The following is a 72,089-nucleotide window of genomic DNA, read 5'->3' on the forward strand; positions in this document are numbered from 1 at the left end:
TCCCTGTTTCTGCCATGCTCTGTTTTAAGGTCCCTTCAGCTCCTGACATTCTATTGTGCTAAGGTTTCTTCTGCTTCTGAGAGTATAAAAGTTCTCTAACATCATTTCTGTTAGGAACTGATTATATCCTAGATGAAGGATCTTTCAGTCAAAATGGACTTCTCAATCTGATTCACCATTGTCTAGGGCACTTCAGTCCTGCTATTTGTTGATACAAAGCGAAAATTGAACACAAAACAAAGGGCTGCCAACTGTTGAGATGACTAAGCCACATGTAACAGTTGGGATCCTCCAAGCAGATGGATAGACATATGTATATTTACATATATATATTTCTAATCAATTGAGTCCAAGTGAAAACATTAAAGCTCAAGAGCCTGATGGGAATCTGTTTTTAATTCCACAAAGAAAGTTAGCACAATTCTTTTTCCCTTTTATACTTCTATGTTTTGATGGATCTGTAATCTTAATACATATGCCCACATGCCCTCTTGTTCCATAGACTTTTCTCAGTTCCTTTAAATCCTAACTCATCATGCTGCAGACTTTCTGATTTCCTTACATTGCTTGGGGTATTAATAAAGCAATGAGTCATTCATTAGTATCTCTTGTTCTTTTTTACAAGGTTGGCCTACCTCCATATGGTTCCTTGATGATGTCTTTTAGGCTGGTCCTCCCACCCAATTCTTTATTGGCAATATACTTCAACCTACTCATCCTCAACTAATTCTTCAGACTATGATATTCCATGGCTCTCCACACACTTAAGAACATCTTGGTGTTAAAAAGATGGGGCTTGGCATTTGAGGAATGCCTGGACAAATGGTAGTATATGTGTTTAAGAGACTCGTATTGCCACACAAGGAAGATAAATATGCCAAAGAAACATGACTGGTTTTGTATGAGGTGTTGAGGGGTGAATATATACAATGACTAAAAACTATAACAAGGTAAACAATTCAGTACACTTCTAGGTGCTCAGTGGATAGAGTTCTTGGTTAGAATGAGGAAAATGAGTTCAAATTGGCCTATGGCACTAGCTGTGTGACCCTGGTCAAGTCACTTCACTTCTATTCATCTGTTTTATCATCTGTAAAATGAAGATAATAGCACCTAATTCTTATTGTTGTTGGGAGTATCAAAAATGAGATTTTTCTAAAGTGAGTAGGCAAATAGTGTTAGGTGCTTAAAAATCCTTGTTCCTTTCTATCTATGCATCCTTTTACATATTTTGGCAAGGAGAACAAGTATTTACTAAGGCAATATCTAGGCTCTTTTGGTCTTATTGTAGTGATTGATTTCAATTGGTTAAACTTCTTTAGGAAATGACAGTTGGTATCAATGTTCATGATTCACTCCCCATTTTTCTGTTAATATTTCATTTAAGTAGGATGGAGTTGTTTTGATTGTTTGATATATGCTCTCAATTTTATTCATTTTATTATTGATTTTTATCTTTGCTCTGAAAATTCAGTGTTCTGACATTCATATCACAATCTAGTTCTTCCTCATTCATCCTTTGTGCCCTTCATCTTAGACTTCTACCTCTAAGAGTCCTTCCATTTTCTGGCACTCATAAAGACCTGGATCCTCCTGGCTTTACTTTTCAGTACTGGCTGTCCCTTTAGCTACTCATCTTCCCCATCCTCACCCCATCCCCATCCTGGAGCTGGGTATCAGATTATCCCTTGTTCCCCATTGCCACTTCGAGATCCTCCATCTTCCACCATCACTTGGAAGTTGCCTTTCCTTTGAAGTTCTGATATTGATGTTCATAAATGATTCAATCTGGATCCTGGTAGCAGTTAAGTATGGCCCTCAGATCATTCTCTCTCCTTTCTCAAAGAATCCTCTCTCAGTCTTCCTCTCCCTTGCCCCTCTACTAGGAGATCTTGAGATACATGTTGATGTTCTCTCCAATTCCCTGGCCTTCTAATTCCTTAATTTCCTCAGATCCCATGACTTTCTCCTTTATTCTATTTCAGCCACACCTTTAATCTTCCCATCATTAAAGAGTTCTATTTCTATCATTAAGAATTCTGAAATTTCTTACTCTTTCTAAATCCTTAAAAAAGTCTTACCATGACTTCTAGGCTCTCCATTTCTCAGTACAGTCACAGGCAACATGTTACCTCTGCTCTGGCTTAATTTTCTGGCCTTTACAATCTTGAATTGATAATTAATGAGTTCAATTTTACCCTATTCTTTATTCTTGAATACCCAAGAGCTAGATATGGCCACTGACACTCCCCAGTACAGTCAGAACCAGATTAAGATGTTATTGGAAAATATTTAACAAAATAAAAATATTAAGTCAATATGCAGCCTGCAGGAATCCTTTATGTATGGTTTATCAACCCTCATTTTTATTTTTGATACCTCTGGTCTGCAGGACTAAGGCTACTTTTTTTTTTATTAATTCTGACTCCTATTTCTATATTTTTTTTTTTTACCGGGCCTGGAGTCAGGAAGATCTGAGTTGATTCAAATCCAGTCCCCAGACACATACTAGATATGTAACCCTGGGCAAGTCACTTAACCTCTATTTGCTTCCATTTTCTCACCTGTAAAATGGGGATAATGGCACCTACCTTATAGGGTTGTTGTTTCAAATGAGATATCTGTAAAGTATTTAGCACAGTGTATGACAAGTTGTTGAGTCATGTATAGGGTTTTCTTGACAAAGACATTGGAGTGGTTTACCATTTCCTTCTCCGCTGGATTAAGGCAAACAGAGGTTAAGTGACTTGCCTAAGGTAACACAAGCTAGTGAATGTTTAAGCTCAGATTTGAACTCAGGCCTTCCTGAGTCCAGGCCCAATATTCCATCCACTGAACCACCTAGACATATAGTAGATGATGTACAAATACTTATTCCCTTATGCTTATTCTTGCATTGATATCAACAAACATTTAAGTACAAAGTTGATTTATTTTGGAGGATCTTGTTGAGTTCTTTATAGTTTCAGTTTCCTCCTTATCCTTTGTAAAGGGTGGTGGTTTTAAGTTATAATTATTCAACAATAAGGTTGGGGTTGTCAAGAGAAGTATATTGAGAATTGAACTTGGAGTCAAGTAAACTTGGAATTAAATCTGACACTTACTAGCTGTGTGATCCTAGATAAGTCACTTAACTTTCTGAGCCTTTTCCCTCATTTGGAAAATGAGAATAATACCTGTGCTACTTAGCTCACAGGGTTCTTGTGAAGTTAAAGTGAGGCAATGGATGTAAAGTACATTGAAACCCTTAAATGACTATATAAATGCCAGCTATAAATTGACCACATAATCTATGTCTCTTCCATTTCTAAATCTAAAAGCTATGATTTCCATGTTTTTGGAATAAATGTTCTTATGGTTTGTTGCATTATATGACCTAATGTCTCGTGAAATGGCATTTCTCATTTCCTTGAGGTACATAATAACTCTGTTAATTCCTTTATTTGAGCCTCCTAGGACAATAAATCATCATTCCATTGAGCTTCAGCTTTTTCATATGGTTATCATTTATGGCAAGAATGTTATATTAATAAGATCGAGTTGAAGACTTCCACTCACTAGAACAAAAGACCTTCTGTTTTTAGTCCCAATTGTCAATGTTTATAAATGGTCTAAATTCAAGACAAATTTTTAAAACACGCTTTAAAGCACTGAGAAAATCTGCCTCCTACTCTGCCATAATCACTACAGAAGCAGGACTTGTCAAGGCCAAAAGACACTTTAGGGCTGTTACAACTAAAGAATTCAGTACCTAATGGCTGGCCTACTGGTATTAAGCCTCTTCATACTTAGCTCAACTAGTTTTCAGAAAGCAATCATGGTCTGTTTCCAAAGGCAAACCTAAAGTTGTGTAAAACCTGCTAGAGTTTGCACTTGACTGGTATAGTCCTTGAGAACCCAGGTATACCTCCATGCCATAATCAAATAGTTGAGGGCTTTTTGTATGCGCTTAAAAAAAGTTTTGCCCAACTCAATAATTTTGTAAATATATAATACAAACAGTCCACAGTCATACAATGTTTTATGGTCCTAAACTCCCATTTGTGAGAGCCAGAGAAGTTATTTCCACTTTATAGTTCAGTGGTTTCTAAAGTGGGGGCTATCATGATAAGGGGCAACCATTTGGAAGGAAGATGGGTCATATCCCACCCTCCCCACAGTAGACAACTTCAGGGCTGATCTTCGAAACAGCCATATCACTCCTTTACTATCATGGTAATGATTTTTATATTTCTTCAAACCATTTTTTTCTCCAACAGTTGCCCTCTCAGTGGCTAGGCAAGTTAGCTCCAAGTCTCTCCCTTTTTAGACTGTGTCGATCTGAGGAGAGACCTGAGCATCTGTAGTAGCTGTGCAAGTTTTATTGGGAAAATGCCTTCCCTTGTTCCTGTATACTACCTCTTACCCTATTTTGTGGCTTCTGTAGACTTCCTTCTCCTAGATGGGCTCTAAAGTCCATGAAAAAACCTGGTAACAGTGGATCTCTGCCTTGCCTGTTCTCTCTCCCCTCTTCTGTTTTATTTTTGATGGAGCAAAGCCACAACAATAGTAGACATGGACAGCTTGCATTGTGCATGGCAGATCTCATTTTGTTCTCCCTCCAAACCAACCCCTTTTTTGAACTTTCTTATTTGTTCTGACACCACCATTATCCTTTTGGTGTTTCCTAAGTTCCCAATTTCCTTGTTATAATTGTTCCTCAGAGTTACAAATAATCTCTTAATTGCCACATCTGACAGCCTTTCTTCAATCTTTCTTTATTCTTAACCTTTCTGTAGTGTTTGACACCGTTGGCCATCCTCTGCATGCTAACTTCCTGGGTTGTTGAAAATGATGTGTTTACTTATAAAAATTCTACTATCTGAACACTTTAAAAATTTGGAAATTTTCTAACTTGAAGTTTTTTCCAAAGAGTTTCTGTAGGTTTTGAACTCATATATGTTAAAAATATAGAAATCAAACACCCAATTCATTTGCAAAAACAGGGAAAATGGAAATTTACTATCCAAATTTAAACAAAAACTTTTAAATAACTGGTGTTAGAGGCTGAAAAATGCCCAATATGATTTAGTAAACACAGCCAATAATGTACTTCTTTCACTTGTATCTATATATCTCTGTGCCAGCTATGCCAATCAGTTATCAAAGTAAAATTGGACTCAGACCTAGATCTTTGAATTGCTATACAAGGTTTTTCAGAAATAATGAAGCTTGTTCAATTCCTTTACTCACTAAAATGTCATTTTTAGAAGGCATTTTTGTATCATTAAATATTTCACCTATCCTTAATGTTAAATTATTATATTTTATACTGTATAAAATTATTAATACAGTAGTGCATAAATTTATAAATAACATACATTATTGGAGATTTAGGCTAAAAAAATTTTACTGATGGATACATGATCAAAAAAAGTTTGGAGAACACTTATAAACTGAAGTTTGAGGAAGTGAGGTGATTTGCTCAAGGACACAGTAGCAAAGAGTGGATTCAAACGAAGCTCTTTAAAGATATATCAAGGAGACAAATGTCTACTTTTTAAGGTGCACATTGCTGGTGTCTCTAAGCTTCTACATGCACATGAAAGTTTAATCTGTAATCTAGTAAATTTGATAATACATTCATTGATGTTACTGAAGGTTCTTTTTAGATATTTTTCCCCCTGCAGTGGGATAGCTACTACCACACTATACAATTTACATGAGGAATTAGTGTCAAGCATTTACTGACACCTCTTCTTTACAATGACAATATCTTCAGGAAACATAGTTTGGGTCAACTGTCAATCCATTATTGAACTATGCTTCAGCAACTGCAGCTGATGTACCAATTCATATAAGATGATTACAAACTCAATGGAATACTATGCTGTGGCAATCAAAAGAAGTTCATTTTGTCCATACTTGGGATTTCATTTGTGTAAGAAACCCTGGGCAGAAACTTCCTCTAATGATGCAGATCAACAACTTGTTTTTAATTTATATTCTTAGTTGCCTGGGGGCACTGAGGGTTTAAGGGACTTGGTTTTGGTCATGTATGTGAAAAGGACTTGAATCTAGATCTTCCCGACTCCAAGGCCAGCTCACTGTTCATTCTGCTGTGACCTTCAACTGCATTAAATTTAACTGGAGAGGTTTAGGTTGAGGTAGTGTTATTGTACTGTGAAAGGAAATTCTTGGTTCTCTTTGTCTACTCAGAGTTTATACTTGTGAAAAGGGAATCCTTTATTCTCTTTGCCTAGTTGGAGTTAAAAATTTTGGTTAACAATAACTTAAGTACCCCTACTTAGTACCTCACTAGATTGTGAGGACAGGATTAACTCTCCTTTGCTTACCTTTTTTTTTTTGTTTGTTTGTTTTTCTTTTTTTAAACCCTTGTACTTCGGTGCATTGTCTCATAGGTGGAAGAGTGGTAAGGGTGGGCAATGGGGGTCAAGTGACTTGCCCAGGGTCACACAGCTGGGAAGTGTCTGAGGCCAGGTTTGAACCTAGGACCTCCTGTCTCTAGGCCTGACTCTCACTCCACTGAGCTACCCAGCTGCCCCGCCTTTGCTTACCTTTTGATTGAATCAACACAAGCTTGAACTAGGTGGAGGAGCTTAAAAACTACTTAGTGAATTCACATCCTACTTAGTGCTAGGTGAGAAGCCAGTAAGATACTTGGAGAGCTCCATCCTTTTTTTCTAACTCAAACAGCCAGAAACTTTTGAACTCTTTTTTTAAGAGTTCACACACTCAGAAATGCAGAAATGTGTAAATCCTAGGAGAGTTAACACCTTTAGAGGTGAGAAGCCAATTCCACAGACATTGCCCCTGGGCAGTGCTGGACAATTTGGAAACCGTGATTGGCCCCTGTGACAAGGGGCAGGGACAGGAAACCATCATAAAAGCCAAAAAATCCTTGGCTGAGGGAGTCTCCTGGAGAGTGTCTCCTGGATCTAGTCTTCAAGGAAACTTCACTGGAGACTGTGGGATCAGATCAGATCATGGCTTGAAATTGGTCATTTAACCATGGAAGGGGAGGGAAAAGGAGAGGAGGGAAGATGTCTAGTATGTGCCAAGCACTGTGCTAAGGACTTTGCATTTTACAAGTATCTCATTTGATCTCATGATAACCCTGTGAGATATGTGCTGGTATTATCCCCATTTTACAGCTGGGGAAACAGGCAAACAGGTTAAGTGGCTTGCTCAGGGTCACACTGCTTAGATTTGAATTCAGATCTTTCTAACTCCAAGCCCAGAGCTCTATCCACTATGCCTCCTGCTGCCTCAATTATCTCCAACAATGACACAAAATTAAGACTTATGTTCCTCCAGTGTAGGTAGGTTACACTGTTCCATGTGCCGTCACCTTTCAGTGTTCAAACATGAGGTCTAGAGATCACCTACAGAGTAGCTGAATTTGAAAGTATTGTGAGAATGCTTCTAATTTGTTCTATCCCCGATTTGAAGAACTGAAGTTTCCAAATTTGCAGTATAAGAGGTAATGAGCTTTTCAAAAAAAAATTAATTATTAAGAATATTTTTCCATAGTTACATGAATCATGTTCTTTCTCTCCCCTCCTGGGAATGAGCTTCAAGTTTAGAGGTGAGTTGAAACAAATCATTATACAAATTAGGAACTGAGGCCCAAACAGGTTGTGACTTGCCAAAGTCCATTCAGAAGGCTATCAGCTAGGGTAGGTTTCCTAAGTCTTAGTACAATGCTCTTTTTGCTAGACTACATTGTCTTTATCATATATGAAGGAATATAAAAAGAGAACCAGATTTGGAGTCAGTTTAAAATTCTGCTTTGCTATTTCCTTGCTATGTGACCTTTGTAGTTATTTAGTCCAAATTGTTTCCTTGGCTTTACAAAACAGGGCTAAACAAAGTCAGCCTTACCTATAGCACAGTTGTAAGGCAGTAGGTACTATTTTAGACATGGCCACTGTAGGAACTTGTTTTTCTTGACATTTGTTACAAGGTCCTCCCCGCTACTGATGGATACTATATTGGTACTTGAACATTAGTTTATTTGGAGGTGGTGGCAGTAGTAACATTTATTGAATATTAACATAAAAATATACACATAGAGCCACTAGGATTACTAAGAAGTAGAGATCTGGGGTCTGAATTTAGCTATTGATTCCCAGTTCATTGCTCTATTTCCTTTTCCCTGTCTCTAATCCTAATAGAGAAATGGTCAAATAAAATTTTTTAATAGTCTTTGAGAATTGCCTAGAGCAATGCTAAGGGTTAAGTGACTTGTCCAGGGTAACACAGCCAACACACACACACACACACACACACACACGATGTTGGACTTAAACATGCTTTTCCGACTCTAAGACATGCTATGACATGCTACTTCTAAAAATAGAAATAAAAATTAGAACTTTGAATTATCAGCTGACAATCAAATTGGCAAAATCTATAAAGTATAATGTTGCCAGGGTCATGGGGGCATAGTAACTGTTATGTTGTCAGTGTGACTGTAGTTCCATGCAAGCTTTTGGGAAAACAATCAATCATGAAAGTGAACATACCTTAACTCAGAAATCCTGCTGGGATTACATGTATATTCCAAAGATATATTTAAAACATAAAAAGTGCTCATCTGAATAAAAATATGTCCAGTTAGTTCATATGTAAAAGTAAAGAACTAGAAACAATATGTCTGAAGTTTAGGGAATGGTTACCTAAATTTTAGTAAAAAAAAGTAATATGGAATATTTTCATGCAAAAAAAATACTAACATGAACAGTTTGAAGAAATAAAATATAGCTGATGAAAAACAAACCCAGCAATTTATGAACATTAACATATATTGAATATAATTACAACATGTGCACAAAAGCCTCAAATAAACATTTTTAAATGCATAGAGATCAGAAGAAGACATAGAGGAAATAAATTGAAAATTCATCATTTTATTTGAGGCTCAACTTCATATTCTAATAATTTATATTTGTTGAAACTATATCTCCTAACTTAATAATAGCCAATTATTTAAAAATGTTTATCTAGGCAGCTGGGAAAGAGATGGTCACCTGGGCCTAAGGCCAGGTCACTAAAACATGACAAAATGTTGTAATAGCAACAATTCTGTTGTAACGATAACAACAAAAAGCCTGATACCACAAGTAGGACAGCCTACAACTGGACCAGTATCTTCTTGAAAGGTAATGAATGCTCTTTATAGATTTTAATGAGAAGAGAAAATGCTTTATTTTTTGTAAAATTTATTCTGTAAGTTTACCATTGATAAAGACATTTTTGCTTGTTCATAAATCACAATACAATTTAAAAATTACAAATGCCCATGATGAAAGTATTTTAGAAATATTACATAACAGCATTTTATATTACTTAAAAAGTCAAGTCAGGCTAAAAAGAGAAATATACCAGTGATTGTCCAAAAACTGTAGTTTTAGCTCAGAAAGTCAAGAATTTTACAAAAAGTTAAAACTTGACAATATATGAATATACAGAGTATGATAACAAACATGGTTTCTTCTTGAAAACATATGCTAAGCGGTATAGGGTTACTTTGCATAACATTACCCAGATCAAACATCTGACATGACTAATGTGATAATCAAAAGACTCAATATATAACACTGGAAAATTCTGAAATAAAACCTCATTTATCAGTTTGTCTGAGATGCAAAGTGGCTGATGATGATTTGAACTTGAACTGGAGCTATGAATCCAACTTCCTCATAATGTAATTCTGCCCTATTTATTTTTGTGGAATCAATGATGCTGGTGAGTAGGCGGGATGCCTGAGATAACAACTCAGCTTAATTGTTGACCTACTGTAACTCCCAACAGAACAGCTATCTCTATATTGTTCACAATTAAGTTACATTTGCTTCAAAATCAAGTTACTCTTGTATACTGTCAAAAGATTCTCATCTCACATCCTTGGCTACCTTTCATCAAGTTGTATGTTTTAATGTGAAACTATGCAGAAAAAAAATCATCAAACTGGGGTGTCATTTTGTAGGACACTATTATGAACTATATATTAGCATTTTGAAAACACTTCAATTTCTACTACCAAAATATTTCATTTGAAGCTATTTTCTGTAATAAGGCAGTTATATTCTAGAAAATGATGTATTTTTGCTCATGTTGTATGTCTTTTGGTCAAAGCCAGCATCTGGGACATAAAACAGTGTGCCAGATCACCTAAACAAAAAACATTTTGCTTATTCTTCCAACATTATAGTAATAGTGGGAAAATAGAGTTGTTCTGAAACTTTCAAATGTTAAAAAGAAAAAAAAATCTTTGCTCCATGGCCAAGTCTATGGGGGGAAAGGCTTGTAGAAACATAAGTCTGTCAGCTAAGAATACTAAATTTTGACTGGCTCATAAATGGATGCAACATCTCTTTTTTTCCTTAATGGCATCTGATACAAGCATACATAGATCTGTTCCTGTCTAAGGCCCATGAGTACTTCTGATCAACCAAGACAAAGGGAATGATTATCTTTATCAGTTTTTATTCATTGCATTTTCTGCCATCCTTCCTCTGAAACAAGAAATTAAATCCTGTTCAAATCATCTCTAAATGTTCCCCTTAGGAGCCATTTTTACCAGCTATGTTTCAATAATTGGAAGCCAAATGAGAGAAATGTGAGGTACTAAATGGCGCTTTAGTTGCCAAGTTCTTAAAATTATATGGCACGGTACTTTCAGGAACTGAAAGAAAATCTGTAGCATGTTTATGAGATATAATAATAACACCACATCTCAAATAAGAAATGCAATCTGAATGGTTCATATTTACAATTGAACCACAAATTCCACATTATAAAATACATGCTTTGAGATAATTCTAAGACCAATTGGCATTTTATTTTTATACAGTAATATAACTGACTTCCACTAAAGTCCTAATGCTATGGCTCACCATGCCTTAGAGGTAAGCCTAGGTCCTTTAAAACCATGCCTGGTTAGCTCCATAGCAGAGTCTACTGAGCTGAAAGGGACAAATGATGGATTATGTGTCTGTCATTCAACAAGTCCATGAAATTCAGGAGAGGCTTATCACCAAAAGGCTGGCTTTCCAGGTAATGAATTTCTTTGGCCATAGCAATTGTAAGTTGGTGGAAGATATATACACATCAATGAAACTGACCCTTCAAGGTATCAAATTAAACATAATACAGACTTCATAATCTTTTCCATTAAAAGTTTATGACTCCTTAGCAAACCTCTTGAATTTCTTCTAATTGGGCACTAATGCAGCCCTGTCTACAAATCCAAATAGGAGTAAGGTTGGGGGACATGGAAAGACAATCTTCACTGCCATAACTTAAATGACTAAGGATAGATATTCTATCAACTTTCAAAGACTGAGAAATTATTTTCACATTCATGATTAAAATGGGATTTCTCCCACACAATCTTTTTATCCAAAGTTAGTCTATGAAAAATGATTTTAAAATCTTTATGTTTCATAATTTACAACAGAGAAAGACAGTTGGATACTGTATCTTATTCAAATAAAACATAAAAAATTTTTTCTTAGGTGAATTACTTTTGTGAACCATTTTATAAATTACTACCTTCAATGCATTATGGTAATTTGGTGACCTAAAATATATTATACACCTTTCAAACGGGAGCAATTTATTCAAAGTAATTTATTCACATGTAAAATTAGTCTCCCATATATAAGCATAGTTCATCATACAGATTCAACCATGGATATGTAATTTTACTATCCATGTGATAAAATATTTGGGGAAAAAACCTTTTCCTGAATCCTTAAACTCGTAGTTAAGGAGTCTAGGGAAGGATTTCTTTTTGGGATGTGCTAAAGATTTTACTGGCTTAGAGATGATGGCTAAAAGAATTTTAGAGCTTTAAAGTGGCTTGGAGATCATTTGGTTTGATCTCCATTTTACTGAGGCCTAGAGAGGTAAAGTTATTGTTCATGGCTATAAAAATAATAAAGAAAAGAACAAGGACTACAATTGTTAGTCTTCTGACTTCTGGTCTGATTTTTCACTATGCCACACTGATTTCTTTTTTTCCCCCCAAACCCCTACCTTCTGTCTATTGATTCCAAGACAGAAGAGCAGGAAGAATTAGGCAACTGATGGTAAGTGACTTGCCCCGGGTCACACAAGCTAGGATGTGTTTGAGGCCAAATTTGAACCCAAGACCTGAGCCATGCTTAGTTCTCTAACCACTGAACAACCTAGCTGCCCCTGTCACACTGATTTCTAAGATTTCTTCCAGCTCTAAAATTCTGAGTCTATGAATAAAATTTAGGGAGCTTGCAATCATGGATGAGAAATATCAAATAAGGAAAAAAATTGCATTTTCCCTGGGAGATTTGGCAATTTTCATTCTGCAAAAAAGTCCAGTAATTTCTGTGTGTCATTGTTGTCAGACAGGGTGTGTTTTCCTAGATACCTTCCCCTATAAGTTATGAAAAGATCAAATGTTAACTTTCAGATGCTCCATCTTTGCAGTTAGAGTTGAGTTCAGGAGATCCTAAATCTTCAGATGCATTGGAATGACAGCTGTTTTGAGAAGCTGTACCAATGCTTTGAGTTTCCGACTGAAGATGAACAGAAACTTGAACTGCTATCTCCTGGCCCTGCTCATTCAGAGAGCCATCCTCTGAATCTCCTTCTGGGGAATTACTACGCCCAATATCTGAAGTGATGACATAGATACCATCTTGGGCGCTTAATGCTGGTCTTTCTTTGATTCTTTCTCCCATGTCATCAGGATCATCCACCCTCACTGCTTCAAACATCTCCTCTACAAATGCCCTACAATTAAGAATGAGAGGTGGGAGAGGAACGCTTCTTGCCAGTTCCTCTATATATCGGGCAAACTCCATGGTCTTAAACTGTGTAACTTTGGCCAGTTCTAGGGTCTTGGCTGAAGTAATGATGGGAATCCGTTTGGCAATCTCAAAGGCCTTCTGAAGCTTCTCTGCGCCTTCTGTCCTAAAGAATTCATTGATGGCTTTCTCAGTCTTTCGAAGGTGGCTACTCATCATGCACAGTCGTGTAATATTCAAGATGAGAGTTATTGTGAAGGCAATCAGGCATACAATCATGTAGTAGATGCTCATATCTCCCGAAGTGAAGATAACTCTTAGGGTGACAGAATAAGAGTAATAGACTGGAGAAGTGATTAGACAGGTATAGAGACCACGGTCATCAAAGGTTACATTGGTGATATTCAGGTAGTTTCTGAAGATCAACCATTTTCCACCTAGTTACCCAAGGGGAAATAAAAAGGAAAATTACACTGTAAAGTATAATGTGATTAAACAAATTCTTTTTTTTAGTAATATCCCAATACAAAAAGTTCCTTATGCAAAATTTCTACCCAAATGAATTGCTATATTCTATAAATCCATAGGAACCTATATATTATATGTGCTGTGTTAGTTAAAATCACCTGGGGTTCTATTTGGAAGGATTGAACCTCAATATAGTGTTTGACAAACTTCTGTGGACCTGTGGGGGTCCTTAAAACTACATTTCCCGTGGTCCAAAGGGTTTCCTGTTTTGGATGACGTATTAAAGGTGAGGGACTATTTTAAGTAGGGGGTAGTGACTTGGAAAGTCCTCTTTAGTTACCTGAGCTCGAGGAGAGAGGAAGGTAAATGGCTGAGGTGAGGTTGGAATAGGTTTTTCTTACAGGCATGTGGTCAGTTTATCTCTATCAGTATGGCTTTTATTAAAATATTAGTCTCCCTTTTGATCTCGACCATCATCATTTTTAATAATAACAGTGCATATAATACATATATTTTCACATGTGGTATGTGTCTCCATATATATGGAGAGTAAATGAGGGCTATATGCTATAAATCCATATAAACCATGGATTTATGAACTCAAACTCTAGGCTAAAAAAGAGTAGCAAAAGACAAATGAAAATTCACCACAAACTAAAAATGTGAATCTTTCAGTCTATTAATTTTTATAGCTATCAGATATTTCATTGGTAGGCAATGTGAATAAATTTATAGTTTTCACCACAAATATGACAAATAATATTGCACCTAAATCTCTTCTTTTTAAGACTAAATTTTTTAGGGCATTCAACTGATCCTCCGTCAGTCATGTTTTTTTAACCCTCTCTGGATATATTTGTGCTTGTCAATGTCATCAAGAAATGAAATACAAATCAACTGCCTGGCCAGAAGTCATTGGGAATAAACAGTTTAGCACAGTGATGGGCAAACTTTTTAAAAAGGGGGCCAAAGGAAAGGAAATGCTCATCTGTCAGTCTGTTTCTAAGGCAACTCTTTCAAAGTTTCATTGTACTGTATCCTACTCATTGTATTCATCAGATTAGGAATAATGTCCTGCCAGCAGATATAATATTTCAGAACCCCCCCACCCCATCTGGCCCAAGGGCCATAGTTTGCCCATCACTGGTCTACCAGGTAGAATAAAAACTCTGTTTTAACTCTAGATCACACTTCACCTAGATCTAATTAGTGTGTGTAGGTGTACATATAGTTTACACATACAGATTTCATGTCTTCACAGGTAGTTGAAGAATATGAGTGACTAGCATTGGAAAGATATAATAGGGATGGGGGCATGAGGAGGGGGCAAGATCAATTTGAATGTCATTTTTAAGAGGGAACCAATTTATTCCATTAGGCTCCGGGGCGATGGAGAGGTGGCACACTAAAAACAATAGGTAGAAATTTAAAGGAGGCAGACTTTTCAGATTGATATGTTAGCAATTCCCAACAATTAGAATCATTCAATAACAGAACAAATGACCTTAGGAGAAAATTACTTCTTCATCCCTGGAAGTATTGCTATGAGATTACTTTCTGGGGATGCTGGAAGAGAGTTGACTTCTAAGGTCTCTCCCAATCCTGAGGGTAATAACAAAGCATGATGACTGTGCTATTGCACTTCACCAAAATACTTAACAATTTGTATTGATTTTCATAGTTCTCAATCATACTTGTTAACCTCTAGATAGCACAGACCATTTTAGGTACAAATAAAAGGCAGGAGACAGTGAAAATTATTGGAACTATCTTTAGTTTTTGCCATAATTTAGCCTGACTTTATATATTTAGTTTAAAAATCTCTCTCATTCCTCTTATTAAGAAAAATCACATCAAAGTACATAGGACTATGAATGACTATTCTTCCCTAGCAAGGAATACTGCATGAATATATTGTATAAGAATTCCATTATATTAATGCATGTTATTACAATAAACTTTTTCCTGTAATAAGTTTAAATCCTCTCCCTTACTGACTGATAAGAAAAGATTTATCAGCTTCATACCAGACTGATATCCTAGTCTCATTGAGATTCATAAACATGAGCCAACACAATTTCATAGCACAGTCACTGAATGTATCATGAGAAACACCAGTGGATTTCAAACCTAGGAAAGGTAGGAAAACAAAATTTGTACACTTCATTTTAAAACCCTAATATTTCTGAGTTGGAAAGAACTTTAGAGAACATTTCAGTCTAGTTCTGTCATTTTAAAGATGAGGAGACAGAGGTCTAGAGAAGAGACTTGTTCGAGATAACAGACCAAAGCTAGAACTAGAACCCCTCCCCACCAAAACAACAACTCAACTCCAATTTCAGTGTTTTTTCCACTTGGCAGCTCTACCCCAAGGCTGCAACTATATGGACAAAGTCTTTTGTGGAAATCAGTTATTCGGGAAGAAAATCTGTTCACAGTAATGCCAATGGTTGGTAGCAGGCTATTGTAGAGTTTGATTATTATCTGTCCACATTGAGTTTTGGGGAAAATTTCAAATTTTGGATTTCATCTGGACATAGTACTTTCTAATTCCTGTCACTGTGACATATATAACATTTATACTTTCCATGAAAGCCTGGGAAGGGGCTAAAAAAATGTGCTATGGTTGTATTTGTGGAGGTGGAGGCAAGTAGTTAGGCAACTGAAAAGGACCTCTGACTAGATTAATGAAGGAATAAAAGGAAGTGAGGTGGGAAGGATAAAGAAAAAAGGAAGGGATGAAGAAGTGATAGTTGCCTTTTCTGCCGAATACTTGAAGGTCTTATTAAGAACAAACAACTGAATTAATCCAGCCATTCTGGAAGGCAATTTGGAATTATGCGCAAAGGGCTTTAGAAGAAATACTCTTTGATCCAGAAATACCACTACTAGGTTTGTAACTCAAAGAGATAATAAGGAAAAATACTTGTACAAAAATATTCATAGCTGCACTCTTTGTGGTGCCAAAATTTTGAAAAATGAAGGGCTGTCCCTCAATTGGGGAATGGCTGAACTATTGACATCTTCTGTCAAGTTTGTAATAGTATTATAGAATCTTAGGGCAGCCTAGAGGTATATCCAGAGCTCTTCTTAGCCATCTTCCTGTCTCCAGGTGGGTAAGCATAAGCCCCACTACAAAGATGAGTTATCTTAGTGAGTTAAATAATCTCTTTAGTCAGTCCATTCAATTCTACTTAGATACTTAAGTTATGACATTTTCACTTACATTTAATCTAATTCCTTTCTGTCACATTTCCTTAACATAAAGGAAATAATTTGGCATTTTCTTTTTCTTCCCTAGCTTTTCTTCTTTATTGTAAACTGATTATGTCTTTCTCTCAGACAAATGTGTCTTATATGAAGCACATAATATTCATGCTGTGCTTGTGGAGTTTAAAGAGGAAAATCAAACTGTGTTCAAGGTCACATTATTACCTATATATGCTTCAGGAGATCCTTGAACAGCATGGGATATTGAGGAAAGTCATACAGAAGAGGAGGATAATGCCTGGCACCTGGTCCATAATTATTTTACCTAAGGACCAGGTACCACTTCTCTCCCATGCTAGTCTTAAGTGAACCATTGTAAACTTCCATGTGCTTCTCTTCCCAGGAATTCTTGGGGTTACTAACCTTCATGCTGCAATTTAGGAGTCAATTCTAAAGCAACAAGATGAATATTTACAGGGCAAAGTGATTTTTGTTATTATTTCTGCTCCCCAATCTATGAGTTACACAAAGGGATCTTGCCCAGAAGGAAGCATGTCTAGCAATAAATAATCTTCCATTATTATTATTAACCTTGCACATTTTTGCTGGGATCAAGAAGAAGAAACTAGAGAATGTAGACCCTGGGGCCCTATTCTCCACGATTAACATTTTTCTTTTTCTTTCATACTTTTCAAGGTTTCATAATTGTTTCAAATGTTCCCTAGGCTTTATCTTTACATTTTTCATACTACTATTTCACGACAGGCCCCTGAAAGTGAACAAAGTAAAGCAGATCAAAGTTTAGCACTGCTTACCTCCTCTTTCTTGATCAGGCAATGGCCCTTTGGAATTGTACCAAAGAATGTCTTCATAATGGCTGGTGGTGAGAAGACACTGAATCAAAACACTGGTCCCCTCTTTGGCTATGACGAAATTACCACTTGTGTGGGTATTAGATAAGGTTTCAAAAGTTGGGTGAAAGGAGCCATTGTAAGTAGTGTGATTTGCTTCTACTGCTATTGTTCTGTTGTATTCTACATCATTCAGGAAAAATGCAGTAGGAATAAAAGCATACACCACCAAAGTGAACAAGCAGTAGTGTGGCTTCATGAGAAACTAGAAAGAACTTTGTTTTTCATTGAATTTAGAGCCTTAATCAAAAAACTGAATAGGAAGTTAGAGTATTTGTATTGCCATCAGAGGGGTAGATCTATTCCTTGGCATTACAGTTCCCTGGGGGAAAGATGTATACTGAATGTACTTTGAAATCTTCAGGTTTCATAGAGACGACCAGGAACTAACCTAGAAGAAAATAATAGTTACATTTTAGAAGATCCAGATGTGTCAATCATTCAATAAGCAGAAAGTCCCTACAATGTGCAATAAACAGTGACAAATGCAGAGATATATTGCCAGCTTTCAAGGGACTATGTAGGGGTGATTTGTACCCAGATAAACAAAATACAAATTAGAGTGTGATAAGTTCATGAGGATATAGATGAGAGATCACTTTTGGCTATAGAAGTTAAGGGAAGGCTTACAGAAGGAATATATTTGAAATGGGGCTTAAATATAACTATTAAGCCAAGGAGCTACCAAGACAGGGTAGAGGAGAGATAAGAGAGCACTGTAGTTATGGGGAAGAGCAAAGGTATGGTGGTACATGGAATGTGTTATATAAAAGGAAGCAGTTTGAGATGAGACCGAAAAAGTAGGCTGTAGTCATAGTGTAGAGTCATATGGAAGATTTTTGAATACAGAGATCAAGAGCTTGACTTTATTTAGTTGGTACCAAAGAGCCAATGAAGATACAATGAGATGATAATTATAAAAGTTCTAGAAATATAGTAAATATGAAGTACTGTACTTAAAACAATAGTGGCACAGACATTTGGTAGTACAAGAGTAGTCAAAGGAGATAAAAAATTAGAAAAATCTCACTATAGAAAGACAGTATAGTATAATAGGAAGATCACTGCCTTTAGGAGAGTTGGCTGTTAAATCATACTACTTGTGTGACATTGTACAAATTCTCATCTATAAAATGAGAAAGTTGAAACACATGATTTCTAAAGTCCTTTTCAAATCTGAAATAGTTTCTAAAATTTATAGTGATGACTTTCCCTCCTAATAGGCTCTGTGACTTTTGGTCAATTTTATCAAGTGGGCTGAGTGAAAGCATCTTGAAGGACTCTTCAAGGTAAAAAACATTCTATGACCCCATAAATCTATTTTACTGTGACAAAAATCTACATTATGGGAGCCAAATGCTAGCTAAAATATTTAGTTTAATATTTTATTTGAAATGACACCTTTGCCATCTGTTGTTATTATATCAACACAAGATAAACAGAACTGTTTTTCATAATCGAAGCAATGAGCCATTTAAATACATATATTATTAAGGATAAATAATGCAGTAGTTCATATTGTCTCATTTTTTGATTTAGAAAGAAAAGTGCATTTAAAACATGCAAACTGTTACTGGTTTCTGAAGCTATAAAGTTCCTTTTCACAAAAATGTTAGGAGAATGAATAATATTTTTAGTTTTTCCTTTACTAAGGAGTGAATATATTTACAATATTTGCAACAGAGAAATATCAAATTCTAAGCTCAATGTCTATAGTCATCCTTTCTTGCTGTGCAGGAAGCATGGACTGAAAAATTTGAAAATGAAGAGAAAAGTGTAACTACCCTAAGAAGGAAAAAGTCAAGTCATTCCCAGATACTCATAGCCTGGAGTTCAGAAGGGAAAAAAGAATGCCTGAGATTCATTTATTCATAACTGGCTTTTCCAGGAGTTTGACAGTAATGAAGATGGTAAGGGTTTGAGAAGCAATGTGGTCCTATGGAAGGTGCTGAACTTAAAGAGGATTCCAAACCTGGCTCTTTTACTTCCTGTATGACCATGTGTTATTTCACTATTCAACGGTAAGGTGTTATAGGGAAAAGTAAGTTTTAAAGTAAGGAGAGTAAAAGCAGCAGCTAGAGCTGACAGGCAAAGCCTGAAAATTCCAATCATGGAACATTGGTCAGAGGAGGGACTTTTCTTAGAGACTCTCTGGATGAAACTGATGGCAGTCAGGTGCTTACTTAGCTGTTGGAAGTGAAGAGCCCAGAAAAGTAATTGTCTCCTGCCGAAACCATCTACCCTGGGAGAAAGGTCAGGCTGAGTAGAGAATCTAGTTCTGGTTGGTGGACATACCAGACTAGTTCAGCTCCTTGACTTTACCTCTTTGTGGACTTATTTGCTGTGGTTCCTGGAAAGGTGTGATCATCGCTGGAGCTGAAGAGGACCCTGCAATGAGACATTCAACCTCCCTCTGAGCTTACAGGCTGGTCCTGGTAGCTTAAGCTAGAGTCAGTGTAGAGTTTGTTCCACTTTCCAACCCCTTGAACTTATCCCTAGACAAGCAGATTTAGTATGACCTTTCTCTTACTTCCCAACCCTTAAAACTCATTATTAAACCATTTACTTTACTTCCTGTGTCTTCCTCAAACCCTAAGAAAGGACCCACAGAAAGAAAACCTTGAGTGGTGACCAAAAACTGTTTTTAACTGACATTTACCAACTAGTGTGTTTTATCCATTTCTCACATCCCTTGTGTAGGTTCCCAGTTTACCTTGTGTATCTTAACACTTGTGGATGTGGAACTGTTTATGTTTGGTACCCTTGGGTTTCATTGTCAGGAATCAGTTACTGATCTTTCAAAGGGAAGATGGTAGAAGGGAGGCCAAATACTTAAGAAAACCAGTCTTGAAAATGTCCTATATAGGAGCAGCTGGGTAGCTCAGTGGATTGAGAGCCAGGCTTAGAGATGGGAGGTCCTAGGGTTCAAATCTGACCTCAGATACTTCCTAGCTGTGTGACCCTGGGCAAGTCACACCCCAATTGCCTAGCCCTTACCACTCTTCTGCTTTGGAACCAATACACAGTATTGATTCCAAGATGGAAGGTAAGGGTTTAAAAAAAAAGGAAAATGCCCTATATGTGAGTGAGTGAGTGTGTGTGTGTATCTTTTTTAAAGTTTTAACACTGAATCTATGCAAAGGCAAAAGATTTGGTAAAAACAAGAAATTTTTGCGGAAGTAATTCTCTTGTCATGGCAGTATCATGAAACTTCATGAGTTAACCAAGTCCTAGTTGTCTAAATTAATTATGGGAATAATTTTCAAATTCTTAAAAAATCTATTCTTTGGCAAGGGCTAAAATTTGCAATTGACAGTAGGCCTAGTCTATAGGTGTTTTCATTAGCATTTCTAGGCACACTTGGCTTAAGGCACAAGAAGGTTATTTTTCCCCCTCTCCTCAACTAATTGTTTCCAGCCTCCTAGCCATAAAAAGTATGAGCTTTACAGGTACAACGAGAACTTAGCAATTCTGTTTCATCAGGACTAGGTTTCTTAAAGATATTCCTTTGAATTATATTGTCTCCCCAGTCAGCCACTGATATCCCCCAGGTGTTCAAAGTATAATGATGCTTCAAATAAAAAACTTTCAAGCTGGGGAATGAGAGAGAGCACCTTTTCCAAACATTATATAGGCTCCCTGTCTCTTCCTTTCTCTTCCCCTTCTTCCAGTGGCAATTCCTACCACTTCATGTCAGTTGCTCCTCCCCAAGTAAAAGAACCCTATCTGGGCCTGATCGAGTAGGAGGTAACGGCTGAGCTTGAGGAGTTGGAAATGAGAAGGGAGAACATTCTAAGCATGGGAAAAAGGCTAGTGAAAAGTCAAAGAATCTAGAGAATGCCCCTATGAGGAAAGCAAGGGGGTCATTGTCCCTGGGTTGCAAAATATATTAAGTAGATTAAAAAATAAGAGGACTGGAAAAGAGAGGGCCAGGCTGTGAAAAAGCTTTTAAACACAGAGGATTTTATAATTGATTCTTGAGTTAACAGGAAGTCACTGGAATTTACTGAGTAGAGGAGTGACATGATTAAATCCGCCTTTTAGGAAAATCGTTTTGGAAGCTGACTGGAAGGTGAATTGGAAGAGGGAGAGAAATGAAACACTAACCAACCAGAAAGCTACTGAAATAGTAAAGGAGTGAGGTAATGAGGGATTGTACCAGGGTGGTAGCTAGGTGGTGAAGGAGACATAAGAGCAGTTGTGAAAGCAGAAACAAGAAGATGGGGCAAGAGATTTGGATATATGGGGCTAGAGGAGTAGTTGAGGATGACACTGAGGTGGTGATCTTTGGAGACTGGAAGAATAGTGATGCCTTCAATATCTGTAGCTTAGAACTCAAAATGAATTTTCTTAATTCATTCTCAATTGTTACAAATGCTGGCTTCCTCTGCAATTTCAAGAGTTATTTAAGTTAAAATGTAGCCAAAATAGTCATAATTTGCAGTTAAAATAAATAGTTGAGAAAATCGACCACAAAATAAAAAAACAAAACAAAAGCAAGTTTGTTTTGTGGTTTAAACCATTAATGTGAATAAAAAAAAATTGAGAATTAGAAAGGACCTGATGGGCTGTCCCTGACAAATTTTCCCTGGTTTACAAAAAGATAAGTATTTTCTAAAATCTATAAAGTTGTTGACGTGGAATCTGGAAGCCCCCAAACTTGTAACCTAGAAAGATTTAAAGAACCCCAGTTTACTTAGCTTGAAAGTGAAAGCCTCAGGTTTGACCTTGTCACAGCTGAATTTCTCTCTGAGGGAAAGTCCAACTTCACTAGTCTCAGACTAACTATGGGCCTTAAAGGAGTTTAGGTTGGGATGACTAATCCCTTCAGATGTTAAGTATCTCTAGTACCAATGGTTTCTCCCCTTAGGCCAAAGTCCTTTACCTAGGTAGCCCAGTCCTGGGCTGGGTCTTTCCCTTTTGTGTCCACAGTAAAGCGCCCCTCAGTTATTCTAGTTTGGAACTCCTCATTTTCTTTTGAGGCTATTGAAAAGTCAATCAAATATTCCTTTCATCCTTAGTCCCTAAGTTCCCAAGAAAGATATTTAAGCTTTCTGATTTTAATGTCATATAGACAGACCGGTGGCAACCCCAGGGATAATGTTCCCAGAGTCCAGGGTGTAGACTCTGTAAAAGTTTTGGCGCCAGACTCTGAGAAAAGGGCCAAATATTGGACCTTATCCCTGTCCCTGATTAAAAAGTGGTTTTTCTGACTACTTTGGTAGTTCTGTGTTATTTCCAAGTTAACAAAGTTAAATGAAATTCTCCCCCATAACCCTGAATTTTTCTCCTTTAACCTCTTGGCCCTTTGTCAAAAGCTGCAAAGTAAAGAACAGTTCACTACAGAAAACATATTTTATACATCTGTAGTATAGTTTGGATTGGGAAACACAATTATTTCTATTAAGTATATAATGTTTGTTGATTGATTAGTTAAACCTCATGTCTGATGCATGAATCTCTTCTACAATATTTTTGATAATCTATCACCCTTGCACACTTTCAGAGATGGGGACATTATTTCCTAAATTGGCAGCCTATTATGGTGTTGGACAATAGAGTTGCAAAATTTTCAGAAATCTGAAATAAGCTTCCCTATAACTTTGATTCGGTGGTTCTAATTCTGTTCTAGAGCTATACAAGTCCAATTTTTCTTTTACTTATAAACTTTTGGAAAGTAAATAATCTCTTAAGTTGGAGATTTCTGATAATTGCTTTTTAAAAAATAAGTATTATACACACTTATGAAAATACTTGAGTCAAGATAACTAAAGTGGTTTCATAAAGTCAAAACAGGGGGCAGCTGGGTGGCTCAGTGGACTGAGAGTCAGGCCTAGAGACAGGTCCTAGGTTCAAACCTAACCTCAGACATTTCCTAGCTGTGTGACCCCAGGCAAGTCACTTAACCCCCATTGCCTAGCCCTTACCACTCTTCTGCCTTAGAACCAATACACAGTATTGATTCTAAGATGGAAGGTAAGGGTTTAAAAAAAAAAAAGTCAAAACAATCAACTGAAAGTAGTTAATAGGACTTGGGCTCAACTTAGCTTGATATAACAAATTACTCTGCAAAAATTTCAACTTCCTTTATATAAGTAGAATAATACGTATTTCACTAACGATTCAATTCTTTTTTCTTTTAGGTATGATGGAATTAAAGATTGAAAGTAGAGCATAAAAAATGTTTTAACCTTGGAGAGTAATTCTGCCAACTGAGAAGATGAAAGGAAGCTATAGCTATCATTCTGAACAGATTATTCTATTCCTATTTTTTGTTAACTAAAAATAAGGAAGTAACATGATTGATTTCTGTTCCGGTGGCTAAGTAAGAAACACATTTGGTTAGGAAAACGGATGTTTGCAGACATGATTCAAGAATAATTCACAGTTGTCAAGTTGATTTTTTTTTAAAGATTCCAAATTCTTTGGAATGTATAATTTCAGGCTCTCACTTGATTTCTGTCCTTGTCCTTATGAGAAAGGTCCACATATCTCAAAAAATCATCACTTTATCCACCTCTCCCTCCCTGTTGAGTATAGCTCTCTAGAAGTTTATTTTTAAACATGATACTTTAACATTTTACTTTGGTAATAATCAGTCTACAGGACCGCTTTTTAAGTTTTTCAGACAAATTTTTCTCCAAATTCTGATCAAGTCTGAGGTGAGAAAATTGTTGCCATCCCATTTTATTAAAAAAAAAAACTAATGGAAAGGCTTAAAAACAAACAAACAAACAACTGTAAAGGAAAGAACACTGGGCAATGTTAGAAGTAGAAGACTAGAACTGGATTTTAATTCCAACTCTGTCACAAACTAACCAACATCATGATTCTGGATCTTGATTTCATTTGACAAAAGAAAGAATGAACTAGATTGGGAGTTCTTAATGTTGACTCTTGTGATTGTATTTGTAAAAATCTTTTTGATAACTACATTTCAGTAGAATTTCTTTCCTATGTGTTTCTATATAGCTTATTTCATGCCTTAAAAAACATTGAGAAATTCTTAAATTTCCACAGAATACCTACAGGTTTCAAGTCACAAAAAAGTTAAGAACCCCCAGGGGCTTTCTTTATCTCTAAGATCTTTCCATTTTTTCAAATGCTATAATCCCACTATTAAGTCAGTTCTCAGCAGTAGATATAGTCTTGAAATACAATTAAGCAAACATCTATTAAGTGCCTATTGGATGCAGAGCACTTTTGGATGGGATGGTAAACATCTTCATTCCATTCAAACAATTTCTTATGCACCTATCAGGTGAAAGGTACCAAAGACCTTATGTTTTGTTAGAGTGGATAAAACATGTATGTATGTATGTATGTATGTATGTATATATATATATAAAATGCAATGTACTGGGGGGAAAAGCACTCACAACTAGGGGGGGAAGGGGAAAGGTTTTCCACATAAAGTGGCACTAGAGCTGGAAACGGAAAGATTTCAGGAAAGCTTGGGGATGGGTAAGGTGTGCAATTCAGGTATGAAGGGTAGCCTATATACAGAGGAGGAAGATGAGTTAATTAAGTGAATGAATAAATAAATAAATCTCTGACATTAGCCAGCGTGAACTCTCTAAATATAAAAAAATAAAAATCTCTGCCCTCGGCCAGGCTTTTGGGAGCCTTAACATTCCAGCCACCTTAACAAGGGATCACCAATCGCTGTGGCTAAATCTATCTTTATCGTTCTCTAACTTGATTCCCAAAGAAAAGTTCAATCAAGAGGAAGAGGAAGAGGTGGGAGAATTAAGGAGAACGAAGGGAGGAGGTTGAGGAGGTGGGAAAAGTCAAGGGAAATAGTGATCCCCTCCCTCCTCCGCATACCTCCCTTCCTCGCGAAGAGGGGACTGAGGGAAAGGAAGAGGTAACAAACCAAAGAGGAGCTGACAGAGAGGGGATCTAGGAGACCCAAGACAGGTATAGCGGTCCTGCCTCAGCATCTATTCACCAACCATTCTACTCGCGCGCTGCGGGAGCCGTTACCTCACCGGCTTTAACTGACACCCCTCCGGGTTCCCCAACAGAAACACCGACTTGCCTCGGGACAGGAGACCAACGTTGCTTCCGGCAGCGGCCGCCTCGGCAGCCGTTCCTCCGGAAGCACTTTCCAGAGAGAATAGGAGGGGCGGGCGGAAGTAGGGCTGGGAGCGGAGGCACTCCCTCTCCCTTTGACTTTCTGCGGTGACAGTCCACTTCCGGGGCGCCAGGGATTGCTTTGGTCGGCCACAGCTGCTCTTTCTGGTGCGGAGTCCCCCTAGGAGGGGGATTGGGGTGACGAGACTGGGACTGAAGAATGGTAAAAGAGGGAAGGGGCGCAGTGTGTGGGCGGCAGCAGATAGAAGCTGGGGGAACCCCCCCCGCGGGGGTCGGGATAGTAAGGAAGAGAAATTGGAAGCATCTCGACCTTAGGGGACCGGCTGTGAAACGTCAAGGCTACGTTAATGCGTGCGGGGGCGGGGCACGCAGCAGCGTGTGCGTCTGTGACATCTATTAGCATGGGTTTATGCAGCAAAAATACTGTGGAAAGTGTCCTAGACCCCGAAGGTTTTCGAGCTGCCACCTCTCTTCCCAGAGTGCACATAATTCAACCTCCACTTTTTACAAATGAGGAGTGCTCATTGCCCAGGGTCGCACAACGAGTTAGTGGCAAAATCGGGACTGGAACTCAGGGCCCTTTCTACAGCTATGAGACTCCATTGACATTCTAATGCTGGATGCAGATCCAGTAGAACTTAAGCTGTGATATCTAGCAAGTCAACCTCCTTCCCGGAGATTCATTTTCTTTATCTGCAAACAAGTAGTAAGACCTAGATGATCCCCAAGGGCCCTGCCAGCGCTTTCATGTGATGAATCTATGATCCCTGAATGTTTTTCTTGTAATCCCTTAATTCCTGTCACCCAAGCAAGATTCTGCTTAGCATAGCAACTGTAGATCCAAATGCTTATTTTAGGCTGGAGAGTTATAGGGAAGAGGCATTATCTTTGTTTTGCAAGGCTCCAGAGGGCTTGTTGAGAGTGGAAGTCATAAGAAGACAATTTGGTCTCCATAAGGAAAAATCTTAACAATTAAGAACTGTCCAAAAAACGAGAGAGGCCCATCAGGTAGTGAGTTCTTTATCATTTGGCACTTTCAGTGATGAGAAACTAAGCCTTTTTAAAAAATAGTTATTATTGAATTAGATGAAACTGGTTAAATGACATTTACATCTAGAAGATAGAATATAGATGACCTATCCTCATCATTACTCATGCTTATAGATTTTTAGAGCTGAATGGAACCTTAAAAATCATCTAGTTCAACTATTTTATTTAGAATATAAATGAAACTGAGCTCAACAAAATAAAGTACTGGTACATCATTCAGTAAGGGAGTATGCAGAATGGGGACTTAAGAGATTGCAAGTCTCTTGAATTCTAGCCAATTGCTTTTGTCTTTACACCAAACTGTTCCTTTGAGATGGCTTCCATCTAGGAGTTTGATTCTGTAGTTCAGTCAAAACTTACCTGCTTATATTTGTAAAATTTAATTCTTTTCCTTAGCTTTATCACTCCCTGGTGTAAGAGTTTCAGTTATCCCCTAGAAGTAAACTGCTTTCATATGCTATACTTACCTTGGTTTCTTGCCTCAAAATTTTGTTGTGGTGGTGTGTATGTGTGTCCTTGGAAGGGAGGTTTGATAGATTGCATAGCAGATCAAGCAATAAAACAGGCAAAGTATCATACCTGACCCAAGATTTATGAAATTTATTCATTTTTTTCAGGGTTTTGAACTACTATTCCTTCCTAACAATGGCAAAAATGAGGCTACTAAATTATTTGTATGTCTGTAACTTAATGACATGTAAAAAGTTTTTTTTTTTAATAAAGTGATTGCTGAGAAGTGATATTAAATGAAAAATTTTGATTTTTGTTCTTGTGATATAATTTTATTTAGAGATATTCTAATCATGTCTGAAAATGATGGTGTCAAGAATATGGCAACAGTTAAAGAAATTCCCAGCTTTGACAGTGGAAGCAGCGGGCCTAAAAAGCAACTTCAATCTGCTGAACATAGTGCCAAGCAAGAGTCTGAATCAGAGCCTGTTGCCCCTACTCGGAAGAGACCTGAACCAAAATCTCCCAGTGAACCTGTGATTTCAGAAGTTCTTCCTGATGAAGGACTGAAAGCTATAGGCAAGGTAGATTGTCAGTTATTTAAAGTTTAAAATCTCTCAAGAAGAGTGTATAACAACTTATCTTAAAACCATAGTTTGAGTTGTTCTGTTGATTCTTAAGGCTATGCCTAAAGCATTTTGCCTATGTAAAGTCATTTGTGTATTAGGTATGTTTTAATCATAATTATACTAATTATGCCATTAAAAGGCCTTTTATAGCAATATCCTCTGAAAGATAATGCAAAAAAATATAGAAGGCATCTATATTCACATTTCTGTTTCTCTCTTTTTTTTCCTTCCTGCCTGCTTGGTAAAAAAAGGATCCTGTTCCCACAGAAGTACCCCAAACAGGATGGGGATACTGGGGAAGCTGGGGCAAGTCATTGCTTTCTTCTGCTTCAGCTACTGTAGCCACGGTTGGTAAGTTTTGAAGTCATTTTGTTAACTGTTGCTTGTTTTGAATAAACATATTTATAATTTCTGCACTTCCAGATTTGTAGGAAAAGTTTTATTTTATGAAGAAACATAGAATACATTAGAAAATGATTGTGGTTTAAAGATAAAAATTTCAATGAAATGTTTTTTAAAAGAAGAAAATATTGGCACATTAGGCAATTGACTTGTAAGTTAGCCAAATATTGCATAGATTCCATATTGTGTAATAGAGATTATTGATTTTTTTACTAGTAATTTGAAATCTAGAAATTTCTGGTATCCTAAATTACTTTTTCCTATGAAAATAAAACATTAATTAAATTGTATAAGGGGTAAACCAGATAACCTGGAATTGCATATTATATGCAACATATCCTACCCATTGTAAGGATTTTTAAATTTTAGATTGTTCATTTAGAATTTGGGTTTGTTTTGATATTTATGTATGTAGTTTTGGTGACTGATCACTATATATGTATATGTATATGTATATGTATATGTATATCTATCTATCTATATCTATCTATCTATATATATATATATATATATAATAAAAGTGTCATTTTCCTTCATTAGGACAAGGCATTTCAAATGTCATTGAGAAAGCAGAGACTTCTCTTGGCATCCCTAGCCCCACTGAAATTTCATCTGAAGCACAAAACACAGGTCAGTTTATTAAAATGTTAGTTACATTTTTCTATTGAATTAGAATACATTGTCATCATTCATTTAGCAAATAACTTATTAGGCAGGAAATAATGCATCACCATAGCAGTAGATTATATTTTTATTGCATTAAATTTTGGTATGTTCTGAGTATTATATGATTAGTTCCAGAAAGATTTTTTCTGAGATATTTTAAATTGTACTTATTTAATATAATTTGATATTAAATTGGAGTATTTCTAGAAGAAGTAGCCAAGGTGGTGAAATGTCTGGAAATTTTTGTCACATGACAAATAATTGAAAGATTTGGGAATATTTAATTTGGATAAACATGGTTGATATATTTGATGTGTTCTGCGTGTCCCTCAGAGGGCAGTGTAACTAATGGATCAAAGCTAAGGAGATGCAGAATTCAGATCCATATAGGGAAAACTTCCAAATTAGTAGAGCTACCCCAAGCATCATATGGTATGTGGATAAATTGCACTAAGACTTTTTTTTTAAAAACCCTTAACTTCTGTGTATTGGTGGAAGAGTAGTAAGGGTGGGCAATGGGGGTCAAGTGACTTGCCCAGGGTCACACAGCTGGGAAGTGTCTGAGGCTGGATTTGAACCTAGGACCTCCCATCTCTAGGCCTGACTCTCAATCTACTGAGCTACCTGACTGCCCCTCACTAAGACATTTTTAAGCTATTAAAACCTAAAATTTCACTTTGGGAAATGTGTGTATATATAACCCCCCCACACACACACACGGGACATATATACACATATATGTATATTTGGATTTGTTTTGATATCCTCTTATCTCTTGGCCTTTCTACTAGTTTTCTTCTATGCCTGAGAGGCTCTCCCTTCTCACTTATTCTACTTTGGATCCCTGACTTTCCTTAAGACTTATTTCAAGTGCCACCTCTGGCAGAAGGCTTTTCCTTATTTCTGTGCCTTTTCCAAAGCTACCTTCCAGCTTCTCTATATGTATCTTATTTGTACTGATTTATATATATGTTATCTTCTCCATATGGATTTGAGATCGGGGATTGTTTTTACTTTTTTTTTCCCCATCTCTATCATTTTACATAGTGCCTGACATAAAATTTGCTTGTTGATCGATTGAATGAGATTGCTCATATGAAGCTTACTGTCCAGTAAGACATAAAGTGGAAAAAGCATTGGATTTCAAATGAAAAGACCTGAGTTAATTTCAACAGAATTTTATTAAATGCTTCTACGTCCCAGATCAATGTTATTCTCTAAACTTTTTTTAATCTGTAAAGTGAGATGACCTCTAGGAGACCTTTTGAGGTATTGGCTCCATCAGCATGCAGTTTCCTTTACTCCAAACTTTTCCTTCCTTTTGAAATACAGAAGAGACTAATGTCAAAGCAGGCAGCACCCATAAAGAGGATGGAAATACCTCACCGATGGGTACAGCACTTGGTGTTTTCTCAACTATTTCTACAGCAGTTCAGAGTACGGTGAGTATGAAAGAATGTTTCCTTCATCCCTCAGACAAAATGGAGTTACAAGTAGAGGAAAAAGAGATAGACTTGTCTAGGATATCAAGGCTTTATCCCTGATGCTAATTCTTACCAGCTTAATCTTTCTGAGTTTACTGTGCTCATCTGTCTAAATAGAAATAATAATAATAATAATTGTGTTACTTGCTTCATAGAATTATTGTAAGGTAAGTTCTTTGTAAAGCTTGCAGCATTATAAAAATATCAATTATTTTGAAGACTGGCATTTTCAAAATTTTTGTTCTACTCTGTTATTTAAAGACCGTAGTGAATTATACTATTTATATTTATGGATTCGCATTATTTATATGAATTATAAATTTATATGACATAAATTATATGTCATGGCTTGGATTGAAGTATTCAGTTAAAAACATTTGTTTAAAGTAGTGGCCAGGAGTGGTGTGAAGGCAAGGTACACAACATTTTTCACTTTTGGAGTTTTAAAAATTTGGGAGCTGACTAGACTTTTCTACCTAAAAATATTGTTCCCATATAACAAGTAATAAAACTTCATATCCTTTGACCCAACAATTCTGTGTTGGGGAGCATATGCCAAAAATAACCTAAATGGAAAAAAAAATTATATAGATGTTCATAGCAATGCCATTTATAATGGTAATGATTGAAAGTAATCCAAATGTCTGATGATAATAATTATGGACTCACGTTTTTATAGTTCTTTATACAACAACCTTTTATATTCCTCAAAACAACCCCATATGGTAAGTGGATTAAATATTATTATCCTCTTTTCATAGATAAGAAAACAGACTCTGGAAAGATGACTCCCCAATCAAAGTTTATACATACTATATGATAGGCCTCTTGAACTTAGATCTTCTGGCAAGCCTGGAGTATTTTCCACTATATTATGAATAGTATATTATCACAAAGTCACTTTTAATAGCAGTATTTCTTATAAGTGGTCTATGTCATCATATAGAAGTGTTTTTTTTTAAATAAACTGCTTGATTTCTCTGAGTCTCACTTTCTTCATCTGTAAAATAAGGAGATTATGCTAAATATCCTGCTTTAGCTCTGAAGCTCTGTTTAAAATGATAATGGCATACTCAATACAGTGATTTAAAAACATTTTTATGTACATTGACAATCTCAAAAGATAATTTGGAATATCATCAATATGAATTTTGTATTCTTTGTATTCTTTTTTTGTAAAGTTGTTCTATATTTGAGGGGGAAAATTTCCTTATAATCACTTTAAAAAAAATTTTTAAAAATTAAAATTTTTTTTCGGTGAACCTACTTTTCACATTCCTCAAAAATTTCCCCTCCCCCCAAAACAAAGGAAAATTAAGCCCTATTATAAAGTTCCACAATGATCATGTCCCTCCCAAAACTTATCTCATTCTGCACTGAGTCTTTCACCTCTCAGGAGGTGGGCAACATATTTCATCATTAGTCTTCTGGAATCACTATTGTGCTATGTGTGAAATTTATTAAAAAAGTTAACTATGACAAGTCTCTCTGAGCAAGATATCATTTATTGACTGAAGCATAAAACCTAATAATAAAGGTTCAGTGACTTACCTCTATTTATGCCAAAGACCTAGAATTGAAGATGAAACTCATTTTTATAAGCATAGAACAAAGAACAGACCGAAAAATCATATCATTGGTTATAGGGTTGGCAACATCATGGGGTTAGGGAATCATGATTGGTAACATTAAAGAAAGTGGGCATAGCATACATGTGGGAGGGAGGCTGCCTCTATCTCTTAAGGAATACTTTTGTAAATTTTATGGTCCCTATTGCATCCTGAGGTCACTTATAGGGATGTAGGTATGTCTAGGGGATTAGATTAGATTATCTTTTTAATATCTAAAAATGGGAGGTCAGTTAGTCTGGCTTTCAAGGATAACACGTGAACCTTGCAGAAATTTCTGAGATAATGTTTTATGAGACTTTTGAGAGCAGAGTTTTTATTTAACTAACAATGATTGTAGAAAAGCTTAAGTCTTTGGTATCTAACTTCAGAGAGAGAGGAGACTGAACTTTTGTACACACGAGTTTCTTCCATCAGAGATATAAAAGAGACTTTAACTTTGTTACATAGAATACAGAATATGGGTTCAGAATAAATTCATTTACAGAGTAAAACTAGATATAAAATGCAGGATCAAGAATTAATTCAGTTGGTCATTATGCTAAGAGTTCCTAATTCTTTTAAAAGTTACTTACCTTTGCCATATTGTTATCATTGTATAAATTGTTTCTATTTACTTTATTCAGCATGAATTTATACAATATTCCTATTTTTCTCCAAAACCATCCCTTTCACCATTTTTTACCACACAGTAGTATTCCATATTTATATACTCATTCATCCATTCCCCAATTAATAGGAGTACCCTTTACCAGATCCCCATTCTTTTCTACTTCAATAGAGCTATAAATATTTTTTTGTATCTTTAGAATACATTTTGCTTAGGACTCTTAATCTATCCTCCTTCTCTTTTCTTCTCCCTTTTTTCCTTCTCTTTCCATGTTGGATGAAATATTTCTTTATCAAATTGTGTGTGTATGTGTATGTATTATATCTTACTTAGCCAATTCAGATGAGAGTGGAGTTGAAGTGTTGACGGCTGTTCTACACCCTCTTTGTATAGATACTACTTGTGCACCATAATTTTGTGAGATGACTTTCCTTCTAACCTAACTTTCCTTCTCCTCTTCCTCTCACCCCCCAGTGTATACTCTTCCTCTTTCTTTCCATTCTTCTCCTAAGATCATCAAGACATATCAGAACTACTCCCAGGCCTAGTCTAATTAGATTCTCTGTGATTCTTGATGAAGATGGAGTTCAGAGAGGACAAATATGTATCATCTCCATATAACTGAATGTAAGCAATTTTTCCTTGCTTAGTCTTTAATCATTATTTGTTCATGTTTATCTTTTTATGTTCTCTTTACTCCTTTGTTTGAACTTCAAAGTTTCTGTGCATCTCCAGTCTTTTCATCAGGAATGCTTGGAGGCCCTCTATTTCATTAAAGGTTTATTTTCCCTCTGTGGCATTGAAAAGTTATTTTTGCTTATCCTTTGCTTCTTGGAATATCATATTCCAAATTTGCCACTTTTTTTATAGTGATGGCTACTAAATCATATGTGATTTTGACTGTAGGTCTTTAGTACTTGAATTCTGTCTGTCTGCTTGAAGTGCTTTTTCTTTGATCTGGAAACTGGATTTTTGCTATAATATTTCATTTTTGAGGTTTCTTTCAGTTTGTGCCTGGTAGATTCTCTCTTTGTCCACTTTGCCCTATAGTTCTAAGAGATCAGGGCAGTTTTCTTTTAGACTTATTGAGATAAGATGTCTAGGCTTCTTTTTTGGACATAATATTCAGGTAGTCTATAAATTTTTTCTCCCTGATCTGTTTTTCAGGTCAATTATTTTTGGTATGATACACCTTACATTTTCCCCCCACCTTTTGACTTTGTGTGTGTGTATATATATGTATATATAGATATTTCATTTTTTCTCAAGTATTATCATTTAATTTATAAAAACATTTAAAAACTTAAAAAAATTCTTGTTTCATTCTCCTCCAGAAATTCTAGTTGAGTTCATGCCCAAGCTGCTTGTAGATGTTTTGGAGTCATTCTTTTCTTTTTTTTTTTAAACTTTTACCTTCTGTCTTAGAATTAATACTAAGCAATCTATTCCAAGGCTGAAGAGTGATAAGGGATAGGCAAGTGGGGTTAAGTGATTTGCCTAGGGTCACTCAGCACGGAAGTATCTGAAGTCAGATTTGAACCCAAGGAATTCCTGTCTTCAGGCCTCTCTATACCTAGCTGCCCTGAGTCATTCTTTTCTTTGGTGTTTGTGTCTTGAGCATCTTTACCACCATAATAATTTTTTTTTTTTGTGGTTGTTTGTTTGCAGAGCCCATTCTTCCAGGCCACTTCTTGACTTAGGATTTGATATTAGGGCTGGACTCTGTCACACTTCTGGAGGGATTGTCTGGACTAGTTCTGCTGCTTTTTTTAAGGCAACATTAAGTATTTTATTATTCTAGAATCATAAGGGACTTCCATACTTTCATTTATTCCAGAGTGGTTGGATACAGGTTAAAATCTAATTTCTGGCCCCTTGGTCTGAACTATACAAGTTATTTACCTGATTTTGGTCAGAGCAACAGTAGATTACTGATAGGTGTAGCCACCATCAACCAGTTAGCTAGGAAGGTCTGGTTCAGAGTGACAGAACTATGGTCTTTCTTTTTGTCTAGGATTCTTGCCCTGATTTTTCCTCTGTAGGCTTGACTTCCTGCTAGAACCGAGGTCATGTTCTGCTCCTGGAGTCTAAGCCACTTCATTGCTGCTGATGGCTTCTGAACTTCCTTCTTTCTCAGTACGCTGCTCAGGACCTTTCTGCCCAAGAATATATAATTAATATATTATATAATTAATATATTACAGGGTTAACCCTGTGTGCATTCTCTCTGCTCTGGATCTATGACCCAGAACTGGGTAGTGGGCAACAAAACTGTCATTTGGTACTTGTCCTTGTCTCAGTGGCCTGGTATGGGCCTGGGGGTGTGCCAGTATGGATCTGTGACTTTCTCTTGCCTGATGCACAGCCTTTTTCCAGGACATTGTAATGCTGTATGTGCACTGGAATGTTCATGTCCCTACCCAGTCCTTACTGACTTAATGTCAGTAACTCTCTCTGTCTCCCTATGCCAACCAGGGCTAGATTGGACTCAGTGTTGCATTTTCTGGATTTCCTCATAGGATTTGGTCTGGTACATTTTCTAGGTTTGATTGAGGAATTTTGTGGATGGAAACTCAACTGCCTTGCTTTTTGCTAGTCTGCCATCTTGGCCCAGTCTTCCATATAATTGCTTTTTTTAAGAGCAATAGTCAGAGCAATTCTTTAAGATATCTACTTGTGGTGCAGTACAGATTTGGTTTTGGAAGATGCTGGTGCATACTAGCTTTCTTGTTTTACTACTTACTACCTTTGAGTTTTGGCATATCTTCTTCCTTCTTCCCAATCACTCCCTGAACTTCATTTTCCTTATCTATTCTTTGTACTACTTAGCCGGAATGTGAACAAGGTACTATGTGAACTGTAAACACACTATAGAAATGTGAGCTAGTATTTCCATGATTATTATCATTGTATTGATTTTAGCATTGAATTATGTCTTGTAGAAGAATCATGGCATTATCAGATGTGAATAGATTTTGTCTGCACTTGCATCTAATGCCATACTGAGATCTTTTCATTTGTTTTTCAGGGGAAAAGTGTTATTAGTGGAGGCTTAGATGCTTTGGAGTTCATTGGGAAAAAGACAATGGATGTAATAGCTGAAGGTGATCCTGGATTTAAAAAAACCAAGGGCTTAATGAACAGAAATTCTACATTGTCTCAGGTACTATTTTTTCTTACCACCATATTTTCTCTTCCCATTGTGATCCATGTTGATGTCTGTGTCAAGAATCATAGACCCTCCTTATTTACCTTCCGTCTTAGAATCAATATTGACTATTGATTCCAAGACAGAAGAATGGTAAGGGCTAGGCAATGGGGATTAAGTAACTTGCCCAGGGTCACACATAGGAAGTGTCTGAGGCCAGATTTGAAAGGACTTCCTGGCTCTAGGCCTGGCTCTCAGTAGGCACTAAGCTACCCAGCTGGCCCCTTATTTTTTGCTTTCAACATATATTCAGTAGTTATTTCTGACGGCAACTAAAACTGATTCAGTCTTTAGAACTTCAAAAGGATCTCTGATTTCATCTAGTATGGATTCTATTTCCACTGATTCACATAGCATTTCTAATATATAATAAATCTAATTCACATGGATTTCTAATAACAAATAAATATATTGTTAAAATAGTAATAATTGGTAAAATATGAAAATGAGCTAATAATAATTTATGTTCATATGATGTTTAACAATAGCTCATATTCATATGGTACACATAATGTTTATGTGATCTTAGGCAAATCACATTCCCACTCTAGGCACTCAGTTTCTCCATCTGTAAAATGAGGAGATTGGACTAGGTGACCTCTAAATTCTATTCCAGCTCTAAATCTGTGATCCTGTAATTTCTACTTCCTGCTGGGGGGGTTGGGTGGGGGTGAGGAGAGCTCTGAAATTTCTTCTAGTGCTGAGATTCTATAAATCTATGGTTAGGGAACAAATGGTCTGAAATGGGGCTTTTTTTTTTTCCTTTTCAGTTTTTGCCCTTGCATATCTCTATTTTATTAGTTGATTCAGAGCTTTGAGTTATATATGTACTTTAGGTTGGTGTTAAAACCATTTTTCTGAGAAATAGTTGGCTTCTCAAGTATTCATTTTGCTGCTCAGTATCAAAATACTTATGACCAATTCTGCAATGAATCTCCTTAGCCTTTCCATCTTTAATATTCCATAAATTAAAAGGTCAGTACTTTGCACTGTTTGTACCCCTGAAACCTATATTGACTTCTATTTCCTCGGTTTTTAAAAGTCTCCCTTGAGCTACCATTGAAGCTTAATGTTCTTGTTTCTTGACAGGTTTTGAGAGAGGCAAAAGATAAGGAAGAGCTGAGGACAGCCAATGAGGTTACCATGGATACTGACAAGAAAGCTCATTATGGCTTACTCTTTGATGAATTTCAAGGCCTTTCACATTTAGAAGCTCTGGAGATACTTTCTCGAGAGAGTGAAATAAAGGTACTATATTAGTCTGAATATAGAATGCTTTCCAAAGTAGGAAGCTCACTCCTTAAATGCGATCTCTTTGAAGAGGGAAAAACTATGTAGTACAAACTGAAAAATAATTATATAAAAATTATACTGATACTTCAATGACATTTAAAAAAATACTCCATGACTTTTTCTCTGTGATGTACCTTTTCACAATGCAGCTCTATATGCAACACTTCTGTGATCTATAGGCAATATTCATTAATTTCTGTGACTTAAAAAAATCATTATCTGGTGGCCAGTCCTTAAGTGAGGCACTTGTTCAGACTTTGCTCCACTTGTCCTAGCAATCTGTTGCTATTTAAGTCCATACTTAAAACATTCTAATTAAATATTGGCTATGAGATTGCACACCGATGGTATAATTTCAGGAACCCCAGGTTACTTCTGTATCATGATGATACACTAGGATGTGTACATTTATTTATCAGGTATAAAAACCATAGTTAATGTGAGAGTTGGGTGATGGAGTGTCATGGCAGGGAATGTAGGGAGAAGAGAAATAGGTCATACAAGTCTGGGACTTTGGGGAGATGACTTAGGGTGTATAAACAGGCACCTTTGTCAAACTCACAGATCCATATTTATATAGAAAGGAATTCATATTTAGTTAGGAAGGAAAAAAATTGGCTGGAACTTACTGAAATGTTATGTTCCACTTTTGACTCTTACTGTAGGAGCTATGGGGTTGATGTATTTTGAGAAAAATTCAGGCAAACATGATTAGAAATTTCAACACCCAGGTTTTGGATTTGTCAGTTTTTGAAAGAATGTATGTTTTTTGTTTGAACCAAGATGTAAGACAGAAATAAAACAGGAAATCATTATTTAAACAGGAAGGGAATTTCAAAGATAAAGGCTCTAGATCCCTTATGTCAGTTCAATAAATAACAACCACCTAGGATATACCAGGCACTGTGCTAAGCATTGGGGATACGAAGGCAGGCAAAAATAGCTCCTGCCCTCAAGAAGCTCACAACCTAAAGGGGAGAAACTGCATACAACCAACCATATTTAAACAAGATTTATGCAGAGATATCCACTAAGAAGAAAGCATTAAAAGAGATTGAGAAAGGCTTTTTTGCAGAAAATGGATTTTAGCTGAAACTGAAGGAAGCTGGGAGTCAGAGGCAAGGAGGAAGAGAATTCTAGGCTTGGAGAACAACCAGTGAAAATACATGTCATGTTATCTGAACTTTATAATCATTAGAAATAGACCAAGTAAAGTGTTGTCTCTCAATAGTCCTGGGAACAAAATTTTCAATAGTCCAGCTGTTATTTTTTCCTTCACCTTGACCTGTAATTTCCATAAAATGAGCTGCTTTGTTATTAATTAACTCAATATTATTTCACTTGTATTTCTAAGACAGTAGTTAGGCACTAACAGTTTTCTAGACAGCTCTGATCTAGGAAATAATTTGGATTTACTGCATATAGTTGAAATGTTTTACCCGAATAAAACACATAAATAAATAAATGTGTGTATATGTTATCTCTATCCTCTGAAGAGTCAAACTAACTTCTGATCCTTAAACTTTGGTAAACATGACTGTCATTGACTGATAAGATGTTGCTGTTACTGCAAAATTGATCATTAGCCCTAATTTCCTTATCTGTAAAAGTTATATAATACTTTAAAAATTATATTTATTGATACCTTTTATTTTTAATATCACTATAATCACCCACAGGATTAAGCCCTTCCTTGTAACAAAAATAGTTAAGCGAAAACATCTCATAGAATGGCCTAAATTGATATTGTATACAACATTCTGTCCTACTACTCCTCTGCCTTTCTGTTGATTTCAGGTGATAAACCTTGTACTGTATTTATCACATGATTTTTGTGAGTAAAGTGCTGATCTGTGAGTAAAGTGTGCTTATCACTATATAAATGAGAGTAATTCACTTCTTGGACTTTACTGAAATTCTTTATCCACTTTCAATTTTTTTAAATTTGTATATATTTTATGAATATCTTGTTTGTAACCAGGTGAAATCACTCACTAACTCTCTGTCTGGTGAAGAATTAGTGAATCTAAAACTTGAATTGGACCAACTCAGAGAAGCTTTTTCATTAGCTGAGATCTGTGATGAAGAGGAAGATGAAAAAAAGGGTAATATATAAATGCAATTATTTTTTGGCACTGAAATAAAATCACCATTGAGATAGTCTGAATTTAGAATTCTAGGCCACTGGAATTCTCTCAGCTACTCGGGGTTAAGTATTCTTGGTCCTTAAAAAGAAGGCATATTTCCTACTATAATTTAGCAGGTTGACATTCTGGTTTATCAGCCAATCTTTAATTAGTTTGGTCAGTGTCATTCAGCTTTTCAACTCTTATATGAGCTGGTTAAATTAAATTTCTGAACATTTGAGCTTGGAACTAATACTGATGGTATTAGGTTCAATGGGTTCCATAGTGACTCTTCTAAAATGCATATACTTTATAACAAGCATTTTTCCCCCATTCACTTTTTTTTGAGCCTTTGTCAATAGTTAAAGTTATAGATAAGATATTAGAACACAATACCAATTGGATTTTACTGGTTGTGTGCACTTGGTTGTTGGATCAGGATCTGGATCCCAGCTTTACATATTCAGGGTCTTAATGATTACTCTTTACACTAAACTCTACTGCGTCTTGCTTTAGACAGTGTGCTACTTTATAATACATACCCATCTCCGTGAGGACCTCTCTTTATTCTACTTAACATGCATTTTAAAGTATCTACTCTGTGCATAGAAGTGCTCTTTGGTCTTATTTTTCATTTTACCACCCACAATAACTTGAGGTTAATAAACTGTCCTTTAGAGGTATTTCTTCATATTCATACTTCAGTATAGTCATTTCTTACTCAGGTTCTGGAGAACTAAAGTGTGGTAACCTCAAGATTTCTGCTACACAAAAAATGTATTTAACTCTACTTGGACAACCCAGAGGTTTTCTTTTGAAGTTCTTGGTTGTGCCATGTTGCCTGATAAGTGAGCTCAAAATGAATGAAGTGCTGCTTTACATAAATGTATGTAATCATGCTTGACTTGATTAGAAAGCAGTTATTTTGAATACAGATTTATAGAGCTAGTGATTGTTACTGAGGCAGTCTATGGTGTGGTATGCACCTCAGTCTCATTTGCATTACCCATGTGATAACTCCATTGATATTAACCATACTGTGATAATCCCCAGTTTTTTTTTTTTGTTTTGTTTTTGTTTTTGTTTTTTTTTAAACCCTTACCTTCCGTCTTGGAGTCAATACTGTGTATTGGCTCCAAGGCAGAAGAGTGGTAAGGGTAGGCAATGAGGGGTCAAGTGACTTGCCCAGGGTCACACAGCTGGGAAGTGTCTGAGGTCAGATTTGAACCTAGGACCTCCCGTCTCTAGGCCTGGCTCTCAATCCACTGAGCTACCCAGCTGCCCCCTAATCCCCAGTTTTTGATGAACTTCATTTAAGTTATTGATACAGGATGCCACTAACAATGTTTGTTCCACCTAGTCAACATCTGCCCTTGCATAAGTAATCAGAAACTATAATCTTTAAACACTGTTTAAAGTACTCACAGGAATTTTCTAAACAGATGTGCAGGTTTTGTTTTTCTCTAATTAGTCTCCTTACCTGTCTACCAGAACTGAGGCCATTGGGGACCACAGGCCATGGAGCTAAATGTTCACAGCTTTTGTAGGTGTCAGTTCCCATTAGCAATTCAGTATCATGGAAGTAGCCCTGGATTTGGATTATATACATCATACATCTAGAGCTAGAATGCGCCTCAGAGGTTATCTAGTCCATTTATAGATGCAGAGACTGAGGTGCAAGGTCCTGCTAGTTACAAATAGCATATGTGGGCTATATTACAAGTGGCATATCAGGTATTCTTAACTTGAAATCCAGCATACTTTCCACCACCCCACACTGCCTCTTATAATTTTCCTTTCTTTTCTCTAAAATTTCCTTTTATCCCAGAAGTTTTCTATATCCCTGAACCAATATATCTAGGTTTTGTCAATATAATTCAAAACTCAAAATATCTCATGATCAAATTAGTCTGGGAAATACTGGTATAGATTATCAGTGCTAGAAGAGGTTGTCAGAGTTGGGCTTTGAAAGAGAAATGTGGCTTTTGGGTGGACTGAGAGTAGCAGAGTATATATTCTAGGTGACTATCTATTTTCATTTCTGTTATGTGCATCTTGTTGCAAAGTTTTTTGTAGTGGTCCCAATCACCTGTTAGAAATTTTAAATGGTCTTGATCACCTGCTAGAGGTAGACTTTGAGAGAGCACACATTCTCTATTGATAGGAGTAGTGGCTGCACAATGTCTTCTGGGTTGTACACACTCTGTCTACACTGAGTAGGCTGTGTGGTATTTGAGACTTACATATCTTACAGTCTATCTATAGTGTTTTCTCTGACATTGTCTCCTCTAATTGTCTTTTAGAAGATGAAGATTTCACTTCAGAGATAACAGAGCTGTTCTCCCAGCTGCGTGTTTCTACCAGACCCGACAAACTGACCAAAGTGAGTCACTGTATCCTGACAATTTCTTCTTTTAAGTATAAGTAGAATAGAAATACAAGATTTTGGATAGATGATTCCAAACTTGTGGTAGACATATCATAAATATTAAGGGTTTATTTTTTTACTTTCTCTCTAGCAGATCCTATAATATTTTTCTTTTTTTTTCCCCACTGCCTACCACAGTATATTGCATATAGTGGGCACTTAATAAATATTGGTCATTTTCCTAATTATTATTTCTTTTCCCTTACATTTATTCTTCCCTACAGTCCTAGCTTATCTAGGGTTAGGAAGACAGGGATTACTTACCTATGATTTCATTAGTGTAGGAAATTCTCAGATAAGGAAACCATTTTTACCAATTCACTTTGGTGTCTTTTCTGCAACCACAGATTTAAAGAGCAAACACCTAAATAACTGGGAGGGACCCTGAGTGAGTGAGACAACAGTGTAGCTAGGTCTACCATTTATTATGACAGAGCAAGATTTTTTTAGTTTTAAGCATTACATCATTTAAGAGGCATAATTTTCCCACAGCCTATTGTTTATGAAAAAGGCTTTATGCAAAACATTTCTAAGGCATTTCTACAAACTCAAGCAATTGAGGAATATTGACAATAACTTGGAGATTTACAGGAATTAGAGGAAAAGAAAGTCTGAGTCATTTGGTCATGACATTACAGAAGCTTTTTTGGTCATCAAAATAATGAACAGCTCAAGGATATTATGAAGGAAGCTTTTCAAGAGATGTCTGTTCTGGCTATAATAGACAATACTTTTTGAGCTGCTATTTTGAGAATTTGGCCTTGCCAAAGAAATTTCAGGCAAGCTCATAAGTGTGTCTTTATGGTTTCTTTTCCTCAGTGTGCCTAATTTGTCTTAGATTCCTCCATAGGAGGCAACATTTTTAGGACACTTGGATTTGTGCTTTGATTCTGCTGTTTACAAGCACTATGACTGTGGATAATTCACATAAATTGTATGACCTCGGCAGATTTCTTTGCCTCTGTGAAACTCAGTTGTCTATTGAATGAGGATAATAACTTTTGCCCTTTAACATTGAGCTAATTACTTAGCTTCTCTGAGATTGTTTTCTCAGCTATAAAATATATTTAATATTCCATGTCTTCTGTCTCAGAGATGTTGTGATGATCAAATGAGACAATGTGTGTGTATAAAAATACTTTGAAAAGTATAAATCTTGGTGTGGCCACTCACACCTATAGTCCCTGCTCCTGAGGAGGCTGCTACTAGATCACTTAGGCTCTGGAGCACTGAGCTGCAGTGGACTAAAGCCAATCAGGTGTCTGTACTAAGGCCAGTGGCAATAGTAGTGAGCCCTGGGAGTCATCAGATTGCCTGAGGAAGGAGAAGCAGCCTGAGGTCCAAAGCAATGAGTCCAAGCTCCTATATCAGGCAGCAGTGGGATCAGGACTGGGGGGGGGGGGTAGTTATGTAACACTTCTGACCTGGCTGAGTTAGGGAAACCCAGTATTAAAAGGAAAAAAGAAAAGCATAAAATATTACGCAAATGTTTGTTATTATTCTAATAGAGGCAGCATGAGATAATGGATACAGAACTAAATTTGGAGGCAACATACCCGAGTTCAAATCCTGCCTTAGACATATTTGTTATGGTGATGCTGTAAAAATGACTTCTACTTTCTCAGTGTCAGTTTCTTCATCTGTAAAACAGGGATAATGATAATAATAATACCTACCTCCCAGGGTTGTTGTAAGAATAAATGAGGCTACATATGTAATGTTTTTTTGTGTAAATGTATATTGTAAACCTTAATTTGCTATATAAATGTTAGTACTAACTTGTAGCCCTAGGTGGGCCTAGGAATCAGGAAAATTTTAGGTTGAATTCTGCCATAGACACTTACTAGCTGTATGACCCTGAACAAGTCATGTATATGACTTTTCTCTTCCTCAGTTTCCTCATCACAAAAAAAGATAATAATAGCACCTATCTCACAGGGTTGTTGTGAGGGTTAAATGAGATAACATGTAAAGTGCTTTACAAACCTTAAAGCACTATATAAATGCTATTATTATTATCATTAATTATCACCATCGTCATCATTATTATTACTTAAGTCAGTAATAGAAACTTATCATCTAATCGTTTTTGTGGTTGATGGCTAAGATGCTAGCCATCATATTTTTAGGATTTGGGGGTGCTCTAATCTGAACTCGAGTCCCTAATAATGATACAGAGGGCTTGTTTTTAGTGTACTTAACAGAGAGCTAAATAGTTTATGGAAGGAGTCATCACCAACTATAGTATGCTTAATATGGCAGGCAGTTTTCATGGGCACTTGAATTAATTGATATCTGTTCTTGTAAGAGCTGTCATAGTCCATAGGAGTCCCTGGTAGGTACATGCTTCTTTATTAGGTGGCCCCTATGTAGTTTATAATAATGTCCCTTTGTTCAAGCACTATAATCTAGCATCTATGGGCAAATCCCTTAGCTTCCCTGAGCCTCAGTGTTTTGATCCATGGATTGAGGATGATAACACTTACCCTCCCTAGGTACTTCAAAATATACTCCTTGAGGACAAAGACTCTTTTTTGCCTTTTTTTGTATCCCTAGTGCTTGGCACGGTACCTGGTCCAAGGTCATCACTCAAAAAAAAAAACAAAAACTGATTGACTTTATCAACTGGATACTTCCAGACTTGTAGCCTCCCTTTTTCAGTGGAAATCACAAGTTCAGTCTCTATCCTTGCCCCTAGTACTAACTGTACTTATGTACTGTTTTATATGAGATGTCGTATGTGAAATACAAAGAACCACTAGACAGATGGTCTCAAAAACTGGGATCTAAAAATCAAGACCTTACTTTCTGTGGGAACTCGTGCAAATCATTTCACATTCGTGGGTATTTGCTTGCTCATCTGAAAAATGAAAGATTTAGTCTAGAAAGAGTCTAAGGTTATTATAATTTTAGGATTCCAGAAGGGATTTCTCCTGTTCTATCAACAAGTAATACTGTACTGAGCCACTGGGTGGCATTAATATTATGAGAAAGCTGACAGACATTTGTCTTAGGTTAGATTTTTTTGCCACATTATTTTTATTGCTTTATGCCAAAGCATAGTGCCAATGCTAAATATGTTTTATAACCACAGGCATGGTGTGGACTTTTTTTTGTGGCCTTATTTAGAGGGAACATCAGAGATTATTGAGTCCAACCCCTTCTTTTTATAGATATCAATTTGTTCTGCTGAGGCAGGAAGCATCCTTAATGTCTTGTTGGTTTGATGAGCATTTATTTTATTTTATTAAATACATACGTAGGCAAGAAATACCGTTCATGAGTGGATCAGGATGTCTAGTTCCAAACCTTTAACAGAGGAAGAAGAAGGAAAACAGATAGAGCCAGAGAATCCAGAACAAGAAGATAAAAAAACAATAGAGGTAAATAATAAGGTGGAAAATAACTCTTTTAGTGTATTTTGAAATGTAAGTATTATATTCAGCTTTATACTTTATACTTAGCAATTACCAAATTGCTAAGATTTAAACTGTTGTCTACTAGCTATGTGGCTTTGAGTGTCATAAGTTATGAAATGAAGATGCAAGTTATCTCGTAACCCCTTCCAGCTTTTATATCTTATATCTTATATTTTAATGTCCTTTTCTGCCCTGATATTCTGTGTTCTGTGATCATTTGTTCAAATGACTTATATGGTTCAAGGTGTTGGATATCAAATTTTTTACCACAAGGTGAAAAGATGATGTGTCTTTGAGAAAAATTACCTACTTGAGGAAGATGAGTAGTTTTCTTTATCTCCCAGGATATTCATGCTTTTGCCATCCAAAGCCTGGCAGAACTGACAGCCTATTCCATTGAAATGTTCCATAAAACAGCAGCATTGATACTGCATGGGAAAAAACAGGAGATAACTGCTCTAAAGAGAAGCAAAGCCCTTTCCCAGTGAGTATAATGAGTATCCTTTGTAAAATTAAGACTATTGTCTTGTGTGAATCAGTATCAGTCATTAGTCCTTCTTTAGCTTTTTCCCACAGATTGAAAACTTGCCTACTCTGCTCATATCTACTCTGATGGTTTGAATTAGCTTAATTTGAGGTTTACTTAATAGATAGATTTCTTTCTTTATGTGAAGCCACTATCCAAAATAGATTGTTTCAAAAGTAAAGAACGGGGGCAGCTGGGTAGCTCAGTGGATTGAGAGCCAGGCCTACAGACAGGAGATCCTAGGTTCAAATCCGGCCTCAGACACTTCCCAGCTGTGTGACCCTGGGCAAGTCACTTGACCCCCATTGCCTACCCTTACCAATCTTCCACCTATAAGTCAATACACAGAAGTTAAGGGTTTAAAATTAAAAAAAAAAAAGTAAAGAACAAATGTAGATTTATAATTACTTATGCTGGCAAAGTCTACCTTATTCAAGGTATTATTTTGACAACGAATGCAATTATCTTTACAAAGTATACACGAAAATACAATAAAAACTCAAGTTCTAAAAAATAATGCTGTTTAAAAATAAAAGTATGATTTATCTACACGCAAAATAAAAAGGTTAGTCACTAAAAAGTATTATGAAGATTTTCAGGGATTCATTGAGATATATTTAAAATATGCCATGTATTACTGGCCTCCTCCACCAGAGGCCTCTCTTGATATGATTCATCATAGCATGGAGGTGACTGGGCTCTTAGTGCTATTTCAATGAAATGCAAAATCTGGTTAAGTCCTAACAAGTCGGATTTTCTTATGGGTTCATTAATGGTCTGTGGATCTGTCATCTAAAGACCAGCCTAGCTAATTAGTTGTAGAAGGGCCAGAATTAGAAGGATGGGCTTTAAAGACTTGCGGACATCTGTGTCAATGAAGTCATAGGTCATTTGAAGTATTATATTATAGTGCAACTAAACTCTTTCAGTACTGAGCCCATATTACAGAAATGTATGAACTACATGACAAAGTTTGCTAAAGGAGCTCAGTCATTTGGTAGTCTAGCTGTTTGCCGTGTTCTGAGGAAGGTAGTCCATAGCAGAGTGAGAACTTGACTTCCTAAGAGCAATAGTCAGTAAACATTAAATGCTTACTAAGTAGTTTAAATACTTAGAAATGAAACCATATTCTCAGGGAGCTTAGAGTTCTTTCAAGGAAAACAACATAGACATCTTTAAGTATATTCCCAGGCTACTTTGTATGGCATCTAAAGCCTTTTACAGCCTACCTTCAACTTATCTTTCCACTCTGATTTGACATTGCTTCCCTTATCACACATGATGTTCTAGTCAATCTAACTAACTCACTCTTTTGAGTGCATGGCATTCCATCTCCCCCTTAGTACCTGTTTTCCATGTCTGTCATGTTCTTCCTCGGAGAATTCCCAGCCTCCTTCAAAGCACAATTCAGGGGCTAATCTCCTCTAGGAAGCTTTTTTTAGTGCTTCCCCATCCCTCTAATGAAGTTGCTTTTTATTGACTCTTTAAAAAAATATATTTTATTTTCCCATTTAAATGTGTGTAATAACAATTTTCAACTCATGTTTTCTAGAGTTATAAGATCCAAACTATCTCTCTCCCTCCCTTCCCTCCCCACTCCTGGGGATGGTAAGCAATTTGATCAGGGTTATACATGTATTATCTTGCAAAACATATTTCTGCATTGTTCATTCTTGTAACAGAATATTCATGTAAAAGCAAAACCAGAATAAAAACGGAAATAAAGTAAAATGAAAAATAGTATGCTTTGATCTGTATTCTGACTCCAACAGTTCTTTCTCTAGAGATGGATAGCATTCTTTGTCATAAGTCCTTCAGAATTGCCCTGGATTATTGTGTTACTAAGTCTTTCACAATTGATCATCATAAAATATTGCTGTTCCTGTGTAAAATGTTCTCCTGGTTCTGCTTATTTCACTCTGCATCAATTCATGTAGGTCTTTCCAGCTTTTATTTACTCTTTGTATATTACTTCTCTTTATTCCCAGTAGAATGTCAATTCTTTGAGGTCATGGACTGTTTTACTTTATCTTTGTATTGCCACCCCCTATTGCAGTTTCTGTCACATATTAGGCACCTAATAAGTGTTTTGATAAATTGAATATTTGCCAACTTGAACCTGTGATATTAGGGAAGAAGGGTGTATGTTCTAGGAATGTATAGGGTACAACTTGAGCAGAAGTGTGAAGGTGTGAGAGTACAGGCCAAGTTGGAGGTTGTGGCAGAAAAGTAGTTTAGTTTGGAATGTATTGTGTGGAGAAAAATAATATGAGCCTGGAAAGGTAGGGCGGTGTCAGATTTCAGTGGGCCTTGAATATAAGGGAAACGAATTTGAACTCAGCAGATAATAGGAAGCCACTAAGAGATGTTAGAAGCTTGAAACCCTATAATAAGAATCTCATAGAAGTCAAAGCATTTGGTAATGAGAGGCTACACTAGGGTGCTGCCTGCATGGCAGTGGGAATAGGAATGGATGGGAAAGATTTTGCAGTTACCAGCCAGAACTAGTAACTAATTTAATGTGAGAGGTAAAAGGAAATAAAGAATAAAAAATAACCCTAAGATTTTGAGTACTGACATTGGATGAAATGGGATCAGATTCAGAAATGGTGAAATCATAAAGAGGAGCACATGCTTAGGGGAAAGAGAAGATCAGTTTTAGAAAATCATTTGTATTTAAACTATAGAGGCTCAGGCACATGAGCAGCCAGAAAGTGTTGGTTCAAAAGAGAGAAGAGAAATCATACCTGGTGATTTTAATATGATCAGCATGGAATAACTGGGGACATTGGGTATAGGCCAGTGATGGGCAAACTTTTTAAAGAGGGGGCCAAAGGAAAGGAAATGCTCATTTGTCAGTCTGTTTCTAAAGCAACTCTTTTGAAGTTTCATTGTATTTTATCCTACTCATTGTATTTGTCAGATTAAGAAAAATGTCGGGCAGCTGGATAGAACATTTCAGGGGGCCACATCTGGCCCTCAGGTAGTAAGTTTGCCCATCACTGGTATAGACAACTTTTTAAAGAAGCTTAACACTGAATGTCAAGGCCTAGAGGAAAGAATGGAATCACAGGTATAGGTAGAGTTATTAGTCTTAGTAAAGAGTAGGATTACTCATTATGTGATATTATTTGGATGGTGGGAGAGAGGGAAAAATAGAGTGGGGGGGGGTGTGGAGACAGAGACAAAAACAGAGAGAGAGAATTTAATGACCTGAGTCAAATGTTATCAGTCCTCTTAGTGAAGTTTGAGGCCAAATCATCTGTGAGTGTTGATGATTAGAGAATAAAATGAAATAGGAAGTCAGTATAAGTAGCATAGAAATATTGTTGAACATCAGGGTGAACCCAGTTGATATCATTTGTCCTAAACTTTTTTTACTGCATATAATAGTTACTTGAACTGAATTGATATACATACTGGTTATCAAGAGACCACCCTTTGGAAATAAGTTTCTGAGCTGCTGGGCATGATGGTACATACCTATAAATCCATGTTATTGAGGAGATGGAGGCTGGTGGATTGCTTAAGCTGGAGTTCTGAGGTGCACTGGGTATTCACACTAATTCTGGTACCAGTATGATTTGAGACCTTCTGTCTTTTCCTTCCCCCCCTATACTGGGGGCTACCAAATTTAACTGGAGAAGGGTGACCTCCCCAGATTGGAAATGGAGCATGTCTGTTTGCCCCTGATGATCAGTAGTTGGAGTTTGGATCTGAGAGTGTCTTCTTTACTTCTAGTTTGGGTGACATAGGGACACTTAGTCTCAAAAAAAAGTTTCTGAAATTTCTTAAATATTTGGTTTCTGACATAGACACTTATCTCCTTAGGAAACTTTTATCATTCACATTTAGCAAATGTTGAGGTTGTTTTCTTTTTTGGGGTTTTGAAATACATCCCATAGATTTAGGAAAGAAACACTTGATTTTTCCTTTTTACTTCCTCAGAATGACAGTTTTGTTGTGTAAAGAATTGTCTTCAGTGTCGAAAGAGTTTGCCACATGCCTGACAACTGTTGGGGTAAGAATTGCTTTATTTTCATTGAGTTGGAATTTCTGACTGTTTTTTGCAATTCTTTTGTTATCCTTGATATATGTTTGAAGTACACAGTATGTTTTGTTTCTTTAGCTAAAATTTAGAACCCGAAAACTATTTTTGATTCTTGTGTTTTTCCAATTTCTAGTATAGTAAGTCACCTATATGTTGCTAGGGTTTTGGGAGTTTTTGAGGTTTTAAATTGCCAGTATTTTTTATTTATTAGTTTGCCCTTTTTTTTTTTTTGCTTCTTTTTACTTCTCAGCTTTTCTATTCAGCTTTTCTTTCTTCACACTTTTGTTTTATTAAGCCTTACAATTTGTTTTTGTTCCTTTTTGTATTGCCAGTTTTTGCTCAGTTTCTTTGAATGCAACAATTATCTTTCTGAGGACATCTCTTGAATATCTTTTCTGAATTCTTTTCCTATCTCTGTTGTTTCAAGTATTTATCTGACAGTTTTCTGTATTGTTTCAAAATTGTATCATTTTTACTTGCTTTCTCCTTTTTATTTTAGTTGCATTTTTATTTTCCTATGTGCCTGCTTAACTTTTTTTTAATTGTTCCTGGAGTTTGTGAGGAGTCCAGCTCTATGATTCTCTCACTCTGGCATCCTGGATCAGGCTCTGACATTTTAAATTTTTTTTAAAGATTCTCCATATACTTAGACTGTGAGTCTTACCAAGTCTCAATAGGCAGTGCAAATGCTGTAGTTACAATGACAATTATCACAATAAAAGTTCAGAATCCTAACTGTAAAAAAAAAGATATTTGGGTGCTTATTATGCCTCTGAATGTCAGCTTAATCTGGAAAATGATGAAATTGGACCAAATGATCTTTAAGGTCATTAGACTCTCTAATGTTTTATGTTTCCTATATTCAATGTGCTAACATTTTAAGGACTCTTGCTTTTTACATTCTGTGTTCTTTATTTTTGGATGTGACCAGGGTGGGAATTTCATATAGCAAAGCAAATAGGAATTCCTTCCCTTCTTCCCTCTCTTCTTCTTTCAATTTTATTAGGGATGTTGGAGGGAAAGGAAAAAAAAATCCCTGTTCTAAGGTCTCTTTTAGTTCCAACATTTTGTGTTTTATGTTCCAGAATTCCTTCTAGTGTTCTCAGATGTGTATTAATCACTTGTTCAGCATGTATTCTTTCCTCACAATTTCCTCCTCCTTGTTATTGTTAGGTGGCTGCATTTTCTTCTAAAGTTTTCCTAACAACTCATCTAAAAAGTTGATGAATGTATTCTTTAGTGTTTCATATTTCCATATACATCCTTTAAAGACACTGAAGTATTCTGGGCATTGCAGTAGGTTTGGAATTAGAAGACCATCATTTGAGTCCTGATTCTATTATTTTCCAGTTTTTTAAGCATGGGCAAGTCACTTTCCTTCGATGAGCCTTAATTCTTTCTTCTGTAAAATGGCAGTGATGGTACTTATACTATCTGTCTTACAGCATCACTTTGAAGAAAGTACTTTATAAACTATAAAACAGCATGGAAAAGTAAGCTGCTATTACTAATAATTATGTAAGTGCTATGGGCAAATTAATTTTTCTTACATTTATTCCAGGTCAAAGAAAAGGCAGATGTGCTTAATCCACTAATAACTGGTGTGTTTCTAGAGGTGAGTTTCAATTTTTGAAAATCTTTAGCTAAGTTTATGCTTCAAGAGTACTTTCTGATTCTTTCACTAGTGACTTTTTCATACTCAGATAATAATTTAAATGTATTTATGGATATTGTTGATTTAGTTATTCATTCTCTCATCTATATGTCACTTGTCTTCTCTACATTAAGAGCATAAAATTGGAAGCTGGATGTAAATTAGTATATATGTGTTGGGGAAGATATTGAGCTGCCCCTTTGCTGACATTTAATGGAAAATTTTCAGTAATGAAACACCTCTTAGAAGTCAGCTGGTAAATATTGATGGGAATGAAAATAATAAACAGACTAGTATGGCTTCCAAAAAGAGTAAAGTTTCATTAGAAGAATTTTTTTTTCAAAAAATTTCTTACAGTGCCCTTGCTTTTTAAAAAAGTGCTTTGTTTTTAAAGTCTGTACCTCTGCTGTCTCCAGACATCTAGAACTCCTCTACATCTAGAAAGGGTGTCTGACAGCTCTACTAAATTGAGAAGAAGAATGACCTTTTCTAGATGGGGCCCTGCCATATCACAGGCCTACCTCCCTTTGTTCTTTAATCCATAGTGACTGGTATCAATGGGGGAAAGTCAATCCAATGAACGGATTTCCATTCTTGCTGTTTATCTCCTCCAGGAGCAATGCTAACAACCTCCCTACCCCAGATTTTCTACCTTGGCTCAGCTTTTTCATACATATATTCCTCTCCTCAAAAAAAGACAAGAGGGGAGCTAAAGAAGAAAAAATTGCTATAGCTCTGACCTTTCATAATTTTGGCCTTGAGTAATGCACTCTCCTTGCCATTTCCTACAACTCTTCTGCCCCAAGTAGCCTATGGTTGACCTTAGAATTTTGCGTTTATAGGTTCCATCAGTTTATTTCAGGCTCCGCATTATTCTGTGAATGTGTTTCTTTGGGAACTGCTGTTCTTCAGGAAATTAAAAAACAAACAAACAATGGCAAAAAACACCTAGGATTGTATTGCCACAAAATGCCAAGAAGGTTTATACTCTTGCCAGAGACTGTAGTTTATAAATCATTTTGATCCATCATTTAAAGAATTTGGAAGAAATTAATTTTCTTAAAATTTTAAAATCAGAGTCTGGTTTTGAATAACTTAACAATTGGAAAGTAAATTACCAATATAAAAATTGAAAATAATAATTTTAAAGAGGTCATCTATCTCTTTGCCCCTCTGTTTCTTAGATTTTTCATCTGTAAAATGTAGAATTGGACTTAGATGACCTTTAGGCACTTTTACTCTCTGAACCTCAGTTTTCTTGTTGGAAACAACAATATTTGTATACCTAATCTACTTCCCAGGATTATTGTGAGGAGGAAATGAAAATATTTGTAAGTACCTGTGAAAACACTTCACTTTGTAGTAATAAGACTTTGGTTTGAACCCTGGCTCTCAACTTCTTACTTGTATGACATTGGATAAGCCACTTAACCTCTCTAGCCCTTAATTTCCTCCTCCATGACATGAGATTGGACTAGAAGACCTCAGAAGTCCCTTCTAGCTCCAAATCTATCCTAGATTGTCATTTTGTCACTATAAAGCACTCTATAACAATAACTGCTATTATTGTTAGTAATAATAATGGCTATTATTATTATTATTATTATTATTATTATTATTATTATTATTCCATTAAAGTCCTCCTCTGATGTCTCCTCATTGCACTGAGGTAATTCTGGTTCCTCAAAGGATTATAGGAAAGCACAGATGCTGATAAGGTGTAGCAAGTCTTCAGATTTGGCCCAACAATAGATTGGGATGTTACTGGAAGCTTGGCCACCAAGTGATGAACTTTTTTTTTGATTGCTGAACTCACAAAAACTGCCACCTGAGATACGCAAGACTTGTGATTTGCATTGGTGGAAGATAGACAGAACTGACAGAAATAAAAAAATCCTCAAAGTGTCTTTTATTCTTCCTTTAAAAAGCTTTTTCACTGGAAAAGATGAGATTAATACAAATTAAATCACCAGGTACAAAAGTAATGTACTCTTAAATTTTTTTCTTCGAAGTGACCTTCCTTTCTTTTTTTTTTTTTTTTTTTGTCTCAATCTCAACAGGCATCCAATAGTGCTTCATATGTCCAGGATGCCTTTCAGTTACTTCTTCCGGTGCTTGAAATCTCCCTCATTCAGAGTCAGATTGAATCATCACAGTCTCAGTGAGTTTCATACTAGCAGAAGAGAGGGAATTCCTCATTTACAGAAGCCAATAAGAAGAAATGTTTAAGGACAATAAAGTCTTGACCTTGAACTTCCATCAATGGCTGAAAAGTGCCAGACCACTCCTGGGCCTTATTGTCCTGATGATGCAGAAGCAAAAGAGAGGGTAGAAGGAAATTTCTATAATCTAGACAACCAGGCAGTCTAGCAGGCTAAAAGAGTAATTGGTTGGTTCATTGTTTGACCAAGACAGTTCAGTTACTTTTTCCACTATCGCAGATAGTTATGTGCATCATTAATCAATGCTTCGAAAGAAGACTTTTGGAGAAGATCCAAAATGAATAGCTCTTAAAAAAAAGGTTAGCATCTTCTGCTAATGTGATGTTTAACCAAAGCATCTGTTCCACTTTGACATGATGTATACAGGCCAAACACTACCAATTCTTGCTAAGGGAAAAACTGGATCTTGGAAAACAGCTTTTTTTTCTTCAGGCAGCACACAGATCCTTAGTTGTGTGTATAAAAAAGAATTTAATTTTGTATGCCCCTATTGTTTGATCTCATAACGTCACATAATTTTCTCCTTCCCAGAATAAAAACTTTAGCTGTATGATGGTTGTTAGACTTTATATGTATTCTGATGATTACACCTTGTCACCCAGTCCTTGAATATGACTACAATACATCCCTCAACTGCTTTTTTCCTTCCTAGTAAACATTTAGCATTGAGAAGAGATTTAGAGTGTTACATTTGAACATGCATTAATCTTAACTGTGGGTGAGGGCTGGCTTTAGTGCCATAAAATGAAGAACTGACCTCATCCTTAGCTCTTGCTCTTTTAATTATATATCAGGAAAAAAAGTAAAACTTGGAAATTTGGGGGCATGGTCTTTATTGTGCTATTGAATGCCAGAATTGACTTAGCTTTTATTTCCATATATGCCTCTTATTTATGTTTTTTTTTTTATTAATGATGACCTGTTTTTAAAAAGTGATCACTGACAGATTCCCAGAAACAGATGGTTATTTATTACCTTACAACTTCCAAACAACAATCAAATCAGATGGGGTTACTTTTTAAGTACAACTCTGATAAATTGTTTTATAGATACACATTTGTCATGAATCACCCCAGGATACTTTTCATATATATGTTATGTACAAGTTTAATTCTATTATAGGTAACTTTGAACCGGTGTTCAAATTCTTCTTCTATATAGTTTTAGAATTTTGTCCTATCAAATATGAGTATGTGTATAGTTTTCAATCAGTCAATCAATAAGCATTTATTAAGTACCTATTGTGTGTTAGCCAATGTGCTAGATGCTGAGGATACAAATATAATAAATGAAACAATCCCTGCTTTCAGGGAGTTTATCTGTTATTGGTTGTAACTGAATCTCTTGTATGATATATCTTATCTGTTCCTAACCGCTCCTGTCCCCCCGCCCTCACCGCCACCCCCAGGTTGAATCAGATCCATAGGAATGTGACCTTGGATAAGTTACTTCTCCATACCAGGCTTCAGTTTCCTCATCTATAAAATATAGAGAATTGAATTGTATGATCTCCTAGGTCCCTTCTAGCTCTTACCATGTGAGCTCTGTTTCAAGGTCCCTTTGATTTCTAGATTAATACACTTCATGTTTGCTGATGGGTAGCAGCATCACATAATAATGGACTTAAGAGAGCCACCTCTGACATACTGGCTCTATGACCTGGACAGATCTTTTAACCTCTAAGACTATAAGTTGTAGAATAGTTGTCAGTTTGTATGAGTGAAAGGGGGATTCCTCACCAGGAGCCCCCGGCTTCAGTGGGATCATGGGCCTCGATCATAAGCACTTATCTATGTGTGTGCATGTGTGTACACGTGTGTTAAAATTGTTTGAACATAATCTCTTTGTTTAAGAATAATCTGTAGGTAAGGGGAAAATAAGGTGCTTTATATGACAAAAGTCCTTTTATTTTTCATAAGAGTCCTTATATTTAATGTTTCAACTGACAGATGAATGACATTCTTTTCTCTTTTTTGAACTCTTAACTTCCATCTTAGAATCAGTGCTGTGTATTGGTTCTAAGACAGAAGAATGGCAAGGGCTAGACAGTTGGGGTTAAGTGACTTGCCTAGGGTCACACAGCTAAGATGTGCCTGAGGCTAAGATTTGAACTTGGTACTTCTCATCCCTAGGCTTGAGTTTCAAATCCATATGAGCCACCTAGCTGTCCTCTCCATTATTTTCTTATGAAGAAAGAATTTTGATTATAATGCCTCATCTTAGGTCATTGGCCTAATGGTTTGGGCCATTGACTGACTAATAGCTGTTCCCCCCCAACCCCCCCCAACAAATATTCAAGCATGTTGAAGAAGTTAGAAAGACAGTTACATAATACTAGACAAGATTAGTGTACTTCTTTCTCCTGTTTTCTTCTGCTGTATATTTTTGAACCTAAAGCTCTGTAATCTTGATCTTGTGATTCCCCAAAGTCTTTCAGATTGAACATGAAATTCTCATTTTAAGTGAGACTTAGGGTTAGCTAAATGGATGGAGCACTAGGCCTAGAATTGGAAGGACCTGGCTTCAAATCTGACCTCAGACATTTTCTAGCTGTATGACCCTGGGCAAGTCACTTAACCCCATTTGCCTATCCCTAACCCTTCTGTTGTTACTAAGATAGAAAGTAAAGGTTTTTTTTTTTTTTTAAATGAGATACCACTACTAGGTTTGTACCCCAAAGAGATAATAAGGAAAAATACTTGTACAAAAATATTAATAGCCACACTCTTTGTGGTGGCTAAAAATTGGAAAATGAGAGGCATCAGTTGGGGAATGGCTGAACAAATTGTGGTATCTGATGGTGATGGAATACTATTGTGCTGTAAGAATGATGAACTGGAGGATTTCTATATGAACTGGGAGAACCTCAATGAACTGATGCAGAGTGAAAGGAGCAGAACCAGGAGAATGTTGTACACAGAAAGTAAAACATTGTGGAGCAATCCAATGTAATGGACTTTGCTACTAGTAGCAATACAGCAAGCCAGAACACTCTTGAAGGACTTATGGGAAAGAATACTATCCATATTGAGAGAAAGAACTGTGGGAGTGGAAATGCAAAAGCAAAACATAAGACATCACTTATCACAGGTATATATGGAGATGTGATTTGGTGTTTAGGCTTTTAAAAATCACTCTATAGCAAAGATGAATAATATGGAAATAGGTAAGGTGATAACATTTGTACAACCCAGTGGAATTGCTTGTTGACTCTGGGAAGGGGTATGGAAGAGGGGAGGGAAAGAAAACGAATCATGTAAACATGGAAAAATATTTTTAAAAAATTACCTCTACTACACAAATCCCAAATGACAGCTCAACTGGAAGGAGGAATCCCCTATGAAGCTTGCCCATTTTACTTGGTGATAGCACTAATTATTAGAATATTTTTCCTTATGTGATGCTTAAATCTTTATGTAACTTTCATCCATTGTTCCTAGTTCTGCTTTCTGGAGCTAAGCAGAATAAATCTAATTCCATCCTTATATTATATCCCTTAAAACAAACAAACTTAAAGACAACTATCTTGTTTCCTGTAGGCCTTCTCTTCTGTAAGCCAAACATCTCCAGTCCGTGTGGCATGGTATTGAGCTCTATTGCTGAAGAGTGCATCCTCCTCAGATGCACTCTAGCTGGCTGTCTTTGCTAAAATGTATCATCTAGAATTGAACACAGTATACATATTAAATCTGGCAACACAGTATAGTGGAGCTATCTCTCTCTTTTTTTTAGTTTTATCTTTATTTTATTCCAATAAATTTACAATAAGTTTTCCAAAACTATGTGATTTATGTTGTCCTCCTCCCAGAGCTGACGAGCAATTCCACTGGGTTATACCTGTATTATCACTCAAAACCCATTTCCATATTATTAATTTTTGTAAGTAAATAATCTTATAAAACCCAAACCCCCAAATAAACAAGTGATAAATCATGTTATCATCTGCATTTCTACTCCAATAGTTTTTTCTTTAGAGGTGAATAGCATTCTTTTTCATAAGTCCTTCAAAATTGTCCTGGATCATTTTATTGCTGTTAGTAGCAAAGTCTATCACATTTGATCATTCCACAATATTGCTGTTACTGTGTACAATGTTCTCCTGGTTCTGCTTATTTCACTCTGCATCAGTTCATGTAGGTCTTTCCAATATTTCTGAAATCATCCTATTCACCATTCCTTATAGCACAGTAGTATTCCATCAACATCATATACATTTTGTTCAGTTATTCCCAATTGAAGGACATCCCTTTAGTTTCCAGTTCTTTGCCACCCACAAAAAGAGTAGCTATAAATATTTTTGTACAAAAAGGTCCTTTCCCATTTTTTAATCTCTTTGGGGCATGGATCTAGTTGTACTATTGCTAGATCATTTTTTAAAGTTCTTTGGGCATAATTCCAAATTGCCTCCCAGAATCGTTGTATTAATTTATTTTTTTTAATTTAAACATTTATTAATATTCATTTTTAACATGGTTACATGATTCATGCTCCTACTTTCCCTTTCACCCCCCCACCCCGCACTCCCCTCACCCATGGCCGACGCACATTTCCACTGGTTTTGTCATGTGTCCTTGATCAAGATCTATTTCCAAATTGTTGATAGTTGCATTGGTGTGGTAGTTTCGAGTCTACATCCCAATTATGTCCGCCTCAACCCATGTGTTCAAGCAGTTGCGTTGTATCAATTTATAATTCCACCAGCAATGCATTAGTGTCTGAATTTTGCCACATCCCCATTTATTATTGTCCTTTACTGTCATATTGGTCAATCTTGGAGCTATCTCTTAATCCTAGATACCTGCCTCTCATAAGGGTTAATGACTTTTTTTTTTTTTTGCAGGGGATGGGGGAGGAAAAGGCAACTCATATTGAGCTTGCAGTCTACAAAACCCTCAGAGTTTATTAAGTTGAACTGTTGTCTTGTCACATCTTCCCCTGTGGCTGTGTTTTTTGAACTCAGTAAAAATCTTTTAAAACTAATGTAAAATGTAAGGACTATATTAATATCTATCAAATTTCATTGCATTAGATTTGGCCCAGGATTTTGGCTTGTTAAGACTTGAATTAATCTTGACTTTGTCACCCTTTGTTAGCTACTCCTTCCAGCATTGTGTCTTCATCGAAATTGACAATGTACCAACTGTGCCTGTAGTCAATTGCAAAAAAAGGCAAATTTAGGGTTGGCAACAGAAAAAACCCATTAACAATTAGAGTTGTCAAAAAATGGTATGAAGTGCTTTGGAAGTAGTGAATTTCCTCTTGGTGGTCTTCGAGCAGAGATTATGTGACCAACCCCGTGTCAGACATATTCTAGTGGGGATTCCTTTCAAGATATGGGTTGGACTGGATGGCCACTGAGATCCCTTTAAACTCAAATTGAATGATTCTGTGAACATTAAATTCCATTACATTCATACCAAAGTTCATCCATTCCCCAAATGTTAGGGAATCAATTTTCTATTTATTTTTTAACAAAAGCAATTTGTTTATTTTTTTCTGGGTTATACATATATCATCACTCAAAACCCATTTCCATATTATTCATTTTTGTAATAAATTATTTTTTTAAAACTAAAACCCCAAGTCATACACCCATATAAATAAGTGATAAATCCTGTTTTCCTCTGGATTTCTACTCCCACATTTCTTTTTCTAGATGTGCCACAGAGCAATATGAAGTGACTTCCCCTTTTTCTTCTTCATTGAGATTGTTTCTCTTTGTGTTTTTAGAATGCATTCTTGAGAGTTTCCTGCGTCTCCTGGGATGACCTTTATAATGTTTTAGTCATTGGGATATCCTTTCTCAGCCCCCCTGGAAATTTGTTCACTGAAATCAAGGGTACCTGTCTGATCATCTTCAGATTACCTCTTTCTCTGTCACAAATTCTAAGCTGGAGTGATCACTTCTCCCTAAGGTCTCCATCATTTCAACTTCAGCAACCACTTCTTCCTTGTTGGCCAAAATCAGGTGCAGGATGGAATTTTCCCTTGCTGAATTGTCAAGAAATGATTAGCTGTTCTACTTTTGGCAGAGAGCTCCAACCAGTCTGTTTAATCAAAGCCCCCTGTAACTACTATATCACATGTCTTTGGCAGGCTTAAGCTCCATCTCCTCATCTACTTCTTTTTTTCTGGGTTCTCTGTTATAGGTTTCAGGGACATCCTTTTTGTTTCTGCCTCAGGTTCTTCAATCAAATATTCTCTGCTAACTTCTCTGTTTCCTTGATTTCCTCATACTTTATTTTTTTGACAGAAAATGTTACTCTTCCTTCCTCCCACTTCTCCCTCTTGTCCCTTTTGATTAAGATAGCCTTCCAGAGCCATTCAAGTTGATGGCTCTCTTTATTTCAAATCTGACACCTTTAGGTCAAATTTGCCCTTTTGGATTAGGAGTTGTGATTCAAGTTGCTTGTTGCCCATATTTTGTATACTTTGTGTGTCTATACATGATATTATTGCTGATGACATAGCTAGGGGTTTTATTGCAATTTCTTCTAGGCATCTCTACTGCAATTTTTCTTCCAACATTGTAGCTTTTGTCTATGGCATGTAGCTTGGTGGACACATAGAGTCATTTTTCTCTCCCACTCTATCCCCATCCCTTTATAATTTAAAGCTCTTTTAATTAGGTTTGAAAGATTCTAGGCAAATGCCTTGTTACTAACCTTTATAGACATACTCCATCTTTGATCAGGAGTCTATCATTTTGAAACTTTAAGCCATGATCCAAAGTTCTGAAAACAATTCTCAGACATCTTTTTAACTAGCTATTTACTTCCCAACTCTCTATTTCTCTTTTGAAGCACTTGCCTTTGATCAACAGAAGTGATGAAAACATATTACCTGGGCCCCCTAAAAGTCTTCCATTCCTCACCCAAGACTTTATAGTCTTTAGTAATGCTTTGTAAATTCTTTCTGGCAGCATCATTTGTGAATCACCAAAAGCAGGTAGTAGTCATCCAGTAAGAAAAGCCTTGGGAAGATTCCCCGTCATATTTTAGACACATGCTCCAGGAAGATAGCAGACCTCTGTCGTTATCAGGTCAACAAATATCTACCCCATTACTCCTCAGCAAGGAATCACCAACCATCACATCTCATTGCTTCTTCCTTTGACCTTTACTGTGTGATCTCTCACCTTTGACATCAGCTATGTCATTCATTATTCTTTAGAGCAATGGTCGGCAACCTTTTTGGCCATGAGAGCCATAAACCCTAGTGGAAGGAGGAGGATGAAGGCAGAAGGCATTGGAATCTGGGGTGGGGGCTAAAGGGCCCCCTGGGGCATATCCTGGGGCTCTGCCCAGACTAGCTGGTCGGGAGGTGGAGCCAGATATGGCTCGAGAGCCATACATTGTCGACCCCTGCTTTAGAGGATAAGAGATAGCCGTTTCTTCATTCTCAGAGTCGAGCTCTTTCATCTTTGGAAAAAGCTTTATTATTTCTGTTAGTTTTGAGTCTTCATTGGTCTTTTCTATGTCACATTCTTGAACCCTCCTAACCCATTCCCCTCTACACCTCCAAATCCATTTGTTATCACATTGCAGCCTTTCTAATTAAAACAAATAAGTAAACAATGTGTTCTTCCTACTGAACTGGAGAAAGGAGATACTTTCTTATAGTCACTTCATCTTCTCTTTAGAGGGAGACCAGCATTAATTTTGAGCATAAATAACAGTTGCTCAGCTGTGACAATAGCCTGTCCATGCTTGGACCATTACAATAGCCTGCTGGTGGGTCTGCCTGCTTCAAGTCTCTCTGGCTTCAACTCATCCTTTAGCCATGAAAGTGATTTTCCTGAAGTGCAGGTCCAAGTATGTCATCATCCCCTCTGCCAGTCCCCTCCCCCCAACCCCACGACACACAAATTATATTCCAGTAGTTCTTTATAGCCTCCAGGATCAAATACAAACCCCTTTGTTTGGCATTCATTTGTAATCTAACCCCTCTGACCATTACATTCTTCTTACATGTTAACTTACTGCCATGTATTCTTCAATCCAGTGATACTGGCCTCTTGGTTGTTCTAAGATGTTTGTCCTCTATGCCTGGAATGCTCTCCCTCCTCAAATCCACCTTCTCTGACTTTCTTTTAGTCCCAACTAAAATCCCATATATTACAAGAAGCCTCTCCCAACCCCTCTTAATTCTAGTGCCTCCCCTCTAAAAATCATTTTGTAGTTATCCTGTATATAGCTTGTTTGACCCATTTGTTTGCATGTTGTCTCCCCCATTTTGATAGTGATGTCCTAGAGGCAGGAACTGCCTTTTGCCTCTCTTTGTATCCCCAGAACTTTGCACAGCACCTGTCACGTAGTAGGTATTGAGTAAATGTTGACTGATTGTTGTAGATCTTCGGAAATACAAATACTGCATAGCACACTCTATTGCAGGTCCTTACAAAGTCCTTCTTGCTCTCTAATTTTTGTTGGAAATGAGATCTTTGGTTCTTTGCTCTTCTTGATAATAAGCTCCCTGAAGAAGTGGTATGGCCAACCACTTATTGGGAGTCTTCTTTTTTGGAGTTGCCAAGTCTTCTCCCTGAGGAGCTTGAGAAAACACAAAGGTACTAATGAGGCATTAGTACTCATTTACCTCATTATAACTTCTTGACAGCTACACTGGACGTCCTTTCCTTTATTTACTTTTTGCTCTGCTTTACTAATTTTCTTCTCCTGTACTCTCTTTACTTTTCCATTAGGCATATTTCTCATTCTTATATCCCTCTTTCTTTATCCTACACCATCTTTAGAGCTCCTATTTGAGGCCTCCTCTTTTGAAATCTTTCTCCTTTAGCTTGACTTTTTTCAATTCAAGCTCTCCTCTTTTGGCTTTACCTTATCTCCTTTCAGTTTTTCATCCCCCAAACTCAATCTCTGGACTTCTTCACAATATCAGAACCCTCCAAATCATCATATTTCCTGCATTTTGAGTAATACTGATTCTACATCCACTCCTTTCCCCCCATACACACACTCAGCCTTTTCCCACTGAAGGTAGAAATAGGAAGCTCAAGATCTTTCAGATCAGGTATCTTTCTGCTATACCCTATTTTCCTATCATGGTCCTTTTTAAAATTTCTTTTTTAGCTCATTTAAGGAAATATGGCTTACTGCATACTTTGAATTTTTAAGGTCTCTTATTACTGCCCCCCACCCCCACCCCAAGGTTGATAGCATGCTCAGGAAAATGAGGAACTCAGAGGTACCTAGAATATAATTGTTAATCTTGGTCACATTCATCCATACTTAAACCTCTCCATGTCATAACATCAGGTGCTACAAACTACTGGGAAAGACCTAGAAATACCAGGAAGATAGTAAAAGGGGCAGCTAAGTAGCACAGTGGATAGAAAGCCAGGCCTGAAGTTGGGAGGACCAGGGGTCAAATCTGTCCTTAGACTTTTCCTAGATGTATAACCTTCCTAGATGTATAACACTTGTTGCCTAACCTTTGCTACTCTTCTATTTTAGAACTGATGCTGACAGACATAAAGTAAGGGTTTAAAAATTAAAGACAGCCAAGAGTTGGGGAAAGGAACCACACCAAACTTGTTGTCAAAAGAGCTGGATTAATTAGAGGATTAGAGTAAATTACCTACTGTGTTAGAGTCTTATTTCCTTATTTCCTCTCTCCTCAATTGTAAATAAATTTCCATAAAAGTCAATTTTGACTTGAGGTTATTCCTTAATTGGGGATTTTCCCCCTGGTAACCACCTTTTAATATATTGACCCCAATGGCCATAATTTCCTCTGCAAAAATATAGTCAGTTTTGCTGGATAGTTGATTCCTGGTTGTAGACCCAGTTCTCTTGCTTTCCAAAATATTATATTTCATGCCTTTTGTTCCTTCACTGTAGATGCAGCCAGATCCTGTGCTATCCTAACTGTGGTTCTCTGGTATCTGAATGACTTCTTCTTAGCAGCTTGTAATATGTTTTCCTTGGTCTGGTAGTTTTTAAATTTAGCTATAATGTTCCTAAAAGTTGTCAGTTGTGCATTAAATGTAGAAGGTGATCTGTGGATTCTTTCAATTTCCACTTTTCACTCTTTTTCAAGAATGTCAGGGCAGTTTCTTGGATATTTTCCTGTATTATCAACAGGGCAACTAGAAGAAGTTTACTTAGAGGGAACAGTGACAAACTGTATAGGATGAAATGTCAAGATACATATATATGTATGCATATATATATATATATATGTATGTATAAATATATATAAAACTAGAGGGGGGAAAAGGAGATAATATTAAGAAAAATGGGAAAACAGACAAAATGGAGTAAATTTATATTCCATAAAGAAGTGTGTGGGGTAAACAGGGTTGAAGATCAATACAGTGGAAGGGTAAAGAGGTTGGAGAGAGGAAATACTTAAAACTTAAGTGCATTGAAATTAACTTAAAGAGGGAAGAACAATCAGATCCATTGGGGTAGATAATTGATTTGCACCCTATAGAGAAGTAGAAGGGTAACAAAAGGACTGGTAGGGAGGGAAGCAACACTAGGGTGGGAGAGGGCTGGGGGGGGGTAGCTTAAAAAGAACCTAAAGAAGAATAAGAGGGGAATGAATAAGAAGGGAGAGGGGAGAAAGAGAAGTACAATAAGGGAGGAGATCAAGGGAACTGATTAAAAACAAAACACTGGTATAGAAGGAAATAGTGAAAGAAGAAAGGGCAGGACAAGGAGAGAATCAAAATGTCTGGGGACACACAGTTGATAATTATAACTCTGAATGTGAATGGGATGAACTTGCCCATAAAATGGAAGCAAATAGCAGAGTGGATTAGAAACCAAAATCCTACCATATGTTGTCTACAAGAAACATACAGGAGACATGCAGACATACATAGAGTAAAAATGAAAGGATGGAGCAAAATCTATTGGGCTTTAACTGAGAAAAAGAAGGCAGGAGTTGCAATCATGATTTCTAAAAATACATTTGGTTAAAAGAGATAGGGAAGATAATTACATTCTGATAAAATGCAGTTTAAACAATGAAGAAATATCAGCACTCAACATATATGCACCAAAGGGTATAGCATCCAAATTTCTAAAGAAGAAGCTAGTAGAGCTCAACGATGAAATAGATAGTAAAACTATACTAGTGGGTGACCTCAACCTTCCCTTTCAGATCTAGATAAATCAAACCAAAAAACAAATAAGAAAGAGATAAGAGAGGTGAATGATATCCTAGAAAAGTTAGAATTCATAGATATATGGAGAAAAATAAATAGGGACAAAAAGGAATACACCTTCTTTTCAGCAGCACATGGAACATTCACAAAGACTGACCATGTACTAGGGCATAGAAACATGGCAAACAAATGCAAAAAAGGAGAAATAATAAATGCAACCTTATCAGATTATAATGCAATAAAAAGTTATTAGTAAGAATGTATGGAGAGACAAACCAAAAACTAATTGGAAATTAAATAATATGATTGTCCAAAATAAGTTAAAGAACAAATTATAGAAACAATAATTTCATTGGAGACAACAGCAATGATGAGACTTCTTACCAAAACCTATGGGGTGCAGCCAAAGTAGCTCTAAGTGCATATATTAACAAATTAGGGAGGGCAGAGGTTAATGAATTGGTAATGCAACTTAAAAAACTAGAAAACAAACAAATTTAAAATCCCCAGATGAAAATTAAATTAGAGATCATAAAAATGAAAGGAGAAATTAATAAAATTGAAAGTAAAAGAACTATTGAATTAATAAATAAGACTAGAAACTGGTATTTTAAAAAAATCCAGATAAAATAGACAAAGTACTGGTAAATCTAATAAAAAAAAGAAGAAAACCAAATTAACAGTATCATAGATGAAAAGGGAGACCTCACCTCTAATGAAGAGGAAATTAAGGCAATCATTAAAAACTGTTTTGCCCAATTATATGGCAATAAATATAGCAATCTAGGTGATATGGATGAATATTTACAAAAATATAAATTGCCTAGATTAACAGCAGAAGAAATAGAATACTTAAATAATCTAATATCAGAAAAATAAATTGAACAAGCCATCAAAGAACTCTCTAAGAAAAAATCCCCAGTGCTTGATGGATTCACAAGTGAATTCTATCAAACATTCAAAGAACAACTAATCCCAATACTATACAAATTATTTGACATAATAAGCAAAGAATGAGTCCTATCAAATTCCTTTTATGACACAAATATGGTACTGATTCCAAAGTCAGGCAGACCAAAAACAGAGAAAGAAAACTATAGACCAATCTCTCTAATGAACATAGATGCAAAAATCTTAAATAGAATACTAGCAAAAAGACTCCAGCAAGTGATCATGAAGGTTATCCACCATGATCAGGTAAGATTTATACCAGGAATGCAAGGATGGTTCAACATTAGGAAAACCATCCACATAATTGACCATTTCAGCAAGCTAACAAACAAAAATCACATGATTATCTCAATAGATGCCGAAAAATTCTTTGACAAAATACAACACTCATACCTACTGAAAATACTAGAAAGTATAGGAATAGAAGGACCTTTCCTAAAAATAATAAACAGTATATATCTAAAACCATCAACAAGCATCACCTACAATGGGGATAAATTGGAAGCCTTCCCAATAAGATCAGGAGTAAAACAAGGATGCCCATTGTCACCTCTATTATTTAACATTGTACTAGAAACACTAGCAGTAGCAATTAGAGAAGAAAATGAAGTTGAAGGTATTAAAATAGGCAATGAGGAGACTATGCTACACACTTTGCAAATGATATGATGGTCTACTTAAAAAATCCCAGAGAATCAACTAAAAAGCTAGTAGAAATAATAACAACTTTAGCAAAGTTGCAGGATACAAAATAAATGCACATAAATCATCAGCATTTCTATACATTTCCAACACATCACAACAGCAAGAGGTAGAAAGAGAAACACCATTTAAAATCACCCTAGACAATACAAAATACTTGGGAATCTATCTACCAAAACAAACGCAGGAATTATACGAACACAACTACAAAACTTTCCAAACAATTAAGAACTAGTTCTAAACAACTGGAAAAACATTTTTTGCTCATGGTAGGATGAACTAACATAATGTAAATGACTATTCTACTCAAATTAATTTGCTTATTTAGTGCCATACATATCAAACTACCAAGAAACTTTTTTACAGAATTAGAAAAATAACCATAACAAAGTTCATTTGGAAGAACAAAAGATCAAGAATATCAAGGGAAATAATGAAAAAAAAAAACGTGAAGGAAGGTGGCCTAGCAGTACCAGTTATTAAACTATCCTATAAAGCAGTGGTCATCAAAACAATATGGTACTGGCTAAGAGATAGAAGGGAGGATCAGTGGAATAGACTTGGGGTAAGTGACCTCAGCAAGACAGTCTATGATAAACTCAAAGAGCCCAACTTTTGGGACAAAAATCCACTATTTGAGAAAAGCTGCTGGGAAATTTGGAAAACAATATGGGAGAGATTAGGTTTAGATCAACATCTCACACCCTACATTGAGAATGTGTTAGTGACTTGAATATAAAGAAGGAAAACCATAAGTAAATTAGGCAAACACAGAATAGTATACTTGTCAGATCTCTGGGAAAGGAAAGATTTTAAAACCAAATAAGAACCAGAAAAAAATTGCAAAATGTAAAATAAATAATTTTGATTACATTAAATTGAAAAGGCTTTACACAAACAAAAACAATGCAACCAAAATCAGAAGGGAAACAACAAACTGGAAAAAAATCTTTATAACAAAAAACTCTGACAAAGATCTAATTACTCAAATGTACAAGGAGCTAAATCAATTATACAAAAATATCAAGCCATTCTCCAATCAATAAATGGGCAAGGGACATGAATAGGTAATTTTCAGATAAAGAAATCAAAACTATTAATAAGCACATAAGACAGTGCTCTAAATCTCTAATAATTAGAGAAATGCAAATCAAAACAACTCTGAGGTACCACCTCACACCTAGCAGATTGGCTAAAATGACAATAGGGGAGAGTAATGAATGCTGGAGGGGATGTGGCAAAATTGGAACATTAATGCATTGCTGGTGGAATTGTGAACTGATCCAACCATTCTGGATGGCAATTTGGAACTATGCTCAAAGGGCTATAAAAGATTGCCTGCCCTTTGATCCAGCCATACCATACCCCAACGAGATCATAGGAAAAAAGACATGTACTTAAAAATATTTATAGCTGCACTTTTCGTAGTAGCAAAAAACTGTAAAACAAGGGTATTCCCTTCAATTGGGGAATGGCTGAACAAACTGTGGTATAAGCTGGTGGTGGAATACCATTGTGCTCAAAGGAATAATAAACTGGAGGAACATGTGAACTGGAAAGACCTCCAGGAATTGATGCAGAGTGAAAGGAGCAGAACCAGGAGAACATTGTACACAGAGACTGATACACTGTGGTAAAATAGAATATAATGGACTTCTGTACTAGCAGCAATGCAAGGATCCAGGACAACTTTGAGAGATTTAGGGAAAAGAACGCTACCCACATTCAGAGGAAGAACTACAGGAGTGGAAACACAGAAGAAAAAGAGCTGCTTTAACACATGGGTTGATGCAGACATGATTTGGGAAGCAAACTCTAAATGACCACCCTAGTACAACTATCAATAATATAGAAATAGGTCTTGATTGATGACACATGAAGAAACCAGTAGAAATGCGCATCAGTTATGGGGCAATGGGGTGGGGGGAGAGTAAGAACATGAATCACGTAACCATGGAAAAAATTTTTCTAAAAAATAAAAAGAAATTAAAAAAAAGTAAAGAAAATCCCTGTTGCTGTTAGTGGTGTCAAGATTATCTGGTTTCCTGAGAGGTTTTGAAATTATGTCTAAGAAGTGATGAAACTCGAAATATCTGAGTAGTGACATCATCTTGAGATTTGAGTGATAGGAACTTTGAAAATTATTCTGTTAAGGTTCAGCCTCCTAGCCCTTTTTTATCTTTTTCCAACTGCACTCATCATCTTTGTTCATCATTTTACTGTAAAAATCACCAAGGTGCAGTGGAAAGATCACAGAAGTAGGAGCAAAAAAAGATCAGAGTTCTAGTTTTGGCTGTGCCATTAACTGACATGCTCTATTTGATCTTAGGCAAGATATTTCACCTTTCTAGGTCTTGGTTTTCTTGTCTGTGAAAAGAGGTGGGGGAAAGTCTTTGACTAGATGATTATTAAGGCATTTGCTGACTCTCATATTCAGTGTTTTACAATCCTTTCCTAGATCTGATATATTTTTAAAATAAAATTTTTTTTTCAACCAACAAACATTTATTTTCTTTCCTTTCCACTCTACCCCCATTCCCCATTCATTAAAAAAATTCCTTTACAGCTTTAATATTCTGTGTACCAAGACCCATCCAGCTATCATGTCATTTGTTCCAAAGTTTTTATTTCTGTTTACTTCCAGGAATGAAATTTGCTTGGTCTTTCTTTCTAGGTTCAATTAAGGTTCAAACTATTTCATCAAACTTTTCCTATCCTCCCCATCTTAAGTGAAAGTAATTGCTTCCTTTTTTCACTTCTAATAAATTTCAACAGCCTATTCTTTGGTTTATTGTTTTTTACATTGCATCATAATTTGTGTATGTGTCTATTCTCTTATTAGATTATAAATGTCCTGAGAACAGTGTATGCATGTGTGTGTTATTATTGTTGTTGTTGATCCTTTGTTTTCAAAGAACACCAAAGATATTACAAGGGTGATGTCTTGGCTTCTACTTCAGTTGGAATTGAGGCAAAGTTGTGTAAAATCATGTTGTAGCTCTCTTTTTATACTCTAGCACAATGTCTCAGAAATAATAAATAGTACTTCATAGCACTTAATAAATATCCCTTGATATTGAAATGAGTTATCCAAAGTTAGACTTCAATGCTTTGTCCTATTAGATCCTCCAAATCCATCACATTCAATCCAAAGCTATAATGTACACCGAGGTTCATGTTATAGTACATATACTGCATATTGTGTAAATAGAATTAGCTCTAGCCTATTCATAGTCAAAACTCTACTTACCCATGGCATCTAGATATATCATCCCCACCTCCCTCAGCGGGGAGGGGAGATAAGTTAATCACATGTGACAATAAGTATCAAATCAAGAACAAGGGACTGCCCTTTGGGCAGTCCAAATCAGTGTAGAGGCTACCATTTGTCCACTTGAATTAGAGGTGGACCCACAGGAAATGACGAGAGACACTATCTTTTTAAATATGTGGGTTACAAGCTGGTGAAAGGAGTTCCGGCTTTGGACTTGTTGCTGAAAGTGCTCAGCTGAGACCTCAGACTGCTTCTACTCTGAATTGTCATGTGGGTAAGTTAGGCTGACTTCCTTGGCCTACCTTGGCGCTTCCAAACTCTGCCTTAAGTAGGCTTATAGCCTCTCTGATTTCTAAGGTCTTGTGGCTTGTAGCCTAGTTTAATTAGCCTTTTAACCCTCTCTCTCCATCCAGGCCTCTCCAGGCCTGGACTGGCCTCTTCCTCTCTCTATTTCCCAACCTTTTACCTTCCTAATTGTAAATAAACTACCTTAAACCCGATCCTGACTTGGGTCTATTTTAATTATGGAATCAATCTGAATTGTTGATTCCTGGCGACCACAATTTAAATATATATCTATAAATACCTAAAATCTCCCTCTTACAATTTCTTGGATTTGCATTATTCACAGTATTAAGATATATATATATGTATATATATATATATATATTTCTCTTGTTTTTATATGACCTACATTTTCCTATATCTCTTCCTTTCCCCCCTCCCTCCAGGAAGAAGAGAAATAAATGAAACATAACCCATCAACACATTAAATAAAGTTTAATGTTATATGCAATTATGTAGACCTGTGGCCTCTCCCCACTTCTGCAAAGAAGTGGAGAGAGGCATCTTATCATAGCCCTTTTTGGGAGCCAAGCTTGGTCTTTTATCATTTTACAACATTTAATTTAACTGCTTTGTTACTGGTCTTCTATCCATTTATGTATTTGTTTGTGTTTATTGTTTTCTATGCTTTGTGTATTTCACTTCACATCAGTTCATATAAGTATTTTCACACTTCTATGTATTCATCATACTTGTCATTTCTTATAAAGCTGTTATATTCAATTATATTAATATGTTGTAATTTGCTTACCCATTCCCCAGCTGATCTGTTTCTACTTTGTTTCCAGTTCCTTGTTACTACAAAAAAATGCTACTATAAATATTTTGATGTATCCATGTAACTCTTCTTTTAGTCAGTGACCTCCTTGGGGAATTTTCCTAGCTGTGGAATCTCAGAGTCAAAGAGTATGGACATTTTAGCCACTTTTTTGCATAATTTCAAATTGCTTTCCAGAATGGCTGTGCTAATTCATAGCTCCACCATCAGTGTATGAGTGTGCCCATCTTACATCAGCTTCTCCATAATTGGTCTAGGTACTGCAGGCATTTTTTGGTATTATTAGAGATTTAATTAGGAAATGAAATTACATTTTTCTTTTTAAATTATGAATTTGACAAATAGCAAACATGATCATTTTCATAGGAAAAGAACAGAAAGAGAATTGTACGTGAAACATGAATTACATAAAGCTTATTTTTAAAAAGCATATTCTGAATTTAACCTGGTAGTACCAACCCTGTATTATTTGTCTGGGTTTTCCATATCCTCTTCTCAAATTCTTTCTATTCTCTTCTGTGTATTTTTTAAAGTGTCTAATTATCTCCTTTTACCCTCCTCTTTTATTTGTGGCATCAGTATCACTACCCACACTATTCCCTCTTTGACTTTGTTCTAATATTTCTTGTTGTTTTATGGAATAATTGAGTTGTATTTGTTCCATTCTTTTTTATATGGGAATCTACTATATGATGAGGTTTACTACCTTCTGATCTAAAATATCTATTCTTTTTCCAATATTTACCTTCAAAAGTTCAAATTTCATTTTTTATCTCTTGTTTCATTTCTTCTAGCCACTCTTGGTCATTGAGACCAAGTACTTGTTGGGGGAATTACTTTCTCCTGAGTTCAGCTCTTGTGATTCTCCTAACCCATATTTCTTCACTGTACTTGTTATTTTCTTTTGTTTCCTTACATGTCCAGGCTTAATTTCTAGGTTGGGACTTTATGATAGAACCAGGTTCTGCTTTTATCTGTCTTCTGTCTTAAATAGAGTGGCCTTTATTTATCCTTTCTCTTCTGTAATTTGAATGTTGCTAATATTGTAGTTCTGGATGGGTGTAGAACAATCCCTGTTATAATCCCTGGTTTCAGTTTCTTTTCCTGGTAGCTAAATATAGATGTTGACCTTTTCCCTTTTCTATCTCCTTAGCCTTGTACTATGGTCTCCATTGAGAACTGATTTTGTTTCCTGTTGTGGCCCTGACAGGCCCAGGTGGATATTAAAGATCACAGTGATCTCAGGCCTCTTGCAAAGCACCTTGGCACATGTGCTGTGTGATTGAAGTGGTCTTGTCTCCTGCTATGGCTTTAAATGTTCTGAAATATATATCACAGTCTCCCTGAGCAGTGACTTATGGGAATTGATTATTTCTCTACTGTCCCTCTACTGAACCTCCATTGACTTTAGGCCCTGATTACCCAAATTCATCCTGGCTTTTGCCCATCTTGGTGTATCCATGCTCAGAATGTTCCCAGGCTTCTGGACCTATGAGAAACCTGCTCATTCACATATACTACAGCAAACGTGGGTTATGACCTTTCACATTACTATACTAACCATTAGTGTACAATCACT

At 36.3% G+C, this 72,089-nt stretch overlaps 2 protein-coding genes across 3 annotated transcripts; one reads left to right on the top strand and one right to left on the bottom strand.

Annotated features, from left to right (window-relative positions):
* Positions 1-12,446: 12,446 nt before the first annotated feature.
* MFAP3 (microfibril associated protein 3) lies at positions 12,447-17,582 on the bottom strand. The gene is made up of 2 exons (XM_044661769.1): positions 17,288-17,582; positions 12,447-13,231 (listed from the first exon to the last, which is right to left on the bottom strand). The coding sequence occupies exons 1-2, from the start codon at positions 17,580-17,582 to the stop codon at positions 12,447-12,449; spliced, it is 1,080 nt and encodes a 359-aa protein (XP_044517704.1).
* An 8,034-nt stretch (positions 17,583-25,616) lies between these two features.
* On the top strand, positions 25,617-53,993 carry FAM114A2 (family with sequence similarity 114 member A2). Of its 2 annotated transcripts, none has more exons than XM_044661770.1 (14): positions 25,617-25,682; positions 27,321-27,564; positions 27,861-27,960; positions 28,552-28,641; positions 30,010-30,119; positions 35,428-35,562; positions 36,697-36,855; positions 38,882-39,005; positions 41,330-41,409; positions 44,718-44,837; positions 45,218-45,357; positions 49,348-49,420; positions 51,012-51,065; positions 53,165-53,993. In XM_044661770.1, the coding sequence occupies exons 2-14, from the start codon at positions 27,334-27,336 to the stop codon at positions 53,267-53,269; spliced, it is 1,521 nt and encodes a 506-aa protein (XP_044517705.1). In that variant the 5' UTR covers positions 25,617-25,682; positions 27,321-27,333; the 3' UTR covers positions 53,270-53,993. The 2 variants fall into 2 exon arrangements, with proteins under 2 accessions (XP_044517705.1, XP_044517706.1); XM_044661771.1 differs by having other exon boundaries at positions 30,028-30,119.
* The last annotated feature ends 18,096 nt before the right edge of the window (positions 53,994-72,089 follow it).

This window comes from Gracilinanus agilis, chromosome 2 (assembly GCF_016433145.1).
Source record: "Gracilinanus agilis isolate LMUSP501 chromosome 2, AgileGrace, whole genome shotgun sequence".
In the NCBI taxonomy this organism is placed as follows: domain Eukaryota; kingdom Metazoa; phylum Chordata; class Mammalia; order Didelphimorphia; family Didelphidae; genus Gracilinanus; species Gracilinanus agilis.

Excerpts from the sequence above, each read along its gene's own strand:
- MFAP3 (XM_044661769.1), bottom strand. The coding sequence starts at position 17,582 with ATGAAGCCACACTACTGCTTGTTCACTTTGGTGGTGTATGCTTTTATT. Across the intron at positions 13,232-17,287 it reads GCCTGATCAAGAAAGAGGAG|GTGGAAAATGGTTGATCTTC; the intron begins GTAAGCAGTGCT and ends TTGGGTAACTAG.
- FAM114A2 (XM_044661770.1), top strand. The coding sequence starts at position 27,334 with ATGTCTGAAAATGATGGTGTCAAGAATATGGCAACAGTTAAAGAAATT. Across the intron at positions 30,120-35,427 it reads CTACAGCAGTTCAGAGTACG|GGGAAAAGTGTTATTAGTGG; the intron begins GTGAGTATGAAA and ends TTTGTTTTTCAG. Across the intron at positions 45,358-49,347 it reads AGAAGCAAAGCCCTTTCCCA|AATGACAGTTTTGTTGTGTA; the intron begins GTGAGTATAATG and ends TTACTTCCTCAG.